The sequence below is a fragment of the Akebia trifoliata genome, chromosome 14, assembly GCF_017979445.1.
Source record: "Akebia trifoliata isolate Shusen 1 chromosome 14, ASM1797944v1, whole genome shotgun sequence".
NCBI lineage: Eukaryota > Viridiplantae > Streptophyta > Magnoliopsida > Ranunculales > Lardizabalaceae > Akebia > Akebia trifoliata.
In genome coordinates this window covers 2,479,622-2,540,569 of record NC_141388.1, presented here as the reverse complement: position 1 = coordinate 2,540,569, position 60,948 = coordinate 2,479,622, and the positions used below count along the sequence as shown (strand labels likewise).

At 35.3% G+C, this 60,948-nt stretch overlaps 9 protein-coding genes across 10 annotated transcripts in view; 2 read left to right on the top strand and 7 right to left on the bottom strand.

The window, feature by feature from the left end:
* Positions 1–3,129: 3,129 nt before the first annotated feature.
* Positions 3,130–4,515, bottom strand: LOC147385464 (NDR1/HIN1-like protein 10). The gene has a single exon (XM_086423220.1). It carries the CDS (start codon positions 4,059–4,061, stop codon positions 3,318–3,320), a length of 744 nt encoding a protein of 247 aa, XP_086279346.1. The 5' UTR covers positions 4,062–4,515; the 3' UTR covers positions 3,130–3,317.
* A 6,801-nt stretch (positions 4,516–11,316) lies between these two features.
* Positions 11,317–12,069, bottom strand: LOC147385463 (NDR1/HIN1-like protein 1). Its single transcript, XM_086423151.1, has one exon. The coding sequence runs from the start codon at positions 12,067–12,069 to the stop codon at positions 11,317–11,319; it is 753 nt and encodes a 250-aa protein (XP_086279277.1).
* Positions 12,070–15,171: 3,102 nt separating this feature from the next.
* Positions 15,172–20,281, top strand: LOC147385462 (two-component response regulator-like APRR9). The gene is made up of 7 exons (XM_086424456.1): positions 15,172–15,523; positions 15,789–15,950; positions 16,046–16,176; positions 16,898–17,060; positions 17,147–17,534; positions 18,238–19,030; positions 19,295–20,281. The coding sequence occupies exons 1-7, from the start codon at positions 15,202–15,204 to the stop codon at positions 19,397–19,399; spliced, it is 2,064 nt and encodes a 687-aa protein (XP_086280582.1). The 5' UTR covers positions 15,172–15,201; the 3' UTR covers positions 19,400–20,281.
* A 1,194-nt stretch (positions 20,282–21,475) lies between these two features.
* Positions 21,476–28,413, bottom strand: NEK6 (serine/threonine-protein kinase NEK5). Its single transcript, XM_086424454.1, has 14 exons — positions 27,500–28,413; positions 27,341–27,407; positions 27,168–27,233; positions 27,039–27,085; positions 26,900–26,945; positions 26,736–26,816; positions 26,599–26,641; positions 26,465–26,514; positions 25,638–25,719; positions 25,500–25,549; positions 24,334–24,407; positions 24,080–24,131; positions 23,335–23,988; positions 21,476–23,249 (listed from the first exon to the last, which is right to left on the bottom strand). Exons 1-14 carry the CDS (start codon positions 27,595–27,597, stop codon positions 21,621–21,623), a joined length of 3,039 nt encoding a protein of 1,012 aa, XP_086280580.1. The 5' UTR covers positions 27,598–28,413; the 3' UTR covers positions 21,476–21,620.
* Positions 28,414–41,907: 13,494 nt separating this feature from the next.
* On the bottom strand, positions 41,908–43,193 carry LOC147385460 (uncharacterized). The gene is made up of 2 exons (XM_086424172.1): positions 42,333–43,193; positions 41,908–42,245 (listed from the first exon to the last, which is right to left on the bottom strand). Exons 1-2 carry the CDS (start codon positions 43,123–43,125, stop codon positions 42,181–42,183), a joined length of 858 nt encoding a protein of 285 aa, XP_086280298.1. The 5' UTR covers positions 43,126–43,193; the 3' UTR covers positions 41,908–42,180.
* Positions 43,194–45,252: 2,059 nt separating this feature from the next.
* On the top strand, positions 45,253–49,205 carry LOC147385459 (nudix hydrolase 26, chloroplastic-like). Its single transcript, XM_086422553.1, has 6 exons — positions 45,253–45,653; positions 45,759–45,809; positions 47,717–47,809; positions 48,140–48,234; positions 48,518–48,632; positions 48,720–49,205. The coding sequence occupies exons 1-6, from the start codon at positions 45,360–45,362 to the stop codon at positions 48,804–48,806; spliced, it is 735 nt and encodes a 244-aa protein (XP_086278679.1). The 5' UTR covers positions 45,253–45,359; the 3' UTR covers positions 48,807–49,205.
* A 467-nt stretch (positions 49,206–49,672) lies between these two features.
* On the bottom strand, positions 49,673–56,891 carry CTF7 (protein). Of its 2 annotated transcripts, none has more exons than XM_086422552.1 (7): positions 56,601–56,891; positions 52,725–52,982; positions 51,935–52,196; positions 51,685–51,780; positions 51,509–51,583; positions 51,063–51,409; positions 49,673–49,976 (listed from the first exon to the last, which is right to left on the bottom strand). In XM_086422552.1, the coding sequence occupies exons 2-7, from the start codon at positions 52,883–52,885 to the stop codon at positions 49,838–49,840; spliced, it is 1,080 nt and encodes a 359-aa protein (XP_086278678.1). In that variant the 5' UTR covers positions 52,886–52,982; positions 56,601–56,891; the 3' UTR covers positions 49,673–49,837. The 2 variants fall into 2 exon arrangements, with proteins under 2 accessions (XP_086278678.1, XP_086278677.1); XM_086422551.1 differs by lacking the exon at positions 56,601–56,891 and adding an exon at positions 53,380–54,391.
* LOC147385458 (UDP-Glycosyltransferase superfamily protein) lies at positions 54,539–56,607 on the bottom strand. The gene has a single exon (XM_086422550.1). The coding sequence runs from the start codon at positions 56,491–56,493 to the stop codon at positions 54,976–54,978; it is 1,518 nt and encodes a 505-aa protein (XP_086278676.1). The 5' UTR covers positions 56,494–56,607; the 3' UTR covers positions 54,539–54,975.
* A 1,534-nt stretch (positions 56,892–58,425) lies between the features above and the next one.
* LOC147385456 (uricase / urate oxidase / nodulin 35) overlaps positions 58,426–60,948 on the bottom strand; it is a 6,933-nt gene continuing 4,410 nt past the window's right edge. Inside the window, exons 5-8 of the mRNA XM_086422981.1 lie at positions 60,473–60,564; positions 60,063–60,236; positions 59,889–59,982; positions 58,426–58,723 (exon numbers count right to left, since the gene is read on the bottom strand). Of these exons, the coding sequence (XP_086279107.1) occupies positions 58,640–58,723; positions 59,889–59,982; positions 60,063–60,236; positions 60,473–60,564 (444 nt within the window). The 3' untranslated portion in view covers positions 58,426–58,639. The remainder of the gene's footprint in view (positions 58,724–59,888; positions 59,983–60,062; positions 60,237–60,472; positions 60,565–60,948) is intronic.

The following is a 60,948-nucleotide window of genomic DNA, read 5'->3' as shown; positions in this document are numbered from 1 at the left end:
AGGACCTCCCTAAATTCAAAATTAAAAATTAATAGTGAAAAAAAAAAAAAAATTCAACATGTTTTCTGAAGTTGTCAAAATGTTGTACTTTACATCTCCTCAGTAATAATAAGTGTCTCTCAAAAAGATTTTTCAAAAATGAGTATAAATCAGATCTAAATCATGATCACAAGAGACTGAGATGTTAATTTTTTTTATTTCCAAAATAGCTCTCTCAACCGTTCGACGTATGCTACAGGGTGCTACAAGAGGATCCGCTTTCCTTGTGTGTAACCTACGTTTTAGATGTGTTATTTTTTTTCAAAGTGGGGCTCTCTCCACCATCTAAAAAGTACTAAATCACTTTTGGGATAAATCATAAGCCTTAAAATTAGAATTTTTAAGTGCACTCCTGTGCCCTATGGCCGAATACCATAAATCACCTTTATTGTGCAGTGTTGCTTCGATAGTTCCGAGATCAGATCTTTCTGAGAAAATATATACACATAGATATATAATTCAAGAATTAATAAAATTATACAAGTATATAGAGCAATAGATATAGGTCCTGCTCTTGAAAACTGTTCTTCCATCACAAAAATGTAAAATGGGCCAGCGCTTCATAGGGGCGCTAGATCTGGTTATATTTTTAAGAATTTGGTGCTCCCCAGCCCTAATAGAGATTTAAAATGTTGTTGCCTTGATGAGAAATCATGATTTAATCCCCACCGAGACCTACTTGGAGAAGACTACTTCTAGCAGACGACATGGATTTAGCCTAAAACTAGACAAAAATTTTAAATCATGATGAAGTATATTTTGATTTTTTGGGAAGCGAGCTATAGTCTCATTGAACCCACCCCCAATAGCCTAAAACTCTTCTGATCTCTTTGATTTCTGCTTTCTCTTTTTTAATTCACACACCTAATTCCCTTATTTTTGTCTAGTTCACCTTTCCCTGATTTGATCATCAAGGACCTCAAGATATAATCATCATGTACTTGTACAAATCCAACAAAAAAGTCAATAATACTTTTTGAACCTTCACTACACACCAAATCAACTCATATATATAAGTCTTGCACTACATGGAAAGACAAAAAAGAATTTGCCACCTTTCACCAAAAGGCAAGTTGAAGCAAGCAAACCAAACCTACTTAGAATGAATTTGTTTGCCCCCAAAAATCAATCAAAAGTTTAAAATTAAAGACACATTAAATCCACCAAACACAACTAAGAAAATCTCAAGAGCTAACAACACCAAATATTTAAAACAAAGCTACAGTGAACCTATCATTATCTTCTCTTCTAAATTTTTCAGAGAGCTTCACCTCCTCTGTTTTACAAATATATATATAAAATCTTTGAGACCAATGCCCAGTACTCCAAAGAATCCATGCAACCATTCAAAGAGTCATAAATATAGTCAAATACTGATCTAAGAATAGCTCTCACACCCTGTTTTCATCTCTTCACACCATGGAGTTAATACTTAAATGCCACCTCCCTCAGAAACTAGTCATAGGAAACAAATAAGCAGAGACTCAATCCCCTTTGTCAGCATTAGTACAACAATATACGAAAACTTTTTTTCGGTAACTTCACCTCCAAGCATTGGTACAACAGTATACAAAAACTTTTTTTTCGTTTTAGGACAAAGAGCCAATTGTCTTCGGTAACTTCACCTCCAAGCAATGTTGAAGCAAAGTATATTTCCAAATCAGTATTGAGTACAACAATATACCAAAAAAAAGAAAAAAAAAAGGTTATTAATGGTGTTGATGCACTATGTCAGCTACTTTTTAAGCTTAACACTTGCTTTGAAGTTGACAACAGTAACGGAAAAAGGTTGAATGCATGATATGTGCATCAATTTTGATGTACATGAAAAAGGTAGAACTTGATGTCGGTGTTTATATGACGTCCATAAAACCCAAACTTGTTGATAAAATAAAACAACTATGATGGGATATTAGGAACCTATGATTGGAGCCAGGCCCAAGAAATATGAATGGAAAACCTCTCCAGAGTTTTGATCCGAATTGGGCCAAACATAGTGACCCACTTTCTAGGATATCCCCTATTTGTCAGTCAGATGGACTGGCCTGTCACCCACGTCTGTCCAGCCCATGGTTTTAAAATTCATTTCGACGCTCATCTGGTCTCTTTCAACAATGACACAATGGACTGTGTTTTCAAATGAGACCATGGTTTGAGATGACTTGCCTATTCGTCTCGTTGGTGGACGATACCGAGATGAATTAGACGAGTTATCTCGGACAAGTTACATAATAACAATGATAATTTTATATGGCTATGAGTTGTTATCATTGCTAATTTTATATATATGTTGGCATAATGGTCTTCCTACTAGTAAGTTATATTGATATAATAACAGTGGTAGTTCCTTTTCAAGACACCATCTCTTTTTTTTTTTTTTGATAATTGGGTATCCCTGTAGGCAGTGGATTGGGCCCATATTTGGATTTTACCCAATCCATAGATTATGGTCCTGTCTAAGTATTAAGTGAGGTTGTGCCCTTGCAGGTGGCAGAAATTAATACTTATACTAGGTATCAAACTCACGATCTATGGGTATTAAACGTTTAGTGGTCTGAAATTGCCATTGAGCCAACCCCTTGGGGTTTGGACATCATCACTATTCTCATAATCTCAATTCCATAAAATTGTTTGGATACAAGGGCAAGCTCCATAAATCTTAGAAAAATGGTATAAAACGACAACTACCAATTATCTAGCCTCGAAGGATCATCAATGGTCAAAATCTTATTAAGAGAGAAGAGAAACGAAATTGAATTATACAAGAAAAAGATAGAAAGAAGATAGATTTATATAGATTTTACTTCTCTTTTCTTGAATTTTTGTTTTAACTTCCATAGCCATCTTAAACAACCCATAAAAAGAAAAGCAACAATATTAGAATTCAATTTGGTCTACAATGCATTTAAGGAATTTTCAAAAAAAAAAAAAAAAAGATTAGTTTTCACCGTTGAATTTGAATTTTGGGATTTCGATGGCTGTCCATTTTTTTTTTTTTTTTTTTTCTGAATTTGGATTATAATATTAATTTGTTTCTATTTAACTCAGAAAATGTTAACATTATAATTGGATTTATAACACTAAAAATCATGCCTTTAACTTTTTTTTTATTTATAGAAAAGGTGATTTTCCCAACAACTGTAATCCTCTAATTCAAGACCACATAATTTCCATTAAACAAAACCTATCAATTATTTTAAAAAAAAATCAAAATTTAACAAAGTAACAGAAGAAAGTAAAGTAAAATTAAAACTGTGTAATTGGTTTATTACTCACATTCACATAAAAACCTTGCACGATTTCGGTCCACCCAACAATGTTCCTGTCCCATTGTTCGATGAGAATCCGATCGTAACATCTTCACAGAAGATCCTCAGCAATCGCCTCCTTATCCGCCATCCTCCAGCCCTAAACCTAACCCTAGCCAGAATTCTCACATTGAAATTCACCATGCCACGGCTCTGATCCCTGCCCATGGCCATCAAAGCACGATCATCCACATATGTCGATACCGCCGCGAACCTCACTCGCAAAGCTTTCTCGGTCTTTGTTCCTTGATAGAAAGGCGCAATTGCTGTAACAGAAAGAAACTCATCTCTGAAGTACACCGAAGCATCTATTCGATCGTAGATGATGTTCATCTTCTTGTTAGGGTTTCGAATTGTAAATCCCAGATCCCAATTGGCGGTAATTTGTGAATTGGAGATGTTGAAGGGGTACACAGTGCCTGAGTCGATTCGGAACTTGGGAAGCTGAGGGCGGAGAACGAGCCAGGTTATAAGTGAGATGAGACCGATTATAAGGAAAGTGACGATAGCAGCGAAGAACATACGGCGGAAGAAGTTGGTGCGCCGGGGGGCGTAGGGTTGCGCAGGATAAGGGTTTGGGGCGTAGTAAGAAGGTTGGGGCGGTGCAACATAAGGGTAGGCGGTGCCAGTATTGCTAGTTTGCGCTGGGGGGTAGCCTCCTCCTCCTGGTGGTGGTGGGTAGCCTGTAACAGGTTTGTTACGATCATCATCCATCGTTGAAGTCAAGGATTGATTCGGATTTTAGATTTTCGATTTTGATTTTAGATTCTGGATTTTGAAAGGGAGAGAGATGGAAAGTTGAAGCACATAGGAATGATAGGATTGTATGTGTTCAAGAAAGAGAGAAACTTTAAGAGCTAAGAGAAGAAAAAGCGCGTAATCTAACTGTACAGTAGTGGTATTGTTTTGGACGGCCGATCTTGGACTCTGGAGGTAATGAATCGGTGGAGTAGCCACATGTCACATTATTATAACGCATGGAAACTCCCACAGACTCCACGTGGCACAATTTCTGAACATTGATCAAAGAACTAATCAATCATCATATAATTTATAAGAATCTTACTTTAATGGTTCGATCTACTAGTGTTCGTGATCGTGTAATTTGCGGAACTGCGATAGCTTAAGAAGACTGCGGTATTACAGTATCAGCGATTAAAAACCCTTCTATTGATCGGAAAAACTTTTAAGGTACCTTCCCCCTATAGTAACGCGTGGAACCTCATGATAAATATTTTGAGGAAGAGTCCAGATGAATTGACGCGGTCGTGGCACGTGGCAAGAACACAAAATCATAGATCATTTTCATCAGGATAGATACGAAAAAGATGTGCGGTTGTATGCGCTTGCTATGTCGGCTGCATATCAAGACTGTACGCATTCATCATTAGTCTCTTAGGAAAAGAGTCGTGATGAATGTGTGAGGTATTAGTACACTATTGACATGGTAAAGGCACATAATCATAGATCTTTTTTCATCATAATACACAAGAAAAAAATTGTACGATTTTGTGCTCTTGCCATGTTAGCCGTATGCATTTATCATTATTCGGGTTCAAACATTACTGACATGGATGTGTCCACATAATCATAGTTGCTTTTCATCAAGATATGACTGAGATGCTCTGTGTACACCAATGTCAATTTCAAAGTTGCTCCAACACGACTCATATTTTTATAAGTGATTTACCCGATTGACCCAATTGTTGCGTTTTTATTACAAAAACTACATTTGAGTTGTCAACAATTCTAAGGAAATCTTATTTTATAAAATTTGTTACCCACCAAATCTCAATTTATCAAGTTTGTTACTAAGCAAATTCTAGAGTGGGGATTCATGTCTTAAAATTCAAATTTATAAAGTAATTTGTTACTGAAAATACCTTGGAGTGGATTCTAACCACATCCATGGGCCGAGCTAGTCTGCCCTTGCTAAAGTTTGAAAAATGAATAGAATTTTATCCATAGGTCCATTATTGCCTTTTTATTGAAATCAACTCTCTTGGAGATCTTACAACTCCAAAGGAACCTTTAATTTATCCAATTTGACACCCAACAAACCTTGGAATGGATCCCACATTATTTTAAAATATAATTAATTATAATACCCTAATTTCTTTAAAGGAAGATTTATCCGACGGACCTACCTATTGTATTGTTATTAAGAAAACTTTGTTGTTTTTTCAAGTTTCTTACTTAATGAACCTTTCTTCTTGAACCATATCAGCTTGACAGGCTTAGTAAGATTTCATGGAAAAACTGAGATTCAAAGAAAAAATCAATACCACAACCTTTTAGATTTCATGGAAAAACTGATATTCAAAGAAAAAAAAAACTCTTTTGAGATTCAACCCATGAGGTTAAAAATGGATGGAAATCGAACTCCAGGATTTGAAATTTTCTTTGATGTAGTTAGGAAACTTTCCTTACGAAAATAGTAAGGTAACTATTTTTCTTTCTTAACAAAACATGAAGTGGGACCCACATTTTATAAATCTACACCATAGATTTATTGATATTAATTTTTTATTTGAAAATCAAAATAGGACTACAGAGGAGGATATTGCCCTGACTATATATCTTAACTATTTAAAAAATCATAAGTTCTATATAGAAGGAGATATAAACATAATATTTTAAAAAATAAATAGAAAATATATTATAACAATTAAAATTAAATATCCATGTTTCTAGCCAATCTACCTCAATATTGAATGGTCTTTGAATGACTAATGTTTCTTATATTTTAAAGTTTAACTCATTAAAAATCCATTATTTTGCTACTAAACAACGACGAGTCAAAGATTGACATAGAAGCAATTCAAGACTATTGATGAAATATTGTTAGCATTTAGCCCCCATTGGTAGAAAATCCTAGCTCCATCCCTGACCGCATCAATTTGTGGCATCCAAAAACATGATTTGATGTCACATGGTTATAAAGGATAAAATTCTAACAACTTAAATAAATAAAAAAAAATCTAAAAACAAGTTAATTTTTACCGTTGAATTTTAGTTTCAAATTTGAGAATTGAGTACCATATATTTTCAATACCTACAAATCAAGCTCAAAATGATTTTTTTATTTAGGGAAAATTATGAAAAAAAAATAAAAAAAATTATTTATCAAAAAGAATCTAATTTTTGAAAAATTAGAAAAAAGATAAAAATCCAATCATTGAAAGATCGGTTTCTTCTCTCTTCTCTCTCCTTTACATTTGAAAAAAAAATTGAATTTTTTAAAAATACCGTCATTGAAAGATCGGTTTCTTCTCTCTCCTCTTTTTCTCTCCTCTACATTTAAACAAAAAAAATTGATTTTTTTTAAAAATACCGATCATTGAAAGACCGATTTCTTCTCTCTCTTCACTACTCTCTCCTCTACATTTAAAAAAGAAAAATCAAATTTTTTTTAAAAATACCGATCATTAAAAGATCGATTTCTTCCCTCTCTTCACTTCTCTCGCAAAAGTTGGCGTGACAATAGAATCTCTCTAATTGTATTAATTGAAGTGTTAAAGAAATTGTTGTGGCGACAAATATGAATCATTTATCTTAATGATTAATAAGGAGAAGTTTTAACAAAAGTCTTAGCGAGTATGCTACGTTCGAGTTGCTAGAGATAAATAAGGATAATAGAAATAAGGTAGGTGCATTGTGTTCTATGTAAAGAGAGAAGAAACCGGTCTTTCAATGACCGGTATTTTTAAAAAAAATTCGATTTTTTTTTTAATGTAGAGGAGAGAGAAGTGAAGAGAGAAAAAAAACCGGTTTGTGGCGTCCCGCCAAATGCTAACACAAATCCCCATATCAAAACTCGAGGTACTAGGTGGTACATCGAAATTTCAGCATGGTCTCATCTGTTTATGTTAGCATTCCAAGACGTTCAACCTGCACCTGATAAACGACATACAATCCTGCATATATATATAAAATATAATACTAGCGGAAGTCTATATACGTCTAATAACGTATGAAAGATCAGAGTGCAGAAAAATAACCAGAATACAAGATTATACAAAATTCCTCACTCTAATAGAAATCTTAACACTCAAGACAGAATCCATAAGACTACCTGGGGGAACTGACACCACTAGGGGGTATAGCCCTAGTATTTACCAGGTGACGGACTCTGGTTGTCTATCTGACAAACCAGATGATCCTCATTCGTGCTCTATACTTGCCTTGCCAAGCTCTGAATCTGAAACTAAAAAATAGAGAAGGAAAGGGTGAGTAACAATGGTTACCCAGTAAGGAAGAAAATAATTTCTGCCAATAACCTCTCCTAACATGAACGAATAAACATACTGAATCATTTTAAAATATGCAAAGTTTTAAAGAAGAAACTACAATTAACTGGTACATATAGCCAGGGATGATCAACTAAACATTTTAAAACTCACATAACATCGATCATCATTACTCATTATAACATTCCTTTTTTATACAAATTTAATTGATCAAATGGAAACATTAAACATGGATTTCATTTTATATATCAAAATAAGCAATAAATACATAATACACAATGGTGGAGTATTGGAATTAGAGAGTTGGGATTCACAACTGAATCGCTCCCAGTCGGGACATGATATTACAATTCTTTACTGGCTTTTAGTTCTTGATTTTGTGGCTGGTCATTGCATTTACCACGTTTGGTTGACCATTTATCCGGCTCAGGCTGGCTGTTTGATGTGATCGTAAGCAATGCGTCTCTTTTCGATGTGTCATAACGTTCGACTACTATAGATTGTTAGTAATCACTGACTAATCATCTTCGTCTATGCCTATCAGGCGTACATGTGATTCCCAAATATACAAACCATTCGTATACGATCACCTTTACATTACAAGTTTACTAGTAAAGATAGAAAGGAATAACCTGGATTCCAGTTGTGACTCCACTCTCATACGCGTCTCATACCACGTATGAGCTTAGTGGTCCCTACCGTACATCCCAGGATAGTATACCACTCCGGATGATATGCCGCACTATCCCTTCAGGCATTCACAAACTCTATAACAGCTCACAAAATAGCTACATATATATATATATATATATATATATATATATATATATATATATATTATTTTCATTTGAAAATAAAAGAGAAATTAACAATACAATGTTGAGAATGGATATCCAGTTTCCTACCATGCAAGTGTGGCCACCTAACCTAAAATAAATAACATAACGGAAATGTAAACAACGCCTCGCGCTAACAGAAATTTAAATAAACATGCAACTAACAATATTATCCCTGGATATCTGTTCACCAACCTACACACAACACAACAACGTAAAATGCAGACATCACCCCTCGGGTGTGATTCTGACATTTTACCGTTTCATACCCTTTTTCTGATTTTTACAATTTTCAATCTCTTCAATAAAATATCCATTTTTTAATATTCATCAACTCAATATGAGTTCATTGAATATTAAATCACATTTTTCAACTATAGAATTTATTTTTATCAATAATATTGAAAAATAATACAAATTTTATATCAAAACAGGGTCCAAGCAGTGCACAAGACCCAATTGATGGAAATAACCCGTTAAAATACCCTACCCACGTATAATTTGTTAAAAAATACAGTTAAACATATCAAACATGCAATTTCTGGCGTAAATTTTTAAATAACAAAAAAATTCTATATTTTAGAAATACATCAAAAAAATTTCGATAAGATATTAAATGCAATTTTCACAATCTACGATTACTAATAGAAATTGAAAGTTCCTTATAATCTTTAGGCGAAAGGATAGAAGCGCGTGCACGGAAATCAAGGCAATCAACGCGAAAATCGAGATTGACCAAATTTCGAAGCGGCTGATTTTCGAAACTGGCCTGGTGGTTTCGAAGATCTCGATGTGGTCGTCTTTTCTCCCTTCTACGGCGGAGAACGGTTTGACCCTGAAACCGATGAAATTCGAGGTCGAAATTTTGAAATTTTCGTATATAAATACGGCTGATTTTTAACGATATCGGGTGAAATAGAAAGTGAAATGAAAAAAGATTGGGTGGGTTTTGTAGATGTCGGGGCTGCGAACGTTTCTCCCTTCTGTGTCGGTTGTCGACGGGGCAAACCATTTGCGAGAGATCTGAGGTGGAAGATCGAAAAAAAATGAATTTTTTTCTTTTATATACGTCGCGGCTGTTTGGACGAGTTGGGGAAGATGAGAGAAAAAAAAATTAAAAAAATTTATTTATATAAAATTTGGGACGAAATCGGTATTTCGTCTATTGTTTCGATCGACGATAATTTAACCGTTCGGACTCCAAAACTGACAAATGAAAATACTCTATTTTACCTAATTTTTCGTTCCGGATCTAATGGTATGGTCAATTTCTACAAATTATGTCTTTATCAAAAGTTTATATTTTTGGCCTAGGTGACGCCTAAACTTGATGTCATTTTCGTTTTTGATGATAATTCGACTTCTTGATCTCCAAAAATGACAAATAAATAGTCCATATTTAATAATTTTTCGTTACGAATCCAATGGTATAATCGAATCTTAATAATTCTTAATCTAGCAAAAAGTCACTATTTTAGCCTGGTCCGACTCGATAATCGAGGATTTTACAACTTTTATATTCGAACTCGCATTTGAGCGTGTTACAGGTTAAAGTATGTTTTTTGATCATTTTGAATCCAATGGTGAGGTCAGATTCAATTAAAAATGATCAGAAACATCTTAAAGTTTTACCCCTAAGTACCGCTTTCAAGATTTCTTAAAATTCCACTATTTATTTTTTCTCGAGATACGAATTGAAAATTCGGGGTTTTACAGGTCTTTCAATGACCGGTATTTAAAAAAAAAATTTGATTTTTTTTTTATTTAAATGTAAAGGAGAAAAAAAGTGAAGAAAGATAAGAAATCGGTCTTTCAATGACCGATATTTTTAAAAAAATTCGATTTTTTTTTAAATGTAGAAGAGAGAGAAAGAGAAGAGAGAGAAGAAACCATTCTTTCAATAATCATATTTTTATCTTTTTTCTAATTTTTCAAAATTAGATTCTTTTTTATAAATAATTTTTTTCATAATTTTCTCTTTTATTTAAAATTTTAATTTTTTTTTTTAATATGAATTTTTCCATGAAACCTAAAAGGTTGTGTCGTTGAATTACTAATTTGATAATCCATGTGAGTCAATGAACCTTATTAAGATTTAGAATCTTACTAAGTTAGTCATGCTAGCATGATTCATAAAGTAAGGTATGTTCAAGTAATAAACTTGATAAAGTAAGGGAGTTTTTGTAATAAAATTGCAACAACAGAGGTCTACCACGGTAAATCTCTCTATTCTTTCTAATTTGTAGCATGTCCCCTGACCTTTGTCCTCTCTTATAGATTAATAAAAAATAGCATAAGAATCTTTGAATTTCTTTTCAAAGATCATGACGATTGATGAAGTTATAATTTTTTTCCCCCATTAATCTATTAGAGAAAACAAAAGTCAAGGGTGGTATGTCATTAGTTGTTCACAAGCAGCCAAGCAGGTATCTCGAAAAAATTTAGAAGAGTCATGGTAAGATGAGCTTAGAGATGGAGAATTATATATAGAGTCGTGATAATCTGAAGACACCTTGTGACATACAACCCCCTACGCCCCCATCACAAAGCCATAGATCATTTGCTTTGGGGTTACATAAGAAAATAAGTATGGTTATGCAAATCCGTAGGCAAATGATCTAGGGTTTTACATTGGGGCCTCAGAAAATCATTATAAAAGGTGTTTTAAAAAAAATTCGGTGTACTTTTTAAGGGGAGTATTTTTTTTATGTATAGAAATCTGTATGTGTTATATATATACCACATAATTCATTGGCTAAAGAAGTAAATTGTAACCATTTCTCATTATGAGTTCATTTTGATTGTCTAAAATCATGGCTAATCAAAGACAGAAAATTGTATAAAATCCAATTAGAAAGAAAAAGATAAGAAAAATCTCTGTACTCAATAATGTACTGTGCAATCCTCCCCTCCACGCCTTAGAAATCCAACCCCTGTAGAATTTGAGAACCTGACGACCAACTTCTCACAATAAATTCTCAGATATCGTCTTCCCGTTACCCAATCACCGCTCTTAAACTTGACCCTCGCAATAATATTCACATTGAATCTCATCTTTCCTTTTCTTCGATCCACATCCATGTTCCTCGCCGACAAATCATCGTATAAGGGCGTTGAATTCTCAGTTAACTTCGTTTGTAGGTACTTTTCATCCATCGGGCCAATATAAACAGGCCCAAGAGTAGACATAGAAAGAAAACTTTCTCCATATAGCACCCCTAATTCCATATGCTCGTAGAAAATGCTTATTTTCTCATTTGGATTAATTGTTGCGAGGCCAATGTCCCAATTGCCCGTCAATGCTGAATTAAAGATGCTGAAATTTGAGACAACAAAAGATTCGACTCGAAACTCGGGGATACGAGGCCGTAGGACTAACCAAACTAATAAATTAAAGATAGCGAATATGAAAAATATCATGAATGTGAGGATGATTAGGCCCCGACAGCATGTATTAGATCTTGATTTGTTGAGTGATGCAGCGTAGGTCCCATTGTGATAATAGGAGGGCTGTTGGTTGTAACCATTGGGGACCATAGGGTAGCCCTGGTAGGATGGCTGGAACGGGGGATGGGTCGGTTGCGACGGAGTTGACCCCTTTACAGGTTTAGATTGATCATCTTGTGTTGAAGCCATTTTGGGTTTAATGGAAGAATTTGAAGAATGTTTGGAGAAAGAATGGAAACATATAAATAGGTACAAAGGGCGTGAAAGATTGTAACGCGGAGACAGCAATGTAAAATGCCATTTAGAACAAATTTCTAACTGTTTGTAACGGTTTTTATGAAAGTAGAGAGGGTCTCAGCTGGATTGGGTTGGGCTCTTGAGGAAATAGAAGCACCACAGCTGTTGTAAATGCGAGGAAGGATTATCTACTTCACGAGTCGATTAAATGTTTCTCAACTCAATGTCTCATTTTTTGCCACATGGCACAACCTTTTTTTTTCCGTTGATCTTTGGTTAGGTCATTGGTGGTTTCAAATCCAAACAATGAAAATTGGCCTGGTCATTTAATTTTTTCCCCTTTTTTTAAAAAAAAAAAAAATTTACTATAAGGCTAATGATTTTTTGACTCAATTTTTTTCATTTAGTCTATACTCGGATGATGTGGCAAGGACATAAAATCTTAGATCTTTTTCCTTGTGTATCCTGAAGAAAATAATCTATGGTTCTGTGCTCTTAGCACATCTGTTGAGTAGAAATCGAGTGAAAAAAATAGAGATAGAAAATCACGACTCTTGCTATAAATAGGATGGTTATATGAAATGTAAATGTTTGAATCCAATGGTTAGAAATCGGTGGGCCTGAATTTTGGTGTGTGGATCCACCAAATGTGATTCAATAGATTGGAAGATTGTGCAATATGGCAAAAATAGATTAAAAAAAATTAGACAAAAATGCTTGAATCCAGTGGCTAGCAATTAACAAGGCTAAATTTTGGTGGAGCTAGAATGCCCCCGGAGGTTTGGAAAGAGTGCCACATAGCCAAAAAAAAATTTACATGAAATTAAATAATGTAATTCATTTCCTTGTGTATAGAGTATCCTAACTTAATTTTATCTTCTAGGACATTAATCTTAAGTAGATAAGAAAGTATTTGAGCTGATCATTTCTTAGGCTACTCGATGGTCTTTACTTTTGTGGATCTCGAGAATAATCCACAGTATACAAATCAGTATGCAGTTTTTTTCGGGTTGATTATTTGTTGGTGAATATTTCAGATGCTTCTTGGGTTAAAATTAATAACATGCCCCCCTTGATGTCGATTTTCTTTTACGTATAAATGCTAAATGATCTAAACGCCAAAATCCACTATTTTCAAGCTCTTTAACTTCGGGCTAAATTTCTTGTAATTTATTAACCTTATCTTAGAACCATTATTTCAAATAATTAACTTTATTCTTTCTTAGAAAATCCTTTTTTAGTCTTAGAATTCTACTTCTCCAAAAATATTATTATTATTGATGACAGGGGTTTCAAACTCGTAGGTCTGACTAACAGAGATGAGACAGCTAGCCTGTTAGAGCATCATATTTCGTACAAATCTCCTGAATACATACAATACCCCATTAGGGCAGGATGAGAAAATTCCCTATGAGTGGTTAACCGGGGGGGTTGATGACTATGGCACCAGGGACATTTCTATAAAAACACCCTCGTAATATTATCTCCACGTTTTTTTTTATTTTAATATTCATTGTTATTTTTATTTTATTGGATAAAATAATGATACTTTGATAATATATGGATTGGGATTAGGGACTATTTGTTACAAAAAAAAAAATTTCAACACCGTCAAGTGCCATTAGATTTTGTACGATGGACAACATCATCAGTATATCGTAAAAAAAACTATTGTAACAAATAGTTGTTTCCTTATCCCCCAACCAACGCTTAAGGGTTGAGAAAATAATGAAAAGAGTTTAGGGTAGTTTCACTGCCATGTCCAGGCGCAAAGCTTTTTTGCATGGGTGGTACATAGGAGAAGGAATGGATGAGATGGAGTTCACAGAGGTACATGGCAACATGAACGACTTGGTACGAGCAATACCAGGATGTCAATGCTGATGATGAATAGGAGGTATACCACCAAAGAAGTGAAGACAATTAAGAAGATTGAAATTTGAAATGATTACCCTATTTATTTTTATGATTAAACACGACTTAACCCATGACCTCAAAATTGATTTGCAATGCGTCAAATCAATTGAAGGATGGGTCTAAGTTCAATCGATCTACCATGCAATAGTTTATGGTTTTTTGGACCATGTCTTTTTATATTTTTATATAAGGGGTAAGGCTGTTAATGGATTGGGTCCAGATCGAATCAAGGTCAATTTGGTACTTGTCCAATAAGAATCGGATCGGGGACTGATTCGATAAGTATCGTATTAGAGTCTTGTCATATATGATTTTTATTTTTTTATTTTTATCGGATCTCAATATTAAGATACAAATCCGATTCATTAATAATTAGATCAGGCCAAATTAGATTTTTTATATAAATTTAAGTAAATTTTATATATCTCAATAAATATATAATATAATTTAGGAAGGGACGTTCAAAGGATATAAGTAAAAATAAATATTTTCAAAAAATGGGTTGAAGTTTCAGATTGAGATAATTTTTTGTAAAGATCATCTCTATAATTAGAAGATCATCCTCACAAAAAATCAATCTAATTTATAATTTTTAAATTATCAAAAATGATTTACAAATTATTGATAAAAAATTTGACTGTCCACATTTTAGATCACTTTTGAGAGGATGATAACTCACAAAAAATCACTTCAATCCGAAGCTTCTAACCCATATGTAAAAAAATGTTTGTTTTTTTATACTTATGGCCCTTAAATAGTAGAATGAATTAAATTTTCTGAAAATAATGTAAAAGATTTGAACAATTCACCGAGTTTTAGTGAGTTGGTCCATAAATGAGTGGGCCAAAAAAAAAGTACGACGTTGCAGTATTTAGATAAATTATTAATAAATAACCCAATAGATTTAAGAAACGTGTAAATCAACTAAATTTAAAAACTACCAACCGAATGGACCAGATACGCCTAAGAGTAGAAAAATATCTAGAGGAGTTGATGGAAGGGAAACGGCCACGTATGCTAGAGTAGGATCGAGCTTCCAGTGTTTAGATCTCCTTCTTCTCCATGCTGACGTGGCCATGGAAAGATATTTTCGAAAAGTCGGTGACCACAAAAGGAGCACGCGTGGCATCACTCTTTTCTCCTTCGTCTGTTGTGTTCTTTGTTCAGATGGTTTCTTCTACAATGGAGTGCAGGATAAGAGAAGAAACCCACGAAACTGGCGCATCGAAGCAAGTTGATGCTTCAGCTTCTCATGCTATGGTACGCCAGATGAGAGATGGTGACGTGTCCTCCTCCACAGTTGGCTCGTCGAGGAGGAATCGGGACTCAAATGGCGAGTTGTTGAACTCGGTGAGAGATGAAGGTAAAGAACGGGTGATTAGATGGGAGAAATTTCTGCCTCGGAAGTTCATCAAGGTTTTGCTTGTTGAGAACGACGATTCCACTCGACATATAGTCTCAGCTCTCCTCAGGAAATGCAACTACCTAGGTATGCCCTGTTTCTTTCTTTAATCTTTTTTTTTTTTTTTAAATAGATATAGTTGAATTAATTATGTTTAATGAAGATGTATGGAACTATTTCACCAAATCGCGTTTCTTTCGACATAATTTACAATTAATTTTGTACAATTACACTTGAAAATTGCATGATTTTTTTTTTTTTTGAAGAATTAGGGGGTTGTATTGTAGGTGATTTTGTTGCAAAATTTATTTGCCATGTAAAGTAATCTGGCTTTATGTTGTGGTTCGAACAGTTGCTGCAGTTGCAGATGGGCTCAAAGCTTGGGAGGTTTTAAAGAAGAATAACTATAATTTCGATCTTGTTTTAACTGAAGTGGTGATGCCTTCAATCTCTGGGATTGGTCTTCTTTCTAAGATAATGGGCGATGAGATATGCAAAAATATCCCTGTAATCAGTAAGTTTAAAATGTTAAAAAAAATTAAAGAAGAATTTGTTTAGACCCTCACCTCATTTTAAAACATTTTTTGTGTGTGTGTGTGTGTCTAACAGTGATGTCTTCACACGATTCCATGGGCGTAGTGTTTAAGTGCATGTTGAATGGTGCTGCAGACTTTCTAGTGAAACCAGTTAGGATAAACGAGTTAAGAAATTTATGGCAGCATGTTTGGAGAAAGTGTTGTGTACGTAATTGTCTCTCTGAACTTTGTAGTTAGCGTTTCATTAATAGAAATCATCCTCACAAAAAATCATCCCAACGAGATGATTCATTTTGTTTATGGCCCTTGAACCGTGGTTTTACATCTCGTCCGAGACCAAGACGACTTGTCTGATACATCTCGGTATCGTCCACCAACGAGATGGATAGACAAGTCAAACGTATCGGACGAGATGTATTTGAAAGGGCTTATTTATAATTTAAAATATATACTAGAAGGTGGCATGTGCAATCGCAGATGTAATTTGAAAGGGCTTATTTATAATTTAAAATATTAATTAAAGGGTTGTTTTGGAAATTACATACTCAAAAGGATATTTTTGTGATTTTAAAAACTAACCAATGTGATTTTAGGGACATGCGATTGCAATTTTCTTGGTTTTTGACATTGATTATATTAAATTTAAATATTAAGGTGGGAGCATTTTTGGTGTCGAACCACTTCTACTCTGCCTTCTCTCATTATAATAGTAAAGATTGTATGACTAACATGAGTTAGAAGATGTAATAAGAGATACGAATCATGGATCATAATCTGAACTACTGGTATATAGTAAACATTAACTATTTCTTCATTTTGATTCATCCCCAAAAAGAAATGTCAATGATTTCTTCATTTTGATTCATCCCCAAAACGAAATGTCAATGTACTTAATTCTATCATATTATTTCACTGTTTTTTGCAGAGCTCTTGTACTAAACCAGACATTGAAAGTAAAAGTGAGCAGAAGTTAGGGGAGCCTCTTGAAACTGAATCTAGGAGCCTTCATGAAGAAAGTGATTCAAAAATAGAAAGTATAGCTAAGGTGGCAACATCATCATCAATTCATGAGAAGGGCAAAGTAGACGGTATTTATTTCCTATTAGTACTTTGGCCTTGTAAGAACTTTGTTCAATAAAGTTTTTGTGGTATATGATAAGCTCTGTTGTTGCAGAGAAATCAAAAGGGGTAGAAATCAAAGCAAATCTATCTATCCACGAAGCTGTTTCGAATGAAAAAGTTCAGGAGCAGGAAGAGAATAATGATCCCGAGATTCTTGATAAAAATGTCGAAACAAATGCACGTTCGAGGGAGATTATCGAATCCATTGGGGTAGCTACTACTGAGAAGTGTAGTCATCGAGTCCTGAAAGATAATGATCACAGGGAGAATATTTTGTATGGATCAGTAAAATCTACTTATGCTAAGAATAATACATGCAATTCTGATTCGTCGCCATTGTGGGAACTCTCTCTAAAAAGACCACAACTCAAAGACCACAATGATGAACATTTTCAGGGAAAACATGTGCTGAGACACTCTGATGCCTCTGCATTTTCAAGGTTAGACCATCACTATCTCTTGCATGAAATTGATTATTTATTAATAATTTCATGCTTTTTGATGGCTAGTTATTTTTGTTCGAACATGAGAGGTGTAAATGCATTCTGAGCCATAAGTCATAGCTAAGGGGAAAGATTTCCAGATAAAAGTGCAATCAGATGAGAGTGTAATATTTCCTTCTCCAAAACAGTACAAATGTATGTTCAACTAAATATTTGAAACTAAAAAACCTTCTTAGCTTGGTTTAGATGGTGCCATTGCCAACAACTCCACATAATTATATAAACAGGGAAGAGTGTTAGCCAGCCGACTTTTGGAAGATTAACAAATACTTTCAAAGGTTCCTGCTGATAACTAAATGGATTTCCAAGAAGCTGATTAATTAAATATTTATCTAACAAATGATTTGTTTTAGATTTCCAAACAATGCATGATACATGTTGTATCTCTACTTTTAAACATCCACCGTGAACCCAAAGAAATTATTTTTTTTTGCATTTGGAGTGCAAAAAAAAAAAAGCAATTGAATATCACTATGGATATGCATTAAGCATCTATGAAGGCACTACAACTTTTCATCTTTTAAACTCTTTGCATTCAAGAATGATCTATCCTGACTCCTGAGAGCTTTTACAAAATATTAAAAAGAAAAAGAAAAAAGCGTTCCTTGGTTAAATTGTAGCTTTTCTATATCATTTGTAGGTATGGAAATGCAAGGAGTCGTCATCCTTCCCGTCCAAGGTCATCTTCTCCACCCAATTTATTCATTGAAACTAATGAATGTGGCAGTTCAAATTGCCGGACATATCCAAGTGCTGATAATAGCAGAAACATCCCTTTCCCTCTTATTGAGAGGTCAGCCTCTTCACTTGGAAATGAAGGTGAAGCTCTAATATACGGCCATCTTTCAACTGGTTGCAACAAAGAAGTGACCAATCCTTCACCATCTATTCCTTCAAGAGAATATTCATGTGCTGGTAGTTCTTCCACTGAGAAGGCAATTTCTCATCACCCTCAACTTGGGATTGTACCATTTCCTATTCCTGTTGGAGCAATACCTTTCCAGAGCTTATGTGCTGGTTATGTACTACAACCAATTTTCTATCCGGAACCTTCTGTACCCCTCCATGGTTCAGCTGAAGTTCAGGACTGCAATAATTTCAATTATGCCAGGAACCACCATCCTCATCAGGTGAAGCAAGTCATGGAGGAGTCCGAGACAAGGGCTGATGTTGAACAAACATACCGCAGAATTGTTCTTCATACTCTTCCTGCAGAGGTCACTCTAAGTGGGACCTGTAGTCGTGGTGTTGCCATTGCTAGTGGAAGCAATGGTGGTTTTGAGGACACGAGTGTTTCTGCCAATTTACTGAGTGGGAATGAAGATGGGTTCCAAAATGGCAATGTGATAGGGTTGGACAATGACCATTCTAGACGTGATGCTGCATTGACCAAATTCCGTTTGAAAAGAAAAGACAGATGCTTTGAGAAAAAGGTGATTCATTCTTGAACATAAACCATAATTATCGATGAAATTAATCTTTGTTTCATTTCTTGGTCTTCTAATAAAACTTCCATAATTTCTCCTTACCCAACTAATGGTTGTAGACTCGTAGTGGTAAAATCGGTTTTGTTGGTCGACCCATGGTCCAAACTTTCAATGGTTTATCTAGATCCGTTACTTTAGTAGTTTACGTTAGTTAAGTAGAAATTTCTCCTCTCTTGCTACTGAAATTCTGGTCTGTTTTTTTCTCTTCAGGTTAGGTACCATAATAGGAAAAGGCTTGCAGAGAAACGACCACGAGTGAAAGGGCAATTTGTGCGTCAAGCAGTTGCTGAGTCAACCACTACAGCTCTAGAATAAGATGACTGTCATGAGTCGTTCACCCAATTTTTAAATATCGTGAGCAGTTGATAGCCATGATATAAACTTAAGAGGTTTGGTATGAGGTCATTGAACTCATATGCGTCCAGATTAGTTTTTATAGTGGCTTCTAAAATCAGTAGCAGGTAGATATTATCTTGTGCTATAGTTCTGTAAGTCGGGTCTGCGGTGCAGTTATAGAATCAAATAAATCTTGGTTCTTTTCTGTATTTGTCACGGCCTCGTCAGTGCACCATTGTCTGGATGTGGAAAGGGCTGCGAAGACCAAGGGGTCGAAGTGGAGCCATCTCGTTGCGGGGTGAAATGGTAGGAGGAGTGGTACCTTATATGGTACGTGTTTTAAAGCCGTGTGGGTTTGGGCTCAAAGCAGATAATATTTTTCTATCATTGACCTGGGGTGTTACAGTTTGTTTATTTCTTCCATTTGGATGTGCATGTGTGTTTGCCTGTGTGGTGATTGGCGTGGTTTTATGAAGCTCAACTGGCTCTCCAAGGAGAGTTAAAATGTTGATAACCGTAACACCCACTTGCCTAAGAAAGATTCACTGCTGTGTAAGTTGAACTATAATTCTTTCATCTTTCAATACCTATTTAGTCTCCCGTAGGATAACTGTTGGATTTTTTAATGTATTTGAATTTTTTTATTTTTTGGAAGATACTTGATCCTTAAGCCAACTAGATTTTTTTTTTTTTTTTGGGAATTTCAAATTAAAGTAAATTCCTGCAAATTCATTTGTCTACCCTGTTTAGTCCCTGTTTACGAAGAGGGGATGATTGACTTGTTGGGATGCAATGGATTGGTTTGATCTCATTTGTTCATCGTGGGATTGAGCAGGAATAAGTGTAATATTTCAGATTCAATGGTCCATTGTGCAAACGGACATGATCCAGGCAGCCATTTATGATAGAGTGAAGGTACTCTAAAAGGATACATTAAGACCCAAAATTTCAGTCCTAAATGGGTTGAAATCATTACCAGATAACAAAACCGAAGAGGACAAAAATTGTATTAATTTGTGTTCCGATGTTCTCTAGGGTTTTGGATATAATTTTTTTTTCCCTATTAAAGGTGATTAGGCCAAATAGAGACGTGGGTTTCATTATATTCGGAAAGTTATTTGTCCTAAACCTTTTTCACACTCGCGGTAATAACAGATGAAGAAATGAAATTCATTTTTAAAAAAAAAAAGTCAGTCTCTTCATTGGCAATGGAAGTCTTATGATTTCTTCTTGTATTTCTACCTCCATAATCTCTCCAAAGTTGATTAATTTTTCCAACAATAGCTACTGGTTTGAAAAATAGAAACCAAACCAGTATTACTGTCTTGGTATCTTGTATAAAACCACGGATCTGTGGGATTCTGATTGTTGCTTGTGTGCTGCAATTTTGTTCAGCAGTTCGTTACATGTGTTTGGTCCAATTCTAAGTTAAATTGTCTTAGGAACCAGCATTATAGTTATTCTAATTGTTAAAGTTTGCCTTATTATGACCACGAAGTCTTGAATAATCAGTTATGGAGCCAATGCTTAGGGATTCTTTCTTGATTGTTGACACTATAAGAGGGCCAACTGATCGTACAATATCTCACTCTCTTTCCTGCTTATCTGTACTACTATATCAATCTCTTCTCTTCAATCCCGTAAGACTGCTACAGTATTTATTTGTTTCGGAAATTAAGATTGAATGTGTCAACCTGTCTGCCTAACATCTCCAAAAATTTTAGGGGACAAGGCTGAACATTTACGCTGACTTGAGAGAGACCGCAATTTTACAACAGGACCCTAATAATTCAGTAGAAATATCCTTATCATGCCCGTCATTATTGATTCAGCTTCCCTGATTGCCAATCCGTGCATGTTGATGACAGTGAGGTTTGTACGCTAATAAACTCTTCTAAAATCAATCAATTGGTCCTTTTTAACCCCGCCATGTTTACAAAATTTACTTCAACAGTATTTATGCTTTTGGCAAAAATGACATTTATTTAGTTTGTATATTTTACTATATACAACAACATACTCTGGGACTAATAGAATACAAGAATGGGAAAGCAATGAAGACAAGACCTGCTTGTTCAAATGGATTTTGGCAAGGTGAAAAACATGGTCAAGTTGAAAAAAAAGCCATCAAACACAAGAGAAGAGAAATAAAACGCATACAACTAAGAATACTTACAGGCAAAGCAAAGAGTCAGATCTCTCAAGAAGTGCGTCCAGTATCCTCGGACATCATTCCTTTTAGACTCTTTGCCAGCCAGATCGCTGTTTCCCGTGGAGATATTTTTTCTTTCCCAAAGGGCTTCAGAACAACAGAAAGTTCTTCCAACCTATTTTGCTGCAAAAGGTCGGCGGACAATTCCAACAACCCTTCGAGTGCATCTGCCCTCTGCCTAAAAGACTTCACATCCAAAATTTCCTTTGCTGGGGTTTCCTCTTCCTTCAAGCCAACCATATCAGTCTCAGACGAATTGGATTTTGCCGAATCAGAGAAATCGGTTATTGGAGTCAGAGGGGGGCTGTTTCTCACATCCATTTCCTTAATGCCAGTACCATCAGAAAAGTTTGATTTCATTGTCACAGATTCTGAGAAACTCGAAGGTTTCATTGCTGCCGAAGTTGCTGTGTTTCTCATCTCTACCTCCTCCTTTCCCACATTTAGTAGCTTTCCCACATCCATATTCTGCACCCCCATCTCTACAGTTTCCATCACTGGTGGTTCACTCCCAACACGGTAACTACTGTGACGAATTACATGTATAACATCATCAAAGGCTGGTGGTAGATGGGCTGCTGCTGGCTTCTCAACTACTGGGCTTGGAATCGAAGGTACCTTCTCTGGTCGTGAATTCTTTGGGGTAGCTGTAATGGAAGGTATAATGTCTGTTATGGATGACACAAGTTCCCTTACAGTGAACTTGTCATCACCACTTGGGGCAAAAGTGAGGTCTGATAGAGGTGTCAGATCAGATCTACTAGTAGGCAAGTTGACCTTGCCGTCATCACCACTTGGTGTGAAATTAAGGCTGGTCTGAGGCATCACATCATCAGGCCTACTACTTGGCCTGCTTACAGGTATATCATCTTTACAGAAATATTCCTGATCTGAGCTTGGGAAGGACTCTGGACCCGGACTTGAACTCACGTCGTCATTACTAGTAGTACTCTTCTGAAGATCCACATTTCCCTCATAGGTCTCGACTAAGCATGATACATATCTGTGTTCACACCCATGACTTTCCAATAACATATCCGTGGGCCCAGCAGACTGTGGACGACTAGGTGGATGGGATTCTGAACTTCCAACCTGTAGGATCTCATAATGATGATGAGTAAAATTTGACGAACAGGAATTGTTCTGTTCCTTCAAGGTTATTGTTGAAGGGTTTGCCACATCATCACCAAGCTCAACGCCTTCAATTGACTTTGACGATGACACTGGGTTGTTATTATCTGTTTGTATTCCCCTAGATGCCCCAAATGGAGTGTTGTTATTATCTGTTTGTATTCCCCTGGATGCCCCAAATGGAGTATTTTCGGTCTCTTGCATGATCTCTCTTGAGGTACTGGGTTTCAGGTTGGGACTTCTTTTGGGCTCTTGGGTTACCTCACTTGGGCCTGGCTTCATGTCATTGCTCACTGTGTTTGGGGTGTCGAGTTTAGCAGGTTTATTCTGTCCAGGAAAGGAAGATCGTCTAGCAAGGTTGGAATGCGGAGGCCGTTGGCTTGACTTACTTGGAACTCCATCTTCCAGAACTTGTTTTACATGACCAGATGGCGAACTCCCATCATATTTGAATTTTGTCTTTGGCGATGAATCAAATGCAGATAACTGCAACAGGGAACACATGGAATTTAAATGATTTTTTTTTTCTTTCATTTATACGTTAAAAAGGTAGAAGAGAGCATATTTTCACCTGGTTCTTTGAGGGATGTGACCCTTGGATCCGTTTCAGAGAATCAGCATTGGCCTTTGCTGGTACAGAAGTGGGTGTATCTGCATTAGATTTAGGACCTGAAGGTACAATGCTGGGCTTTGGGACCTTAGGCATTGTTTCTGTGTTGGTTTTTTGTCCGGATATGCCACCAACCTTTATTCGGTTGCCTCTCAACGGGGAACTATTTTCTCTAGCTTTCCCCACTTCTTTTAGAGCCATCAATATGGTCTTAATTGTTTTAGGTTGCTTTGGTTCCATTTTGGGTCTCTGTTCATCGGCAAAGGATTTAGTAGCATGTTCATCTGCTTGGAGATTAGACATGTCGGTGCCATGTTCATCATTTGGCATGGGCTGCTCACAGTCAACTCCATAGTCAGTCAAAGCCATATCTGTATCAGGAGCCTTGTGAGCATAATCGAACACCAATCCAGAGTTATTTTTCTCACTCGAAATTAGACTATCTTTGTCACTGTTAGTGCTGTTGCTGCTTTGACTTTCAGCCATGTTCTTCTGACCATGGTTTGTAGTGGATATTGGCATCTCTGGAGAAGATGCTGTAGGAGGAGAAGTGGAGGATAAGCGGTACTGATCCACATATGGCTGCAAGTAAGGGTGCCTTAATACCTCGGATGCCTGATCAAAGTGTACCTCCAGATTGTTAGCTGAAGTTCTGGTGTGTAATGACAAGAACTCAAAAATTACAAGATATATGGGAGAGGCTTACACTTGGCCGATGCTCGGGGTTCTTTCTCAGCATGCTCTTGATAAGCGTTTTCCTGCATGATACAAAATTTTATAGATTGCATAGAGGTAGGTTTATAATGAAAACTAAGGAGCATAAGGTATAGACATAATAAGAAATAGAAAACAGGCTCGTGAAAAATCTTCCAAGAAGATGTTATATCAATCTATATTAGCAACTACAAAGGAAAATGAGCTTAAAATGTAGTACATGATGTTGGCATCATTCCAACTTACAAGGAAGAGGAATAGCAGGGAGGCAAAGGACCAATGGAGGAGCGGTTTATCTTACTTATCAATCCCGCCATATCCTGAAACCAGATGTACAAATATCATATAATTAATTAAAAAAACATATAATTAATAAAACAGCCAGCCAAAATTAATAGTAGAATGTTGCAGCAAAGCTGAGGAATTTGCACTATGAATAATGGATCTCAAGCCAAACAATGAACCAAGTAGAGAAGCAAATAAGTTCTGGTTAGGTTATACAACATTATGTACCACAGAAAGGAAATTACTAAAATCCTGAGGAACAAATGTGGTGTAAATTGAATCACAGAAAGCAGGTTTTTTTTGGTAAGTAAGCAGCTCTTCACTTGCCTCTAAAGCACATAAGAGAATATTGTTTGGTATAGTAATTACTAACACAATGTTCAAAAAATTTATACAAGTGTACTGCAAGAACCATATCTTTGTTTTTATTATTTTGAAATTATTCATTTACTTTAAATATGTAATAATATGCTGCATTGAGTTTCAATTAGTATACTTTGTTTATTGGTAGATTGGGGTTCTATTTAAAGACTCTAATTGTAAACAGAAAAACTTAATGGATACAGGTTAGACTTGGAAATAATAGGATCCAAATCCAAACAAAATTATTCTGTGTATACTGTGAAGGTTATGCAAGCAAGGGCCAAATGCCCACAAGCAACATTTGACACAAAATTAGTAAGAAGAAGCTCTACAGAGACGAGCAATAATTTTTTTTTTGGATAAATAACAAGAGCAATAAATTAAACAACTGGGAAAATTTCCAGACAAGCTAAGAGAGCTAATATGGCTTAAGCTTTATAATTTTTCCCCTTGGACAGTTCCTTGCATGGGTTTTATCATTTCTTCACACTCAATAGAGATCTTCAGTTTATCATGAAAGAGAAGGAAGAGTAATCAATATTGTTCAAGCCTTTAAACCAACTAAGGTGCATTAATATGGTTAAACTCACCCCAGTTTCAAAAGAAAGAATGAATAAAAACCAGCTCAATATTATAAGGTGTTTTAAGTCTCCTAGAGAGTTCCATGAGAGATATTTCCAAGAAAAGTCTTGGGCACCAAGTATAGGTAACTCCATTTCAAATTACAAGAAGAGCTGTAAAGTAAATGAGTGAGAAAATCTTACAAATGCTTTAAATGCAGGGCGACGAGCTGCCATCTCATATATACAGCACCCTGTACAATTCCAAGCACATTAAAGCAGAAACTACAATGAAGCTATGAATAGAATACGCTTTAGTCAAGAGGAAAATGTGTTTTATACCTAGAGACCATATGTCCGACTTGAAGCCATAAGGGATATCAGCAAGCAGTTCTGGGCACATGTAGTTGGGAGTTCCGACCACCTGACCATAATATGTACAAATGCAATTATTAATCCCCCAAATATGCTGATATTCCACTTTCACATCTCTTCATCATTTTGAAAAATACATATATACAGAGTTGGGTCAAGTGGTTTCTGACAAACATCAATTAACATATTATTTTTTTCGATTAGTAAATATTTTAACATTGTTTTATTGCACTGATCTCTTCCTAAAATTTTGCGTAAACTCTTTTGTGGATGTTGAACGGCAACTAAAATCAAATAAAAGATGGTTGGCACAGTAATGGATGCTTCGACCTCATAACATCACATAGCTTAAGTCCATACCAATTGTTTACTCCCCACAATTCTAAAACATAAAGTTAATGCAAACAGAAGAAGAAAAAAAAAAATTTAACAGTAATATGGAACCAAAGATCCTTCCAAACAAAGAAAAGCTGGATAGCCGAAGCAGAAGTTCAGGCAAGAATGAGGTTAAAGCTGTCTTATTGTCGGACCACCTAGAACTTAGATGATTCTGATGGTTTTACAATATCAAGGTGAAACTTTTTTAGAGAGCTTTTTAAATTACAGTTTCAACAAATCCTAAGCAAGACAACAGGATGTTTCAATGTCTGTTTCCCCTATGCATCCTAAATAAACTTGTTTTGAAGTCTTCCACCAGTTCAACAATATCTGTTCGAGCCAACATCCCTACTGTCCTCACAAATTAACATTGAAAGGCAAATACAAGTAAATTACAATTACGGAAATGGACGTACAGAAGAAGCCAGATCATCTGCCTTAAGAGTTTTAGCAAGACCAAAATCCCCTGGAAACAAACAAAATAAATAAATTATTGAGCCAGGTACAAGTAAAACTCCATTTTAGCTTGTTGAAACATTAATTTACATACCAAGACGGACATCCTGGTCCTTGGTGAGAAAGATATTGGAACACTGCAAATAATATGAGCTAAAGAAAATTAGAATGCAATCTCGAGAGGTGCAGAGAAAATTCAAGAGTGTTCACCAATCACCAATACTCACAGACCTTTAGGTCACGATGCAGAACATAGTTAGAATGCAAATATTCGACAGCCAACAGTAGTTGTGTAAACCACTTGCAGAGTTTCTGAACAAGAATAAAGATTATCAAGTAACAGTTGTAACTCAAATTAAATTATAAGTTGAACAAGTGAGCAAATGACCATATACCTCCTCTGGAAACAATACCCCATTCGATCTTTTCATTAACTCTGCCCTGTTTAAAGATAATAAGCAATAGAGATCTTAGCATCTAATTTATGATAAATTCTTATAATATCAAGCTTCGAAATTTTTGCATCGGACTCACATGTCTCCACCTTCGCAGTATCCGGTTACAATGCAAACATAGCAACCCTACATTATGAGCTCTAATTCAGAATAGAATGATAGATATGAAAATTAAACCTATGCTTTTGATTATTAAGCAAAATCTCACCTTCTCCACCCATGCTTCCTTGAATTCAACAATGTAAGGGTGTTGAATTCGAGCAATGAGAGCCATCTACAGTCCAAATTTCCAAAATGTGAGAAAACAGAAACCTCTAATCACGAAACAAATCAATCAAGACAAATAAAATCAAGACCGTGTAATTTAATGTTTTAATGTACCTCTTGATGAGCGGATCTCCTGCATCGATCAGTCTGCCGTGCAAGCCGGATCTTCTTCAAAACATATCTGAAATTTGAAACATTCAGTGACTCTTGAGAATGATGCGTGATCACTAAATTTACAAAAGAGAATATGAAAGACGAGAAAGAATAGCTCACTTCTTCTTCTCCAACTTGTGATTCACAAGAATCGCCGCTCCAAAGGCTCCACGTCCGATTTGCTCCATGATCTCGTACCGATCCATTCGTGATTCCATGGATCTGAGCAATGATACCAAAGAAAATGTCCAGAAACAAATCAATTTCCCAAGTAAATGCTGGAATTCTTCAATCTGCTCCAACTCCTTTCAAACCATTTTCACTGCTCAACAAGATTACTAGCTTTGTAACTCTTAACTTAATTCCTTCATTTTCATTACAGAAAATGCTCTACCCCTAGATCTTCCACAACTCTGCAACATTGCCTAGTTCAATCCAGAAATCTCCTCCTCTAGAAAGCAATCAGTTCGATTTCCCAAATTTTATTCGATTCGAACCAAAATGCATGAATCTCTAACCTGTACCAATTTCTATTTTAAAAAAACTACGATTTTCTTTAACTCCTTCACTGCATTCCTTCAGATCAAATAAGCTTAGAAAATTAAGGTCTCTTTGTCTCTGCTTCAAAATTTTCTATCTCAGATCAAATTCACTCTTCTGCGACTCCTTCAATCGATTCCTTGTTCTAGAAAGAGGATAAGATCTTCAAAATTTCTCGTTTTGGGAAAAATAAAGAACGATTCTTCTCGGTTTCTCAATGTTTCTCTTTCTTTAGGTAGAGTGAGTGAGTTATAAAACCAGAGAGGGAGACTGGGAGAGTGTATGTTTAACTATGGTTAGAGCAAGAGAGGTTGAGTTAAAATCACATCTCATATCTTAACAAAATCACACCGCTGATGTTCTCCGATTACTTGATTAAAATCTCTAGGAAAGTTGAACGATATAAACCTAGGGATGACTTTATCCGCGACACTTCATGGGGAGAGTCTAGAGTGATTGGACATCAGTGCCTTATTACAATCTTCTGTTCGACTGTTCCTCGAGAGCGAAAAAGCATTAATTGAGTTGGCTCATGGCCATGCTTGGTTCTTCGCCGACAGTCCCATATGTATATAATATCTACGGATTTACATGTAAATGTAATTTTCTGTATTGTTTTTTTTTTATTTTTCTGTGTTTCTATTCTACGATCTATGATAGCATGTTACGCTGTCGTACCAATCTATTTGCATTTTCTCAATTTTACAATAAAACACGCCAGTCTGATTGCCATCTAGACCGTTACTTAATGATCTCCAGGTAACTGGAAAAGGTCCGCTGTAGTTGACAATCTGAGCTGGCTTGTAATTGGTCATGCATCATGTGAAGCAACGAATGTGATTGTAATTTGTAATTGAATTAGCATTACGTCAGCTCTCAATTGAATCAAAGAGCACGTGATTGCTGAGCTGTAAGTGTTGCTAGCATGAACCATTGGATCCTTGGTTTACCTGAGCCTGGAGCCATCAGTTTCCACTCTCCGTTAGGGCTGGCAATGACTCCAAATATATCTGCTGTCCAAATCCCTCTAAAAAATATATATATATGAAAAATCAAATTTTTATATTGGATTCGGATTAAAATCTTAGATTCGAAATAATTTAGAATCGGGTTCGGATGTACCTCAATCCGATCCAAATATATTTCAATTTTTCTTATTTATTATTATTCTTAATTTCATATCACTACATATAAATAAAACTTTTTAGTCTTTTTTATTTTCTTCACATTTGTAGTAGGAAAGTAGATTTTTTAAAATTTTATGAATATTGATAATCTGAAAATAAGGCATGTGTTCAGATCGATTTCAAATTAAGAATGAAATGAAATGAATCAAATTCGATACACATATTTATTAATTCGTTCGAATCAAATAGGGTACATCTTTAAAAAGAAATCGGATCCGTATTGGAGTGGCACTGATCCAATCCATTGCCAATCCTACTCTCCATTCCATATAATTGTTATTAGCACCCCAACTTTTACTTATTACACCCTAATTCTTAATTATTTATCACACCGCAATTAAAGATTAGAACATACTTTTCAAACATTACAAAGGTTTCGCTCAAATCAAAACCTCAACATTGCAAGGCATTTATTATTGGCAACCCATCTTTTACTTATTACACCCTTATTCTCAGTCATTCACTTATTTTTTTGAGATATTTTCCAAAACATATATAACTTATTATAAAATTCTGATTTCGTGATACTACACATTTTTATTCTCAAAACATGTACTATTAGTGAATTCATCACTTTTATAATCAATGAATTCATTGATAGATTACCAGTGAGGTCACAGGTAACAACAAGTTCAATGATATTTTATAAATGAATTCATTGATTATAAACATGGTAGTCACTAGAAAAACATATTTTGGGCATTGAAATGAACAATGTAACAGAATTGTAATTTGTCATATTCAACGCATGAAATGGTAATCCACCCTAATCTTTTTTATTTTTAATTGAAGTGTAATACGTAAAAATTGAGGTGCCAATAGCAATTCTCTTGATTATTAATATTTCTACTATTCATGGGCTATTTTGGTTTAGTGGGCCACATAGTTTTTAGCCATTGACTAAAAAACACTCAACTGAGTTGTAATATGCATATAATATAGATTTCTTTCCTTTAGATATTAGAGAAAAAAATCAATGATTCTATGCATATTCCACGTCACATGAGTGTATTTGAATGACTTTGTTTTAGTGAGTTTAATATTACACTAAGGCTGGAATGACATTTGATTTACTGCAATTTTTACATTTTTGACTTGGAGTTGCGCACATAGTCAGAGATGCATCTACTCGAATCACAAGGAAACAGCATCTACGGTTATGTGCAAACCTACAAGTCAAAAATGTAAAAACCGCAGCAAATCCAATGGCACCGCAGCACCAATCTTAATATTATTCCACATTTTTCCCATGTAATATTACTATCGTACGCCCATATATTTCGGGATAAGTTATGATAGTTACCGTGCGCTGAAAGATTTGAGTTGTATCTGTCACCCCAGCGCATGTTAGATTTCTCATCTGGTTCAATTTACTTTTATTAATGAAACACTGAGAGTATCAGTGAAGGGTGGTGAACCTTGTTATGTACGAAAGGCTGGACCATTGAAGAAAACTCTATCTGCCTTGGAACCTTTGACCAGGCAAATAATAGAAATAAAATAATTGAAGAAGAAATTCACTATCATGCGCAGTGATGGTTGATAATCTACACACCATGTTCTTCCTGGTGTCCTCTCCCAAGAAACTTGAACCCTGATTGCATGCCAGCTGGCGAGTGGGCGCTTGTGTTTAACAACCTGCCAGAGCACATGGCCACTGTGAAAGCCAGTAGCGATTATAACTCATATTAGTGTTTTCTGTTTCAGAAATGATTGAGGTGTTAAAACTTAAAATGACAAAAATATCCCCAATGTACTTTGCCTATTTTGTTTGGTGGAATCTATTTTATAAATAAAGAAATTTTCTAACGTTTGGAAGCTCACCATCAAACTTGTGGCTGAGATGGGAGAGGAATAGACAGGTTTCCTAGGGATTGGTGTATGTTTCCTACCAATCAATTTCATGTTGGAATCCTTGGGAACAATCCTCACACATCTTAGCTATTTGATTAGAACAATGATGAATGTCTTACTTGATCTATATGTGACTGATGTGGCAAGGACACAGAACGGCATATTTTTTATTTTTTTTTACGTATCTCAAAAAAAAAGATCTATGATTTTGTGTTATTATCATGTCAATTGCATACAAAAGATGTATGAATTACCATGTGCATTTATCCCAACTCATTTGATTAATGCTAATAATTTTTTGATTCAAAAAATTTCATTGGTCAATACTCGATTGACATGTCTAGTCACAAAATCATAAATCTTTTACTTATGCATACTGAAAGAAAAGATTTATGATTATGTGCCTTGCCACTTCAACAGAGTATGGATCGAGTGAAAATTTTCTAGTAAAAAATCATGACTCTTCGATTAAGTGAGTTTCCTAAATTTCGTTTGAGGTTAGTTTAAGTCTCTCCATCAAACAAATTGCTCAAATCACCATAATAATACATGTATTTTTTTTATTTCTTTTTTTTTGGAATAGTTTTGTCTCTCGGGAATCTCTTGAAGTTTCTTGCCATCTCAGCCATTCGTTTGATGATATTGAGGCTAGCAATTTTCCCTTTTAATAATAGAGCTTATGAATAGGCACGTGCACCAATAAAGGGCTACAAATTCCAAGGGCTAGAGTATTCGATGTGAGAGTCCAAAGGACATGGGATCAGTAGGTCACATTGCAGGAGAAAGTATAATAGGGTAACGTTAGCCAACTCTTGGCCCTCAAACCTGCACGCCAGAAGATGAATTTGATTGGTGATTTCCAACCACTAGTTTCCACCATTTTGCACCATATTTGATGAATTTAATGTGAGCTCATAAGACAACCATATAAAGTGACATGGGTCGACATCAAAGAGGTATATTTGTTATTTTCAATAGAAGGTAGCATGTTATTCTCACTAGAGCTATATCTTTGAAGGGCTTATTTGTAATTAAAAATATCAAGTACAGGATGATTTTGAAAATAATATAGTAAAAAAAATGTATTTTTTATAATTTTAAAAAGTAATTAATATGATTTTAGGGACGTGCGATTTCAAGGTTTTTTTTTATTATTATCAAAATTATGCTAATTATATTAAATTAAAATGTAAGGTGAGGGCATTTTTTAAATTCAATTTTGATGTCAAATCACTTCTACTCTCTCCGTGGAGGGAGGCCCCAAGAAATTCGTTGCTTCATGAGCTTATCAAGGCTCATCTTGCCACTAGGCCAACCCCTTAGAGTTACACCGCTTCTCTTATTATATCATATAGTGAAAATAAATAAATAAAAGTTTGATGTTCTCTTCTTAAAAATATTGTTGAGAATAATTTATTGCACACTTAATTGATCCACTATACTCAAAGGTATGATGTATGTACATGTTAGATTTGCCTTGACAAAAATGACGAAAGTTGTGGTTAGTGGAGACAACTAACCAATTGTTCATCCTTCTTCAGGTGAATTGCTCAATTCCCCAAAGTCATCATTGTCAAATAACATAGGTCATGGATGTCGTGAACTATCAACTAGGCAAAACCAAACTTGAATGAGATTTGAAACACACGAAGGAAAATGTCAAATCCTAGGACCAAAATTTGCCGAACTAAATGATTTTGTGTGTTAGCAAATAGTGTAGACTCGACATTCTCGTGTGAATGTCAATATAATGTCCTCATCTACAACAACAAAGCCTTATTCAATAGATTTCAACTAAATAAATTTTATTCTTTTATTTCACTATGGCCAATGTCAAGCCTTTACATTCATTATCCCTATCCACATTCTTTTGGGTATTTTTCTCGTTCTTATAGAATCTTCAATTTGAATATTCTTCTAATCGGTGTTATAATCTACCTTCATTGAATTATGCCCAAACCATCTTAGCCAATTTTCTCTTAATTTATTACTTATTAGAATTAGATTTTTTCACTAATCTTAATTTGATGCTAAACTTTTTCTTACAATCCAATAATTTCTTTCATCAATTTAGTTAGTATGTATTTGTGAGAAATACTAGTCATGAAATGCATCTCCAGTCGATCATCTAAGTTTGATTCTAACCAGCCGTTTTGAAAGTTTTGAAGAGTAGGATTTTAAATTCATGTGCAGCCGTGCATAATTTCAAGGAGACAACACTTTCATGCCAGCCTTATCTATCATGGAAACCTAACGAGGTCATCATTGTTGCAGTAGCTATGATTAGCTCAATTGGGCACATATTGCGTGTTGGATTGGTGTCTACGTTGGAGTACCACTCCGTGTCATTACTCATGATCTTGTGGTCACTCAATATCAGGGTCAATGAACCCCACGTCCTCATAAACTGCCACGTAGCAAGATATCGGATAATTGGTCCAAATACAAAGGAGAGATTTCAAGGTTAAGTAATATATTTTTTCTTCTTTATTTCGATTATTTAATGTTAGGCGAAGTCATAGAGAGTGATGACTGGTTACCACGTGTAGGCTTGAGATGCGTTCCTTAATGAAGTTCCACTTCAAGATAAAGAGTTGACTTGATTCTTTGTGATCAGCCAAAATAAAAAGATCTTATTAAATAATTAATATAAAATCTACATCTACTATGTTGCACGTGTGGCATGTGTGTGATATCGTACCCATTTCGATTCTGATGTTACATATATACTAAGGAGTTTTAAGTAATTTTACTATATTGGTATCGTTTTAATAAATATTTAGTTGTTGGGATCCAAGAACTAAATGACAACAATTATTTGATAGAAAAATGAAATTTTATATTTGACTTCTTATATAAATTTGGTGGTTGTTCAGGATGCCCACGATAGCTTTGTCCAATCAATGCATGGAAAAAAAGAGTTAGTGAAGAGCACACAAAAAATGAAATTAATGATTTCTTAAGTGTGTATATATATATATATATCAATAAACGACAAAACATATTGTAATTTTTTGAGTAGTTTTATATGTCTATGTATCCTGACCTTTTATATATATAACCTCTTACTTAATGTGTCTTCATTAACCATTCAATTAAACCCACCAAAGAGAAAACAACATTGCCACCAAATGAAATAAGAGAAAAAAAACAAAAACAAATTATATATAGCTTGGGATCCACCAAAGAGAAAACAACATTGCTACCAAATGAAATAAGAGAAAAAAACAAAAATAAAAACAAATTATATATAGCTTGGGATCCATTCACTCATAAACAAACGACTTCTGGAAAAATATATGATCCCAATCATTTACATACAAAATTCAATAGTTGAGATTTATACATATATTGATAATACAAATCTAATAAATACTTATCCCGAGAATAAATCTCAACTATTGGATTTTGTATTTAAATGATTGGGATCATGTGTTTTTTTATGAGTCATTCTTTATGAGTTAGTGGATCCTAACCCATTAGAAATATACATACTAGAGTTTGTATGTGCCTATGACACGACCATCATCTTTAGGGTTAAAAGAGTAAAAAAGGAAAAATAATAATGTGAGTTAAAGAAGTAAAATAGAAAATATAGTAACGTTATGAGTAGTGAAAGATACAATAAATAAAGTGGTCATCACAATACTGTAGCATGATAGGAAGTTTATCTCATACAAAACTGTAGTAATTATGAGTCCTATAATTATGTTTTATTATATAGATTAAAGTTTGTTTGTGCCTACGACACAAGTATCTTTTTGGGGATTAAGAGAGTAAAAATGAGGAAAAAAAAGGTTGAAGAGGTGTTATTAAAAAAAATTGACATTAATGGGGTAAAATATGAAAAATAATAAAATAGGTTAGAAGGGTAAAATAAGAAATATTAGTAAACTTAGAGAAGACCTATTTGAGGTAAAGCAGGTACAAGCGAGAAAAAAATAAAGTTGAATAGGTATTATTAAAAAATTTGAGGAAAAATAATAAAATGAGTTAAAATGATTATAAATAAAATATAATAAAATTAGAAGGGATGAAGAGTAAATAAAATTAAATAGGCACCACAAACTATAATTGATTAAAGGTTTATCCTCTATAAAACTATAACAAACGTGAGTCCTACAGTTATATTTATATTTAATCGTAGCCCATAATTCTAGTTCCCATTGAATGTCATGATGGAATAATTAGGTTTTAGGTTAAGATTGATAAAATTTGAGAGTTGTTATTGGCACCCCACCTTTTACTTATTATACCTCAATTGAAAATAAAGAAAATAATTGAACGATAAAGAATAAGAAAAAGTTGGAGTGTCAATGAAAGTTTTATCCTCTTTTTTTTTGTTTTTTGTTTTTTGTTTTTTGGGGGTGAGGGTTAGATTTCTATTTTTTGGGTTTAGGATTTCATAGGACTCTAATCTTAATTATAAACAACTATTGAAATTATTTGAACTGAGTGTTATAATGTTTTGTGACATAGAGAAAATAATTTGACTCAAACCTCTATAAAGTTTGAATGGTGTGTTCTAATATTTAATTCGAGCGTAATAAAGATTTTAAAAAATTGGGCTATAATAAATAAGAGTTAAGGTGCCCTCCAAACTTTTACCCCAACCGCCCAACCACTACTCTTGTCAGATGTAACCCTCCACCTTTATCTCAAATTAGAATCTAATGAAAAGAGGGCAGCGGGTAGAGATTTTATTAGGACAAGTCCAATTCACACCATCAAGACTGTAACCACTCGAAATTTGTCATATTTCAGTTACTTCAAGAGTTCAGGAGTCATGATTTTCTGACGCCCCATCTAACACACATCCCCTGATGTGGCATGGACTGGAATCATAGATTTTCTCACTCGGGATACACAGCTAGACATCCTCGTACATATGTGCCATTGTGTATCCCGGGGAAAAGATTTTATGATTCTAGCACATGCCATGTCACAGCGTGTGTGGGGGTATGTGTAAAAAAAAATCAAGGGCTCCAATACGTGGATAAAAAAAATCAAGGGCTGTAATACGTGAATACGTAATTTTGTAAATATTAAGCAAACATTATCGTTATTCTGTAAATTAGAAAATTTCGTTACGGTCCAACGAACATTATAGTCTTTTAATTTGAGTTAAACAGTTAACTTGAAACCAATTAAAGTGTAATAAGAATTGTCTTATTTTGTAATCTAATACAGGTTTTAATTGTTAATATGGATTGTGGTTTTGCATACCAGCTAGGAGAGTGGCTCCTAATCAAACTTTAGTTTCTATGATCTATGATAGGAAGGAAGACTGGCAGCATTAGGCCTATTGGATCAAAACCCAACCAAGGTCATTGACCCAGAACGTACTAGGCCCAGGCCAATTGGATCAAAACTTGGGTACCTTAAATGAATGTGATCCAAAAATAAAGTTTAGAATCTCATTCATTTTATGAAATCTAAAATTCAACCCAAACTTTTTTTTTGTGGGAAACTAATGTATATTGGCCCCTTAGAGCACCCAACTAATCATCAGGAAACGTGCAATCTCCTCCCATCATATGCACCCAATAATTTATGGGATAAATCTCCAAGGGTGGCCCCTAGGAGGTGATTCGAACCCAAGACCTCCACTTCCTAAGATGCGATCTTGGCCATCTCACCGATAGTTTTGGGTTAACTCAATTTAAGTATGACTCAAAATAATTAGATCCGGTCCAAGTATGTGGGGTTTTTTGGGTCAGTCCAAGGTAATTTGGGTTGGGTTTTTAACTTATGTAAGTAACCCACTTTGTGTTGCTTTTAAAAGGATGAGGTTTTGTTTTCTTCTATTGAAAAATTTAAGTTTTTCTAGAAAAGAGAATAGAAAAAGAAAGAAAATTTAGAAAGGAGAAGTTGAGAGATTTAGGAAGATTAAGATTTAGAAAAATATGAAATTAAATGATAGAGGTGTTTCCTTGTATCGATTTGCTCCGTTTCCATCATAGTGAAATCAAGCTCCAATACTCATACCTCCGTGGACATAGCATTTGGGTGAATCATGTAAAATCTCGTGTTCTTACTTTTTCTTTGTATGACCGTTTATCTTCTTTGTATTTGCTATTATTAGTTGGGTTATCCTTCGTTGTCATTATCAAACAAGATTTTGGAAGGTATGTTATATAAGGTGTTTGGTGAAATACCCATCAAATGACTAAGTGAGCTTCACAAAAGTGTTCACATACACAACAAACTTGACCCAAACTTGGCTTAGGAACAGATGGGCTAGGATTGAACTTGACCAGATTGAACCTCCTTGTGCTTAGGATGCAATCCGCCTCTTTAGGGTTGAGTAATGGGTCTAGACATAGTCGTGAATTATTAAATGCAAATCAAAACATTTTCAATTTCACCAGTCATTTCCTATAAACTTATCTTGACGAATTTAAATTTCTTATTCCACAGGGGAAAAAAAAAAAAGCAACAACAATGAATGTAAAATAATGATTCTTGCCATGTTAATAAAATTTTACAAATCCAACTAAGAATGCAATTTTAGTATCATAATTTCCCTAAAGACCAAATCTCCACTTAGAATGGGGACTAGACAAGCAAAGCAAAGAATTTGAAGTAGATTACTTCGAACATTGAAGAAAAGAAAATATAAAGACCAAGGTCTTAAATACCCTCTAAAACTTCCAAACCATTGTTTATTTATGTAAAGTTTTCCTACACAAGAATTCTTCACTTCACCTTATAATCCTTATGTTTTTTTTTTTCTTTTTCTCATAGACTCTTTTTATTTATTTATTAGAAGGGTATTTGGGCCAGCTAGCGTGCACCAACTATTCCCTCCTCCTTGAGCAAGACTTGCAAAACAGGATTTTAATCCTGCGGTCCGTGGCCACTTATATTAGTAGCCGGTGGGAATCGATTTGTCATAGACTCTAGATGTTGATGACAAGGGCATTTAGGTTATTTTATATTATCTTTCAGACATGTCACCCCATTGAAAACACAAGGATTATGTTTCAAATATTGAAATAAAATGTACCCAGTACATATTAATTACCCTTAATAAAATGTGGAGATATATAATAATGGATTTTTGGGTTGAAAATTAGAGGATTTCTATAATACACTGAAGACAATAGTTTAGCCAACAACGAAAGATTTTAAAGGTAAAGTTTTTTCCCCCTCCTCTTTGACCTGCAAACCCCAAGAGCAATATAGGATTTTTTGAGAAGGAGAAGATGAATTTGTGGGTAGAAAAATCAAGGTTTCCAAGAAGACATTGAAAATCATGGTTGAATAGGTTAAAAATAGTTTATTTTTTACCCTAAAGCAACTTGAAGATGAAAGTTTTTCATGAAGAAAAATTAAGGGATTTTGGTTAGAATTTGAAGGCAATGGCATTGAGGTCATTTTATGTTAGTTTATTTGACAAAACTTAGGTCAACAGGGTATGTCATGAGCTCAAAAACACAAAGGGTATCTCCAATATCACCCAAAAGAGGCATCCAACTCTTATGATAAATATTAAAAAATATATATATAACAGACCCCTTTATATGAATATTTTAAACATATATTATTTTCAAAACAGAACAAAAAACGGTATCAATAGGTTAAGGGGGCAGTTCTTTGGATTCTAGAACAAGATTGAATGACATTAACAATTTTTTTTGGTGTGACTAAAATCAGAATAGAAATAGGACCATGTTGCTTGCGATTTTGTAATCTATTTCTTTCATTCTTGTGTTAAAGCCACAAACTTTATCATAAGAGATACAAAAAATAGTATTTATGTAAGGTTGCAATAGCATTTATAATTAATGTAGGAGATTATTTACGGATTGTGCGTGTAAATCAGAGCATGGCACAAGGTAACTTGTTTAAGAAATAGGCAATATGAGTGGTGTTGTGTTATGTGTTTAATAAATGGGTTAAGCTCGGATCAAAGGCTTTAACACGCTTATCAAATGGGTTGGATTCAGTTTGGATAAATTTTTAGAACACCCTCATGTTGTGTTACTTGTTTAATAAACGGGTTAAGTTCGGATCAAAGGGTTTAACACGCTTATTAATGGGTCGGATTCGGATTGGATTAATTTTTAAAACACCCTTCCCTCAACATGAGCACAACCAGGACTTAGCATACACCATCCCTAATCTACACTCACATTTTTATATCTATAATACAGGTAGATAGACTATAAATATTCAGGGGGCAGGCCCTTAACAATTCATATATGAAGAGATCAAAAATTATAGAAACCAAAGAAATCTTCCAACACATGAGAGATTAAAAAAAATTTAGACTTCACTATCATCATATATTGATAACGTGTTCACCATTCCAGTACTCTATTGGAAAACATCACATTTTCCAATTGAGATTTCAGAGACTTTTCAATTATCTGATGCACCCAACAGTCCACAGTCCAATGATAGAGATTTTAATTATAATATCTAATCAACATAATGAGATTCTACTTATAAGTTTGACAAATGAAATTTTGATTTCCGAAAAATCAATTTCTATAAACGACAAAGAAAAATTTTACATACCAGAATGAAGAAAAGAAGAAAAGGAAGAATAATGGAGCATTGGACGATAGTTTGAGGTAGCCATTCTGGTTTCTTCCTCGATTACTTTATCACTCTCATAAGTCATAAGCAATCCTTGTTTCTTCCTTGGTTACTTTGTAGCTAAATAAGAGGAGCTTTTTCTTAACCTTATTATAAGATACATTCTATTGGCACACCAACTTTACTTATAACACACCTATCCTTTTGAAGTTGTTCGATTGTCTTTAGGGTGCGTTGAATATGACAAAATTCCAATTCCAGTTCACTGGTCATTTTAATTTTCAATACATGTTTTCCAACAAGCGCGTCACTTTTATAATCAACGACCTCACTAAAAAATCACCAGTGATATGACTGTTAAAAAAATGTCTAGGGCATTTGATCTTAACATTACTTGCGATCTCGTTGATAATTTATTTGTGAGACCGCTGATGTGATCTCACTTATAATTTATCAACAAGATTGATGAGTATAAAAGTGACGATCTTACAAGAAAACATGTTTTTGAAATTTAAAAATCAAAATTTTTTCTTATATGTATATACAAAAATCTCTAGTTTGTATGTAGATTAATGTGTTACAAGTAGAGGTTGGTGTGTTATCAGAAGCTCTTTATTATATATAAACTCAGATAGAACTTAGGAAACAGAATAAATGGAAAGGAAGTATGATCAATAAAAAAAAAAAATTAGAATACTTATTTACACCCAAACACCATATTTACAACTGAAAGTTTGTTGAAAAGCGATGTGACAACCTAAAAACCCAATAAACAGCTAGAAATATTTGTGGAAAGCTCTTCTCACTATTCATGCTTCGAGAATATTCGAATCTTTTTGGAGAATTTTCTCGATCACAAACTCTTTCTTTTTTGGGTTTATCTGCAATTGAGTTTAGCACTTGTTTGTTGAAATGTTCCACAAAATCCAAAAACACATTCTCTCTTAACACATCTACAAACCAACTATTAAAAAGTTTTTCGTCGTTTTGAGCAATCTGTCTTTCAAATTCCAATGGAATCTCTAGAGAAATATCTTCAGTTTGGACCCTTAGGGTATGTTTGATTGCACATGGAAAATAGGGTGGAAAATCAATTTCCATGGAAAATGATATTTTTCAAGTGTTTGATTGCACATGGAAATGGAATTCATTTTCCACCCCATTCAAAAAGTCCACTAAATCATGGATTTCACTTTCCCACCCATATGGGTGGGAAAATGAAATCCACCCATATTTTCCATCACCAATTCTTCCCTACCACCACCACCACCACCACTACCACCACCACCACAATCACCACCACCACCACCACCACCACCACCACTACCACCACCACCACCACCACCACCACCATTATACTAACCTCGTCATCGTCGTCATCACCATCGCCGTCGCCATCGGCTCCGTCTCCGACCACCTACTATCTTTCTTCTTCTCATTCTTCTCCATCCCTCACCTCATCCGCCACCACTACCACCACGTTCTCCCTCCCATCTTCCTCACTTACCTCCGTCGCCACCGTCACCGCCGCCACCGTCGTTGCCGTCGTCGCCGCCACCATCGCCGTCGTGGCCGCCACCGCCGCCGTCATGACCGTCACCACCGTACTCGTCGCCGTCGTGGCCGCCACCGTCGCCGTCGTCATGGCCGCCACCTTCGTCGCCACATCCTCCCCCCTCCCTCTTCCTCGTCATCTTCTTCTTCCTCTCCCCCTCCTATCATCTTCTTCCTCATTTTCCTCATTTTCTTTTTTCTTATATTTTTCCATGATTTTATCCATGCGAAATCAAACAATGGAATTTGATTTTCCAACCCTACCTATTTTCCACAACTAATTTTCCATGGATTTCAAATTCCATGGAAAGTGACTTTCCATGCAATCAAACATACCCTTAGTGTCTTAGTATCCAATTAAGTTGTACACTACAATAACCCAATAGTTCATTTAGGGTATTTTTAATAGAAAAAAATTGAGGATGTTCTTGGTAGAAAATCACGTTTTCATTAAAAAATAATTCGGATCTAAATTGTGAATAATCACATTTTCGTTAAAAATTAATTCAAAACCGTAACATTAATTTGACTTAGGCATGTGACAATGCAATCGACTTACCTAATGTGACGTGACAAACTCATATTTGTACTCGTCAAGATATACAACTATGATTCCCCATAAATAAATAAATAAATAAAAGTGTAATTTTGTATTTCGAAGAAAGCACATATAAGATTTTTTAACCTGTCACATCATGTAAGTCGATTGAGTTTACTGCAAGTCAGACTATCACGACTCTTAACATTAAAACCCGGCAGAATTAAACCTGCCAAACAGCCACTTTAAAAATCTCTCGTTATCTTAAAAACCTCCAAACTCGTTATCGTGCACGTTTTGGTAATTAAAATTAACATTGAGCCGGAATAGGAAATTCATCAAAAGTTGACCACTTTTTCGTAAATATCACAAATCATCAAGAACAATGTTACAAACAGTTCTCTATTCTTGTCACTCCTGCATTTTAAAATTGTATGTATAGAGTGCCAAACATTAAAAAAAAAAAAAAAAAAAAAAAAAAAAAAATTAATTGCTCCTAATAATCTTCTTCTACTCGTCCCCAAACAAGACACGCTATACGGTATCGTATATCCATATGATACTAACGGTATACCTTCGATTTAGTACACCAAAAGAATACGATATTCTTTCGACCTTGTGCTGTAAGCCCGTAACAGATCCTTCTCTGTACGAATACAAGTCACAAACCTAAAACAAAATCTCTCTTGAAAAAAAAAAAAAAACAAAATAAAAACTGATAATTAAATGGAACCTTTCGATGGCCTCGCGATCGGACCAACTGGAGAGCGAAATCCAACTGTGATCTGATCGTGCACGCAGAAGTGAAAAGGAATCGATTTTCCCTTCGCACCAGAACACTCCTCGCACACCATATTATTATTATTATCTTCCGAAATAGTATCAACCAATACGTATTCGTCTTCAATATTCGTATTTGGATAAGAATTTGTAGATAACATCAAATGATTCTCTCTCTGAGTCTGCAAATTTCGAATCTGGTTCTCGTAATCAAGAAACCCTGATCGCTCCGTATAAAAACTGTCTGGAGATGTAATCTGACCATAAAATGGCGAAACAAATCCAGATTCTGAAGATTTAACTCCTAGATTGCGTCGAAGGAGCATCTTTTCTGGAGGAGAGATTGATAACTTTTTCTGGAGAATCTCGAGTGGTGATGAGGTGAAGTATTCGTTTTCTTCCACGTTTTGGCGAGGTTTTCCCCTTTTTTCTCTTCTCGATCGTTTTAAAATGGCAAGAAAGTAACAGTCCTTATCTAAGAGGATCGAACCGAAATTCACCTTTTCATTGATTTGGATTCTGCGATTACCAGTCGATCTGGATTTTTTCTTGCAAATTAGAGAAACAGAGATCTGATAAGGAGAGATTCCGATCTTTTGGCTGATAACTGATTGGAATTTCCTGAAATCGAGTGCTGGATAAATATTAATGTCTCCAATGTCGATTTCACGCTCTCCATCGGAGAAGACGACCGGAAAAGAGACTGTTACGAAATAATCCGGCACACTTCCGGGCCGAAACGTCATTTTCCAGCGAAATTCCGGCGAAGAGAAGTGCCAAAGAGAGGATTTTGAAAGAGGTGTTTCAGATCAGAGGTGAAGGGGTTTTTATAGAGAGAAATGGCGTTTTAGTTACGGCGTGACGTGGTAATTTTTTAAGGCGGTGAGGTTACTCAACGAACGGCTATGATAGAACATCGAATTGGTTATTGGACATATAATGTCCAACGAGGTTGGACGGTAGAAAACTTCGAGATTTAAACAGGGTTCTTGACCTATTTGACTCCCCAGTGACTTGCGCTCCAAGTCACGAGTGGGGTAGCGTACAATTACCTAAAAGTCCTCAAAATCTTTGCAGATATATGAAAATCTTTTTAAATGAGAAGCAAATAAAATATATTTGAGCTTGGAATTGAATAAGATTCGAGGTTGCTTCCACCTGAAAAGCACTATTAGAATTAAATCATTGATAAGTTTAACAAAAAAAATAATATTAGAGAAAAGAAAAAATTGTATTTATTTCTAAAGAGATATCTACGATTAATTTTTTTTTCTAAAGTCTTTGGTTGAATTACTTTTATTGGTCGTATAACATTAATTTATTGTACAGATGACTTATGTCATGTTTCAGAATTGTTTCTTCACATATCTTTTTATATATTAATTTATATTTTTTTATGGTTATGAAAGATTTTTTTTTTGGAGATTTATGTGTTCAAATTTGATCATATAAAAACTTTATTATCACACAGTTTGTTGTCGAAGCCTTCTAAGCCTTTTCGTGAATAATGATGTTATGCATCAAGATCACTTATTCGTATGTTATAACACGTGTTGAACTGTGTCAATTTTTGGGTCATACTTCTCTTAATTGTCGTTCTTAATCATTTATGTAGTGTGACATCACTTATTGAGATTGAATCTTTAGTATGCATTAACATACATGTTGGACGATGTTTGTTTGAAGATTACGACGGTTGGCTCTTCTAAACGCTTGTCAAATTTCAACCCCAATCAGTTTTGTATCAGAGGTTGGACCTTGAGGCCATCCTTGGAGTGTTTTATAGTCTCAAAATTCTTACTACATAATTTTTACTCGAATTCAAATGTAACTACACTCGTGAGAATTTTATGTTCCTGTGTGCTTAGTATATTAACAAGCTGGTAACGGTGAAAATTGAACATATGTTTATGGTATCATTGACCTATACTCTTGACCAACTAAATTTATCCACATTTTCATTCCCTTACATATGGTACATGGATTTAACATGTTTTGGTGCATGTATGTCAATCCAAAGCTTTTAAAATAATACGCTTAATCTTAGCATACACTTATCTAAAAGGGTGTTGCTCACTAAGGGTACACATTATGATGCCTTAAATACACAACAACAAAAAAAATTACTACCTTAAAATAGGGTTTTAAATGGGTCAGATTCGAATTGGATTTGACTTAGGTCCTTAAGTTAAAATCAGGTCCAAATAATTTTTCTTTCATAAAATCCATATTCAAATCCTACCCAATCGAATTACTTGATTTAGGTAGGTCGGATCGTATAATTTCTGACTATTCAATTATTATTTTTACTATGTTTCTTTTCTAATTGTTATATATATATGTGTGTGTGTGTGTGTTTGGGGGCCCTAAAGAGAACCAAATATTGTATTAAATATTTTTTTAATGTATAGGTTAAAAGTTTCAGAATAAATTGATTTTTTTTTTCTTGTGAATATGATCTCTATGATGAGGAGATCATTCTCACAAAAAAATCAATTAATTCTGAAATTTCTAACATCCTCACAAACAATTAGGCCATTTTAAAATTTATAATCCTCTCAAAAGTGATTTATAAAAATCGGACGATTCAAGATTCTTTAACTTGTAAACTAGCGCTAGAAGTTTTAGCCTACCCATGGATTGCCTAAGTGGTAAGGGTGAGCACGTGAGGTGTGGGTTAGGCACACTTCATGGGATTCGATTCCCCTTTTGATTTTTTCTTATGATTTAACTGGGGATCATGGCGGTGAGTAGTTATGGTAGTCCTCCCTGAAATTAGTTGTGGTGCGCGTAGGTTGGCCCGGACACTCGTTAGTAAAAATAAAAAATTAACAAGCGCTAGGAGTTTCGGAATGAGCTCTTCACGTGGGTGTTCTTGACTTCTTCGTAGTACCAATTAGTTAAGGTTATTCTAGTTATTTCACACAAAGTTGAGGGTTCTCTCGAAGTAGAACGCGCAAAGGCATCTTCTCTCGCTACGATGGTTTCTTTGGGCCGAATTGTATCCGTAAATGCCCAATTATATCGCCAACCTCTCCCGCCATGGCCGAAGCGTAATTTGCTTTTCCCATCTCGCTCTTCGCGTTCCGATAGATTTACGAATCTGCCCCTTCTGCATCACAAGCCCTTGAAGTTCGTCTCTTGCTTCTTCTCATCGTCGTCGTCATCATCATCATCATCATCGTCGTCGTCGTCGTCGTCGTCATCCATGGAAGCTCCTCCGGAAGGTTACAGAAGAAATGTGGGAATCTGCCTTATAAATCCGTCTAACAAGGTATAATAACTAGGGTTTCTATTCTTTTTAGGGTTCTTCTGTTCGATTCGTGAGGTTAGGTTATTTATTTATTTATTATTCTTTGATTTTTGATGATGTCTATAGATCTTCGCTGCGTCGAGAATTGACATACCTGGCGCCTGGCAAATGCCACAGGTAAATCTGCCCATTTGATTTGATTTGTTTTCCCAATTTTAATTGATCTATATTTTAGTTGAATTTTATCTGTTTATGGTTCTGATCTATGTGGAATTAACGCAAAAGGTGGTTCAGGTTCAGGCCACTGGTTTGATAATTTGTTTACTCAATTCTATTTAAAATCTTCTTCTGGTTGAATTTTCGTACGTTTTTGGTTCCGATCATTGTGAGCCTAGTTCATGTTGTGATTATCAAATCCAAAAGAACAAATAAAAAAGAGAAATAGATGGGAGTGAAGTGGCATGGAAAGATGAATTACATAGTCTTGTACTGAAAATTATGGTTTTTGTTTCAAGATCTTTTATAGTGTTTGTTCTAGTTTCAAAGATGTTGCATCAACTCTCATTGTTATGTAGGAATTTGTATAGCTCAGCTTGGGAAATTTAGAGCCATATGTAGGCATTGGCCTTAACACGTTCAATTCCAATCCTTGATTTTTATTATATTCCCACCGCTTAACTTTAGGCTTCAAACCATGGTTTCAAAACTCGTTCAAGACTGAGGCGTATCACCCGAGTCGTCTCGGTATCAGGCATGGACGAGGTTTTTTGGTTTTGCGGAATCTCGCAAGACAAACGATACATCTCGGATGAGATATAGAAAATCTCGTCTGAGATATCTGAGAGAAACAAGTTTTACCAATTTTCATGATTGAAACCCTATCATTTTCACCCCCAAATTGATTTTTGCTCCTCTTCTCAACCAAGTGAACCAGAGAGCAAAGGGTTTGGGTTCAAATTGGATGAAAAACTTCATCTTTTTCATCAGATTTTTTTTTTTTAATGGTTAAAAACCATTGTCTCAATGCCGAATGAGACGTATCATCCGAGTCAACTTGGTATCAGGCATGGATGAGACAGGAACTGAAACCGAGTTTTAAAACCACGGTTCAAACCTCTTTATGAGACTCAAAATTGAATGCTATTGGAAAATTGATACAACTATTGGGGATTTTTCCACAATGTATTTGAAGAAAAACAAGGATGCAAGGGTGGAGATTAGGAAGACGAAGACCATCTTGAGGCAAGCAATAACAAAAAATGCGAAGAGAAAACAACCCATCCACTAAGACTCATAATGGAATCCTGTCCTTTGAAGATCTGCCTATTCCTTACCTTTCAAATTTCCTAGCAAATTGCAAAAAGGAGAGATGCTTCAAACTCCAAAGAATTCTTTTGCACGATCTAAATGGAATTGAACTCCAATTTTGGAAAAGAAGTAGAATTGAAATGAGAATTACGAAGTTGATGCCCATTGAGATGAGTAAAATTAGGTCAGATGGCTCTTGGAAAGGAACAATGGATAAGAATATTAGAATATTATCAACTGATTCATCACTATTTTTGCAAAGGGAACAAAAACTAACGATATGAATATTTGAAATTAGATTTATACACTAAAGAAGGAATATTGTTACATGAAAATTTTTAATTGATAAAGGTAGAACTCATAATGTTATTTAATGTATTGTAATTTGTAAGGGGAGAAAATAAAATAAAAATGAAATTTGAAAATATTGCACCAGTGTTCGTGGTCATAATGCCCAGTTATGGATTTTGGTATGGGAAGGGGGGTATGGCTTGACAATCCAAAATCTAGGACATGGATAGAACATAGGTATCATGTCCAAATCCTAAATTTTTGGCATGGAATGGATAACTAAATCTCCCTAATGTCAACAAGAATAATGATTCATGAAGACTTGTGATTATTTTAAAAAATTTAGAGTTAGATGCCACTAGCAACCATGTTTGTCTTTTGATTTTCACAATATCATTGATAACATTATTGATTTGTTTTATTGGGAAGTTATGATCCCATTTTTTTATTAAACGTTTATTGTTCTTGATTAATATTTTATACAGGGTGGTGTTGATGAAGGTGAAGATTCAAAAATTGCAGCCCTCAGAGAATTGAGAGAAGAAACAGGAGTTACATCTGCTGAAGTTATCGCAGAGGTTTGATATAGAGATTCATCTCTTGTGCTTTACATCCATATGGGACAAACTTCTTACTCTTTTTGGTGAATTTCCGTGACACAATGCAAATAAGTTGATACACTATTACTGCAATTTGTTTGCTGCATTGACTTTTCCTACCTCTCTGTAATTTTGGCATTCTTTGTTTTACTGTATCCATTATCAAATTTTCATGCCTTGCATTTATCACATTATCCCGTAAAACTTTTGAAAATTGATTGTAATACTGACTTGGATTCTTGCCTTACATTGAACTTTTAGCTAGATGTATGTATTAAACTGATTTTTGACATTGAATTTCTTATACAGGCCCCCCATTGGTTGACTTATGACTTTCCGCCAGAAGTCAGAGAAAAGCTCAACAAGCAGTGGGGATCAGACTGGAAAGGTCAAGCTCAGAAGTGGTAAGGATATTGGGTGCACCATATACCTTTGGTTGTGCACGATATTTGAAATTGACAACTAATTTACTTTTTTGATAGTAATGGGATACCATCCTTATCCCAAAATGCTCCTAATAAAAAAATTCACAACTGTCCATTGGTTTTACATATCATATCCTGAAATGGACTCACATTCTTTCTCGTAAATGTATGGAATCATTATTGTGCCATATTGGCTGCTCAAATATGTCCAGTGTTTCATGCTACTTTTAGTTTGATCAAATTTAAACCTTTGATCACATAGGTTTCTTCTTAGATTCACGGGCAATGATGAAGAAATCAATCTCTCTGGTGACGGGACTGAAAAGGCAGAGTTTGCAGAGTGGGCATGGATGACACCCCTACAAGTAATCGACCTTGTGAGTAAAATCTACTTCCCCATTGATTCTATCCTTGTTGTAATATAATGGGAATATGATGTTTGAGTCCTGTTATTCTGAGAACAGTCTGTGGATTTCAAGAAGCCTGTTTATGAGGAAGTTTTGAAGGTTTTCACTCCCTATCTTCGATCAGATTCAGCTGGACTATCATAGATGGTTTTGTTCATGAGTTGAAGTTGGACTGAACCAGCCTTGGTGATTCAACTTCATGGATACTTGCAATGGGTGGGTGCTATCAGTTCGAATATATAGACAAATGGATCATGTCTTTTCTCTTTTGTACCGATTCGTGAAAACAATGTATTATGGTCAATTGGCTCATGCAGTTTTGTCAAAATGCTTGGGTTAAGTGATCTGAGACTCAAAAAGAAAAAAAGATGTAGTAGGCAGTTTGTATTTGTTCATAACAGAGACATCCAATAACTGTTCGTCCACCATTTGAGTATCTCTTGGGTCAGAATCTTTATGGTTAGTAGGAGAGTATGTGGCGTGATTTCTTATATTTTTTTATTATCTATTAATGCTTTTTCAACCTCGGAAGTTGCTTTGCAATGTGTCAAACCCAGTTATGGGTCTAAGGCTCTAAGCCCTCTATTAATACGAGTTACCATCTATAAATTTCAATGACATGTGCCTTATATATCACCGGAGGTGATTGGTTTCTCTACCCTCCTAAAAATGAAGAAAAGCACTTTGCTTTAGTTCTGTAGGAAATTTTCCTAACTTTATCACATTGTGGCATCCAAAAGCATTATCCAACCTTAGTAATCCATGTGGGCCCAAAGACCCTTAGTAAGATTTCAAATCTTATCAAAGTAAGACTAACCTGGTTCTTCAATAAATTTTAACTGTCTTATAATCATCATCAAAGCCTTATTCCAAAAATTTGGAGTTGAACAAATCTTATTCAAGGCAACCTCAACCACATCCATGTTATTGCAAATGTGACTGTCTCTACTCTTACTACTTCAATCCATTATAACCTTCAACTTGAATGGTCATTTTTCCTTCCAAAAAAATAAAAATAAAGAAAATAATATCTACTTTAGCATTCAATTTTATAGATAAGGAAACTAATGGCGCATTCTTGCTTAATTCAACTGTTCTACATTTCACACACCCCATGGGGTACTAAATTAAAACACTCTGAAAGAATCAAAATAGTAGAGCATCCAAAGACCCATCTAGCAGTTCAAAGCAGATTTGTAGATCAAGAAAGATTCAGTGCCGCTGTAACTGGACGCCAATGCCTTTCCAGCAGAAGTTGGCTGAGAGAATGCCAACTGTGAGGAGCCTAGAACATAACCCATGGAGAAACTCTTCCTGCATAAAAAGTGATTAAAAACATCAAACGAGATAGAGGGCTCAATTCAAAATCATTAATCGGCTTCAAAAAATCAATTGAAACAAAACAGTCATGAATTCTTTAAGAGGAAAAAAGAAATTCATGCAAATTCAACCTTGTAATCTAAGAGCGGAAAAAGCCCAGAACCTAATGATTATTTAAAAGCAATTTTTTTGGAACCAACTTGGGGATTAAACCAGTGAAAATGACCAGCTCAGTAGGCCATCAATTCAAGTGTTTGTTGCACTTCTAAAATGTACCCACATTCACACTCAAACCTATTAAACAATTAAAAAAAGGGAAAAATAAACTTCTAACTGCCTATGAAAAAAGATTGGGCTTTATTTAAATTTATCCTCCACATAGAAAATTAAGTTATCATCAATATAATAAGAACGCCACATTTTATTCATGAAATGAGGCTGGATTAGTAGTATTGTGGGTACAACACAATCATTCTACCCGATCAAATAAGTACCTTGTGTCAAGAATAAGAAATTCTATGGTCTGAGTTTTCAATTTCTATTATTTAACACACGTATCTACTAGTTAAGCATTATACCATTAGGTCAGTGAGAAAACTCAAAAATGGATGGGGGAAAAGTGAGGAAGAAACAAATGTAGAATTAATGTCGCTTATTTATATAGTTTTAAAGCAATTTTTCTTGTCAAAAGAGGGAAAAATGATACACCAATATCCATGAATGGATGCCGGGACAAGTCAGTCCTCAAAACAGTTTTTACCAGCTTCATACAGTTCAAATAGCTTGGTAATTCAATCAGATGGTTCATCCAGTTTTCAGCAAAAACATAGCCTTATCAATCAGGCCAGTGTTGATGATACCAAGACACAACTTACATACAAAATCAATCAAGAGATAATAGGGGGATATTCAGTGTACAATAAAAGTTTCTTAATAGATCAAACAAAACCATGGGAAAAGAGGAAGAAGCTTGGCTTGAAATTACTAGGAGAAAAAGTAGTGAAATTGCATCCGAAATTCTGAAACAAAATATGCATAAAAGAGAAGTTGGATGGTGTGGAAGGTTGAACATGGACTTACCTTGCAGCATCCAATAATTTGGTGGCAATACGTTTCCTTCTGTTTGAGGGTGTAACCCAAATGGCTCTAATGCCACAAAGGGCAGGCACGGCTTCCTCTTCACAAATGATTGCTCCAATGGGGTCCTTGAACACATCAGGTTTATCAATGATAGCTCTTTTTACAATTTCCCGCTCAAAATTAACATCTCCAAATCGAAGGACAGTCAAATTTGGTCTAGCTGATGGTGCATTGGTAGAGTTGGACCTTTTCTGAACCACTGAGCTTGAGACTACTCTGTAGGCAGTTTTTATGGGTTCTGCAACTAGACAGCCAGCAATCCTACAAGCGGATATAAACAGATAAACCTGACAAGAAGAGAAAGGAATCACATAGAGTGACTTGGTCATGATGCCCATATGCCGTAAGTGCTGGTTTCATAGACAAATGAGTTTCGTAGCAGCTACCTTGCAGAATTTATGAAGAAGCCATCCCTCACTCAATCCAAGCTCCCCTTCCATCATCTTTACAACCTCGTGAACCTGCAAGTTGAAGAGTTTCCTGATCAAATCTCCAAAATTTTAATTATGTTAATTTCATTTGTTCAAATAGGTAGAAAGAATAAGGAGAAAAGAAGATAAACCTTGTTCAGTTGGGCAGTTAGATCACCATCTAACACCAAGACGATGCGATCACCCTCACACAAATCCACTGAAACGACTCTTTCATTGCGCCAACCCTGTAAATGAATTAAGAATAAGTACAAGTTCACAAACAAGCACTAGACTTGGAAAGAGAGAATTTTTTTTTTTTGATAAGTATAATATATTGATGAAATGAGGGAAAAAAAACGTATTTATAATTGGAAAGAGAGAATTGTTTGAACAAAGGACCTTGAATTGGATTCCATGTGTGTAGTTCTTGTGAAATTCCTTGTGAATCTTCTCATCCCCTTCATCTCCACGAGCATACTTTAGCCCACATTTAGAACACGTATGTAGAAGGAAATCTGATTGCCCCAACTCCAAATGCAACTGAGCATAACTTCTTTTCTTGTTCAGGATTATGCCTGAGGTAGAGACTGGTTTTACTGAAGCATCCACAGAAGAACTCATCGGTCTTCTCGCAATCTGGGCACCATCATTTCCATTGTTTCTGTGGAGAAATAGATGTAATCTCATTCTTCTAGAAAAGAGAGGGAATGGCAAAACCCATTGTCTAATTTTCAAATTAAATGCATGTTTTGAAAGAACTTCTAATTCAAGGAGGCAGGTATACACATCTACTAAAACTATGAAACTCAAAACTCTATTTATCGATTTGCTGAGAAAGGTGGAAGGAGGAAACACCTCTGGTTTTCAATAAAAATCTCTAATGCGCAGAACAAGAACTTTTAATTCTAGTACAAGAAACTTGCTCAGAAGTTAAGTTTAGACCAAATCACTAAACCCCAAATCTCCATTTTCTGCTGCAAATCAGATCTCAATCGTGGAGAGAGAAAAAAAAACCAAGTTTGTTTTCCCGCTAAAATCTCAAGTTAAAAATGAAAAAAAAAGGAGTGTGATTTAATGGGATGGGTGAACACACTTAAACCTGAATATTATCTGAAAACCCAAAACCTGAACCTACATTTATCCAAAAAAAATGTAATTGCTTGAAACAGAACATGATCAAATTTAATACCTGTCGGGATCCATCTTTGGATTTCTTCGTTTGTATGTGATTTGAATCTCTGGTTCCACCATCTCTGAGAACTCCGAAACTTCAATCAGATTGAAAGGCTGAGGTGGATAGGGGATGTTGGGTGCTGAAGGCTTGAAGAAAGAACTGATCTTTGGTTGCATAGCTGTTCTTGAGAGAGCTTTGAGGGTGTGTTTGGAAGTGGTATTTGTGCAGGAATTCGGTCCAAGAGTTGTACACAACTTCAACGATGGTATTTGGCTAGCCAAATTGAAATTGGGAGTTGGTTAATTTGCACAAATTGACAATATATTTATATGAAAATTTGTAACACAAATAAATAAATAAAACTAGTCTCCAAATGAATTCTTAATTATATTGATAAACAATTACCTAGACATAATAATAATAACCAATAACCTAAAAAAAACTAGAATTACAGGCCCAAATAAGACTCTCTAACCAAACCAAGTTCCTATTTGGGATCCAATCAAAAGTCTTGCAAGCAAATTAACCTTCCCATATTTTGATTTCCCATCAATTAGAATAGTTTAAGATAGAGAAACCTTTTTCGGGTATTTTATCGAACATATTATGTGCAAGCTCAATGTTTCCCCACAACCCACAACCGTCAATGAAAGAGAGAGAGAGAGATCACCTGACAATGTCGTCGGAGAAGATGGTTTCCTATCTCACTTGGTTTGAAAGCGCAGGAAGAATGGAGATCCTGTAAGAAATTGTGGCGGGACCATTTTTTGAAATTGTGGCATTTATATTTCCCAAATAAAAATTCCCGCCATTCGGTAAAACCAGTCTTTGAGGGGCCTCTTGGGCCTTACTTCACTCCTTCCACTAACGCCCTCGATGCTCACTTTGATGTCTTTCACTCTACTATCTTTCTTTTTAAGGATTTTCAAATAGATCTTTCCTTTGGTCACTATGCAAGTTTAAACTTTGAGACATAATGTTAAGTTTGATGTAAGAACCAATCAACCAATACACCAAAAGCACTAAGGTGTTGTTGAGTGTATATTTTCCTCCACTCTCGGGTGTGTCATACTCCAATCAAGCCGCATGACCCTCTTATATTCATTGTTCTCCCTTCTGCAACAAATTAGTCTTTTAGAATAGTTGATTGGTTAATTTGATATCAGAGTGTTAGGATTGTTTAGGACACGAGTTCAAATCTTTCAACCCTTATGGATGGAGGGGGTGTTGAGTGTATATTTTCCTCCACTTTCGGATGTGTCATACCCCAAACAAGCCGCGTGACCCTCTTATATTCATTGTTCTCCCCTTCTCCAACATATCGGTCTTCTGGAGTAGTTGGTTGATTAACAGGTATTAATGGTACAAAATGTTATACTCTCGCCATTTTCAGTTCGTAATAAAATCCTACATGCTCAACTATGTTGTCAATAGAATTGCATCCATGGTTTTAAATCTTGTCCAATACATTTCAGTATTGTCCACCAACGAGACGGATAGAAAAATCAAACATCTCTGATGAGATTTAAAACCACAATTCATTTTTCTCATTGTTGAACAAGACAATTCAATCGTATTGGAAAACTTGTCTGAGAAGACTCGGTCTCGTTCATGGACAAGACGCGACGTCAAAATGATTTTTAAAACCATGATTGCATGTCATTGCCATCTTTATCACTTTCATTACTTTTTAGGGGATCAATTCGGCTGTGGGTTCAATTGAATGAGGGCGAGCGCCACACAAATTGAAGTCCATTCGAATGTTTGGGCTCAACCAGATTGAATATAAATGCTATATTTAGAGATAAAGCAGTTCAATGCAACATATATAATTAAAATGTCTCTAGGATTGATGGTACTGCAAGCACATGGAACATGGATAGAGTGCAAGTAGCTTCAGCTCTACAGTTAAAATGTAGTTGAGCTGCAACACCCAACCAAGCCTTGCAACTTATACAAGGGAGGTTGTGCTTATTCACACAAAGACGAAAATGAGAAGAATAAACTAGAACGTTCAGTCTAGCAATGACAAATGATCCTCTGGTTGGGCTCCAGCTGAACTTGTTGGTTTTCTATTTATAAGCAAAATGTTTGTAGTTGCCATTTGTTAAGTCTCTACCTTTAACTCGATCAATAGCTTGAAGTCTTGTGCAAAATGAATTTGAATCCAAGATCTCTTACCTTTAGTTTTCTTTTTCTTGGTAAATTTGGGGTTTACATGAAACATCTTCATTCATAACTCAAGAAAAAACAAACCGAATCTTTTTTAATTCGTTTTGTTACAAATCTCAAGTATACGATCAACAACAAGGCTAGCAACAACCTCAGGAGAGAATCTCCTGACCATGTCCTCCCTAGCCTTCATCCCTTTTCCCCGAGCTTCCTTTGGATTGTGCATCACATGTCTCATCAAGACTCTGAGCTTATCTACAGAAGGTTCTGCCCAAAGATGACCCTTGAACGGCCCTTCCATTACTTCACTCATTTCAACCACCGGCAATGGGTAGCTGTTCTCCTGTGTCAAATACTCAGTGGGTCCAGACCAATTTGTCGCAATTACTGGCAAGGACATCGCCATGGCCTCTACAAGGGGCCGACCCCAACCTTCTCCCCTTGACGGGAGCACAAATGCATCAGCTGCCTTATATATTCTCGGCAGATCCGACTGAGCAATGTGGGTCTCTATCACATAAATTGGAGCCCAACCATTAACCGGTTCCTCTATATTAGAATTCTCCACAAAATCAACAATTTTACTTCCAAAGTTGCTATCAGAGTGATAAGGATTTGTTAGAAGATACAAAGCAACCCCATCATTATTGGAGAATTCCTTCAAGTATGATCTGAGCAACACATCCCATCCTTTCCTATATTCCCACTTAAAAATGCTCAAGAAAACAAACTCTTTCCCCTTTCGAGGGAAATTCGATTTCTTGGAACCTAAAATTAGTTTTCCTCTAGAAGCACGAACCAATGGCTTATACTTGGACGAATCGAAGAATTTGACATCAATAGGCTGGACAATCTTGACGACCTTAGATGGTTCAACTCCACTTTGAATAAATGTAGATACATGAAAATCGGTAGGGACCCAAACAGCATCCATCCCATTACACCGCTCGACGTGGCTGGGATTGACCCTGTCGGTCTCGAACATGGTCCGACCGATAACAAACATGGGTTCAGCATAACCAGTAGGTGGACAAGGTAAGGTCTGAAACAAGGGTGGATACCAAGCTCCTGGTTCACTATGACAAATCACAATGGTTTCATTCATCCTACATTTTGTATTGTAAAGCTCAAAAGCCAAATCTTTATTCTTTTTCGGCAAACCTTCCCAAAACTCTAGGCTTTCTAGATCTCCATGTTGATCAATCCCCAACCTGAATTCATGGGTTTTCATGTGTTCATGCAGAGCTGTGACATAAGCCCAAGCTTCTGAACTATACCCACCTCCTGAAAGGAAAGGAGCCATCCATAGAACACAATAAGGGGGGATGGAATTGGGTGGTTTTGTTATAAGGGTATCTTTATCTTGTTGGGTTGAGTAAAGAAACCTTAGAAATCTATGAATGAGATTTGGGTTAAGAGAGGATGATGAGAGGGTTGATTTCAGATATTGGAGCTTGTAATACCTTGTTATGGGGAAACTGAAGAAGAGGGCTAGAATGAGAACCAAAATAGCTGAAACCCAAAACGTAAAAGTTTTCCATTTTGAGATCATGAGATGGTTTTGGATGGGTTGTGGGGGGTTTTGGGGAGGTGGAGTTTCATGAGAATCCATAACTATGCCCACAAAAAACACAATTTTGATTGAAGACTAAATAAGTGAACAATAGAGTTTCAAATATATGAATCTTCTAAGGAAGAAAAGAGAGAGAAAGGCCTTACCAGGAGATACAGAGCTAATTTGAAGCAAATTCCTAGAATGAAAATCAGAAACAAAAAAATCACAGGACAATTGCACTTATTTCTAGAGTTTTCTATGGGAGGCACTATCCATTACTCCAAAATTCAAACTCTGTTGTTAGGGAAAATTTGGTTGGAGCTCTTGGGAGTGTTAGGGGAAGTTTTGCCTTGATTGGTGATTTATAAAATTTGATCAATCATTGGAAGAGAGACATTTTCCTTACTAACTTAGTAATATTTAAGTCTCACTAAAGGTCATTTTACTCGAATGGATTACCAAATTAATAATCTAATGTCACAGCCCTCTAAATTTCAAATATATATCTTTTTCTTTTGGGCTTGATCCAAGGTTTTTTAAATTGGACGGCTACCGAACTTTCACTTAACTCCGAAATTTAAAGTTAAAATTTTAAAATAAAGAGTAATTTTTTTTAAAATTCTTTTTTTAGAAAAATTACTAAAAAAAATTAAATATTTTAATATTTGTAAAAAAGAATCTAATTTTTTTAAATTACCAAAAACAAATTAATTTGGTGGACAGTCCAACGTTTTAGTAACTTGTTGGACTGTTCAGTGTTTTAATGTGTTAGAATACATTATTTTACCAAAAATAATCTTTCAATGATTAAAATGTTAAACTGTCCAATATTTTAATAGCTTGCTTTAACAATAGCACCCAGCAATTTTTTCTCCCATTTAGAACATTGGACCCTCTAGCGAATTACTAAAATGTTGAACTGTCCAAACTTAATTCGTTTTTGGTAAATTTTTAAAAACATAGATTTTATGTTTACTTGTAAATGTCAAAATATTTAACACTCTTATTATAGAAATGTCCTCTTTTTCAAAATTACAGAATTTTGTACTCCCAACCTGAAGCATCGGATTATGTTTCTTGATGCCACAAGGTGAGCCCTAGGACCCTTAGCAAGGGTGAATTTCTTACTAAGTTAGTAACGCTAGTCAGACTCATCTTGTAAATTGTAATACAAAGAAGCCATGTTGCCCGGAAGAAAATGGGTTTTGGTGAATATTTGAGATACCGTCACGTTTTTAAACTTGACATACTCCTTGACCGTAGTCTTATTCGAGAGACCATTAAAGAATAATCTTGCCTTGAAGCTCTTCCCCCAAACCCTTGATTTTTTCCCCCAAGTCATTGGTCTTCGACCTTGGGTTTTTGTAACAAAAGTTTCTTAGTCCATTTTTAATCATCGCACCCCCTTCATATTTCTTCGGTTCTCTACATTTCTTCTCTTCAGAAAAATGCCATTTGATTTTGGTCCCTACATTTCTTGTCAGAGGATATGGCTCAATAAGAAGACTAAACAAAAGAAATCAAACACAACTGCTTTCGTAGATCAATCGCATGTCTTTCTTATTCTTTTATCGGTGCTTTATGAAGAAAAATTTGTGGGACATAAGCTCCAAAAGAAAGGGTGAATGACAAAAGTGTCAGTTCCATTCAAAAACACAAATGCTTTCGTAGATCAAACTTCTTTCTTATTCTTTTTTTATTCCTAGGCAAGCAATGGTCAGCGATGGGTTGAAGTGAAAGGCGAGTTCATTGTTTTGAAACCTAAGTTGTGGTATCAACACTTCGCAAGCTTTTCCAACTAAGCTAAGTTGGCACCTACAAACAGATACCTCATCTCTTTCAGCATAAGCTGGGTGAAATCTTAAGGGAATAATAGCACATGATGGTAATCAACAGAGTGTTCCTGATCCGCGTCTTAGATACAACTGGATGAGGAATTCTTGAACCTGAGATCTCCCTTTGGGGAGGGAAAAGCAAATCACCTTCCAATTCAGAGAAACCTCACCTTTTATTTCCCGCCTTCATCCATGATATATTTTAAAATCCACAATGTTTATAACATATCATGCATATATACATATCACTCTCAAAAGCAAAGATACATAATGAGGACAAAGCGATTTAACTTCAAAGATTGCAGAAAGGGAGGGAAAGCATATAAGAGTAGACCAGGCTTAAAATAGCATGAAGTATTCATCAGATCCTATATCCTGGACCAGGAGCGGCTCAAGCTTGCTTCAATTGTTCCATGTGGTTCATCTGTTGGTGTATAGACATCGTCGTTGAACTGCAAATTATCATAAAGAATAGTATCATGAGTTACATATGTTCCAGCATAAACATTTCTCTTACGCTGTGTTTGGATTGAGAGAAATGGAGAGAAAAGAAACGAAGAGAAAATAAATGAGTTTCTCGCATTTCTGTTGTTTGGATTGTTAAGTGGGGAGAGGAGAAAAGAATTGGAGAGAAGAGAGAGAAATGGAGAGAAACCCTTTTAAAATATTTCATAATTCCAACTCTGCTCCTAGATCTATTTTAAGATATTTTAAAATTCCGAAGTTGTCCCAAGTTCTCTCCTGTCAATCCAAACACGGTGAAGAGAAATGAGTTTCTCTTCTCCACTTATCTCAATCCAAACATAGCCATAGTAATTCTAGTAGTGAAGAACATTTCTCCTTTCTTTGTTCACATAATTTTTTCTTCTTTTTGTTCCCCGGGCTGGTCTACTTCTTCATCCAAAAAAGAGTTGAATTCTTCTTTCCAAATCGTTTTCCAGTTTAGAACTGAAATCATATTCAAGAACTTTTATATGCAACCAAATGGAATTTTTTTTCTTTTGATAAGCTAAATGGGAATTTTAGTTGTGTAGGTTTTAATTTTTGCAGACTTGGGCATGGAATAAGCTTTACACATACAGTGCAAATCTAAATGGTGGGAACCCATTGTTTTTTTCGATAAGAAAAGAAAGATTTTATCACTAAACATCTCAACGCACCGACTCAATCCGACTTGACGTGCACACCCATTGTTTAATGGGTGAATGGTAGTTTTTGAACTTTGGCGACCCCTAAACTATGCTATGCAGGTCAAGCAAGGGCATGATGCTAACACCCACTTTATGCTTGAAATTGACATGTTGAATACAGGAATGATACCCCTTCTGAAATCTCAAGGTAACAAAAATCAGAACAAGCTGGTTCTTTCCCAGATTTCTTTGCTCTTACTGTAGTCAAATTGTTTCATTCTTGTTTGTTGGATGGATTAATAAAGTTAAACTTATGTTAATTTTATTTATTTTTCTTGAGTTTTTTTTTTTTTTTTTTTTTGGGGGGGGGGGGGGGGGGAGGTATTTTTATCCTTTCCTAGAGTTGAAATGTCCCTTTGTTGATAATTTTCCTCCAATGAAACTCAAATAAGTAAGCATGGTAAACTGGGTAAGAAATTGGTCCCACCTTAACAATATTTGGATTATCCTTGCTTGGTAGATTAACTGGTAAGAAATGAAGATTTGGCATTCTTAGCTGGATTGATGCAATATCTGGGAACCTGAAATCATGAAGATCAAGAATCAACCCCCATATATAACAATATACAAATCTCACCATCCAATTTGCAACCTCGCTGACCTGCTAAGAACAGCCTGGGCCATTTGATAAAGGGTACTTTGCACAGATGGACTGTACACTCCCTCTTTTGGAGGACCAAAGAAGGTATCAACCAGAACTTTCTTTACATCCAGATATCTCTCTGTGAAGTAAAGTGGCTTCATAGGACGGCTTGAAAGAGATTCAAAAGGGTACCTGCATGAACAGTAAATCATGTCTAGAGAATCTTGAACTTGGAGAAAGTAAACCTTTAGTTGTGAACAATAATATAACATTGTCCCCAGTGTTCTCCAACTCCATTCAAGTAGGTGTGATGTGAGTAGTAATCCCAAACTCTATGAAAATGAGAGGAAGTATCCTGGTTTGAGATGATCAATATTTTTCTTTTTCTTTTATTCTTTTCGGTTTCAGGCAAAGATGAAAACTTATACCTCCATGAAGCGCTAACCTCTGTTGCCAAAATCCTCTCCCTTGTTTCTGGAAGAACAGTGTATTTGTCCCGAATAAATCCTTCAAAACCGGACTGTTTATAAGAGAAATGCCAAAGTCAGTAATGAGCAAACAAATCAAGTGAGCAATAAGCAAGCAAATCATTTTGCGCACAATGTCTATAAACGTGTTTTAACTTTTGAGAAGTCTGTAACATAGTTTGCATTACAATACAGATTGAATGATGTTTGAAGCTTTCGTTTTTATTTTAAAAAAATGGAGAAAATATGTGAAAATGTCAAGAAGTTTAAGCACATCATAAATACTAGAAATATGGATGTTTATATTATATATCAGTTGTCGCTCTCTGAAGTAATTGGAGACTGCGGTCCATACAAAAGTAACTTTTCATCATCTCTGCATCGACCATGGCATAGAGAAATTCATGACTAGTTTTCCTAATTTTACTTCTCATTCT

Bases quoted from the DNA above. Each gene is read 5' to 3' on its own strand.
- LOC147385459 (XM_086422553.1), top strand. From the start codon at position 45,360: ATGGTTTCTTTGGGCCGAATTGTATCCGTAAATGCCCAATTATATCGC. The intron at 45,654-45,758 runs GTATAATAACTA...TGATGTCTATAG, and splicing joins TTATAAATCCGTCTAACAAG to ATCTTCGCTGCGTCGAGAAT. The intron at 48,235-48,517 runs GTAAGGATATTG...TTGATCACATAG, and splicing joins AAAGGTCAAGCTCAGAAGTG to GTTTCTTCTTAGATTCACGG.
- LOC147385463 (XM_086423151.1), bottom strand. From the start codon at position 12,069: ATGGCTTCAACACAAGATGATCAATCTAAACCTGTAAAGGGGTCAACT.
- CTF7 (XM_086422552.1), bottom strand. From the start codon at position 52,885: ATGCAACCAAAGATCAGTTCTTTCTTCAAGCCTTCAGCACCCAACATC. The intron at 51,781-51,934 runs GTCCTTTGTTCA...ATTCATTTACAG, and splicing joins CACATGGAATCCAATTCAAG to GGTTGGCGCAATGAAAGAGT. The intron at 51,584-51,684 runs GTTTATCTTCTT...TTCAACTTGCAG, and splicing joins TAACTGCCCAACTGAACAAG to GTTCACGAGGTTGTAAAGAT.
- LOC147385464 (XM_086423220.1), bottom strand. From the start codon at position 4,061: ATGGATGATGATCGTAACAAACCTGTTACAGGCTACCCACCACCACCA.
- NEK6 (XM_086424454.1), bottom strand. From the start codon at position 27,597: ATGGAATCACGAATGGATCGGTACGAGATCATGGAGCAAATCGGACGT. The intron at 26,515-26,598 runs GTATGTAAATTA...GTTTGTTTCCAG, and splicing joins GGACCAGGATGTCCGTCTTG to GGGATTTTGGTCTTGCTAAA. The intron at 25,550-25,637 runs GTATAAAACACA...GGAATTGTACAG, and splicing joins GTCGGACATATGGTCTCTAG to GGTGCTGTATATATGAGATG.
- LOC147385462 (XM_086424456.1), top strand. From the start codon at position 15,202: ATGGTTTCTTCTACAATGGAGTGCAGGATAAGAGAAGAAACCCACGAA. The intron at 16,177-16,897 runs GTACGTAATTGT...TGTTTTTTGCAG, and splicing joins ATGTTTGGAGAAAGTGTTGT to AGCTCTTGTACTAAACCAGA. The intron at 19,031-19,294 runs GTGATTCATTCT...TTTTCTCTTCAG, and splicing joins ACAGATGCTTTGAGAAAAAG to GTTAGGTACCATAATAGGAA.
- LOC147385460 (XM_086424172.1), bottom strand. From the start codon at position 43,125: ATGACGTTTCGGCCCGGAAGTGTGCCGGATTATTTCGTAACAGTCTCT. The intron at 42,246-42,332 runs GTTCCATTTAAT...GTATTCGTACAG, and splicing joins GATCGCGAGGCCATCGAAAG to AGAAGGATCTGTTACGGGCT.
- LOC147385458 (XM_086422550.1), bottom strand. From the start codon at position 56,493: ATGGATTCTCATGAAACTCCACCTCCCCAAAACCCCCCACAACCCATC.